The 72,089-nt window shown below is 38.4% G+C and overlaps 1 protein-coding gene across 1 annotated transcript; it reads left to right on the forward strand.

The window, feature by feature from the left end:
- Positions 1 to 25,700: 25,700 nt before the first annotated feature.
- On the forward strand, positions 25,701 to 29,786 carry SLITRK1 (SLIT and NTRK like family member 1). Its single transcript, XM_088457184.1, has one exon. The coding sequence runs from the start codon at positions 26,599 to 26,601 to the stop codon at positions 28,687 to 28,689; it is 2,091 nt and encodes a 696-aa protein (XP_088313310.1). The 5' UTR covers positions 25,701 to 26,598; the 3' UTR covers positions 28,690 to 29,786.
- The last annotated feature ends 42,303 nt before the right edge of the window (positions 29,787 to 72,089 follow it).

A 72,089-nucleotide genomic window follows, 5' to 3' on the forward strand; every position in this document is an offset into this window, starting at 1 on the left:
TGAAAATATAGTATAGTAGAGAAGACATGAAGATGCAATGCCCCTTTGTGATGAGTCCTTTAGTGAATTACATGTTATTTGTAGATGGTATATATTTAGGCCACATGCAATTTTAAGTTGGTAATTTGATGACACCTGTATTTTTTCTACATATTATCTTTAAGATTTTAAATATATTTGGACATAAAAATATATGTAAGTGTGTAAGAGAGATGGGGGGATATGGGTGAGTGTTGTTGCCTGCTGTCATGGAGGTGTAGTCTGGTGGCTTACCTTACACTGTACCCTCACACCTTCTGGTCATTAGGTACCAGACAATCCTGGTATGAAGACAAGTAGAAGGTCTAGGAGGAGGGGAAGGAGGTGATAACTATCCTTCCTCAAGCTGACCGACATGCCCTGCCATATCGAGGACTGCCCCAATGAGAAGAGGAACTCTGGTTTAAGTGAATGACATCACTGGCACTTTTGGCCTCAGGATCCGAGTTTCACCTATGGACCAGGTGCACCAGGTGAAAACTCGCCCTTGCACCAAAGTGCAAGGCCCACTGTATGCCCAGAAGGAAGATAGACAGAAAGGAAGAGACAGACACAGAGGTTCTCACCAGTGGCACTCTTGAAACTTATGAAATTCAACAAATTGCAAAAGTGCTAAATAAATTTACTATGCACAGCACAATAATACAATAGCATAGCAAGGGCAGTTATACCATTCAGAAGCAACTACAGAAATAGATCTGGCCAGTGGATGGAGAAACATGCTAATTAGGTGGGAGACTGACAGACCTCCATGTGGGTAGTAGTGGTTCTAGCTAAGCATGGGGAACTGGGACGCTCCTCCACCGAAGGGATGTAACTGAAGGGTGGGTGTCACACAGCTATGTCACACCACAGATATAGATCCCCACGTACTTCTACTTTTAACTAAGCCTGCTACCCATGCTCACCAGAGGGGTACTATTCATTCCACTAGGCATAATGCCCAAACCAGTCCTTTAGGTTCCCATTTATCTTGGATAAACCTGGGCCTAATGCCTAGGGTGTTACCAGTAGCCATGGCCCTTGTGCCCACCTAATACCCAGGGCCACCTTACAGGGGCTCAGGTCTTGGCCTGCCTACAGTCGGTAAGTGACTTAGACCTAATGCCCAGGTTCACTTTGTCTTTATATGGGCCCAGGTCTCTGGTCCTGCCTACTAAGGGCACAAAAAGAGAAACCAGGGCCTAATGCCCAGAGTCCCTTTAATTAATTGGCTCCGGCCTAGTGCCTGCCTACTGGGGCCTTAAGTGAACTGAGCCTAGTACCCAGCTCACTAGCAACCTAGGGGCCTTATTGTCAATTGGGCCTAGTGTGAACCTCTCTGCCCACAGACCTGAGGCCTGACTGATGGCTATGGGCCAATGTCTGCCTAACAATGTCACAATTAGTGTTCTGGGCCTAGCACCCAGGTCACTCACACCTAACTGGGGACAATACTCAGCTTCATGGCCTAAGATCTCCCACCTGGCAACGTCTAATATAAGACACTGCCGGTGGGCAGAGCTATGATGTGGCAAGCCCTGATTGACTTGCCGCAGCTGATTCCTATTGGCTGCCAGTCCATGAGCTGTGATAGGCTTGCAGGTGGAGCCAAGCTTTCACAAATGCAAGACCAGGGCTGGGAGCCAATAAGTGGTCCCGGTGCCAGACTCTCACGGTGAAACATTCCTAATGCTGGGAAGGACCAGGTGGTCCCAGCACCAGACACCCACCATATCTGCACCTCCAGCGTTGGGATCAGACTCCTGATCCCAGCACCGTACCCCATGCAAGATGCAACACTATTTACATGATCAACTCTATAAATTGAGAGTATTTTAATTGGTATTACTATATACATTGAACATAATGGACATCATTTTATTAGGATTGTTTGTGCTCTGTATCATAACCTTTGTCAGGGAAATTAGAAATACATCTTCAGAGTTTAAATGACCAGAGGCATATTATTAAAAAAACAAAGAGTACATTATATAATTTTGAGAGCAACTGCATTGTCCTGTTGCATTCAAATAGCTCTCTAGCATAAACAATTTAGATTATTTTAAAGTCCCCAAAAATATTTTCTCTATTATGTGAACATACATAGTAAACTGTAAATTATGTTTAAGACAGCATTTGCAATAAATTTGGTGAGGACAAACACATAATGCCTGTGTGCAGGTTTGCAATTACAATCCTTGCTGAATCAGGGATTATTAAAGATCCGTATTGTGGTGGGTATTTTTACTGAAAATATCCTTGCTATGTACAAAGGGGAACTCGCACGGAACTTTCAGGGACAGCATTTGTGGTAACTGCTTTCCCTGTGAGTAATATCCACAACATTCTGTGGAAGTCTTCTCCGAAAGTAGCTGACACTTAACATGCATACAGTGTCAGTATTGGGCACTGGCCGGAGCCTGCTGGAGAGAGATCATAAGATCTCTCTTCTACTTATAAGCCTCTATAGGCTTAAAGCAGTTTATGCCATCTAAAGATGTTGTAACTAGCTTTGATTTTTGGAGTTTGGTACATACAGTATGGATCAGATTGTCGTCCCCATTGATAATAACGGGGACTGTGATCTGCAGCATTAATTAACACTTTGCTTGATATTTCTATGAAACGTCATCTCCAAACCCTAGTACTCCCACCCACTCATAGTTATGGGGTGCTCCATTCTTCCAAAGTTTTATTTGCTAGTAACCTTTTGTCACTGATAGTATAATTCCACTTTGTTGACTGAAAATTTTGATAGAGGTATCTAAAATAATATAGTTTGATGGTAAAAGATCTTTGGGACAAGACTTCTCTACTCCTACACTTGACACATCAACCTTAATATAGAAGGGAAAATTAACATCTGGTTGCAAAGGATAGAAGCTGTAGATGGCAGGTTCAGTTTAGAAGGACATAATGACTTTTAGGAAATACTGTAGAGATCATGAACCTGCTGTCAATCTAAGATAGATCCTGTTGGTGTCAAAGTGCTGGTAAAACCAATCCTTAGTCATTTCAGCCCTAAGTGTGGTGTAATTGCTCTGCATAGGCTTCATAGTGGCAGCAGAATCATCCACCATTAAAAAACAGTGTAATGCTTACTATATCTGCAGGTGACAAGACCTGGTGGTGGTGCTAGCAACATGATAGTGGTGTTGGCACTGGCAGGATTACTGTGGCTGTGCCCAAGGGCTGCAGCACCGGGGAAATAGCCCTGCCAGCCCACCCCTTGAACCTCTGCTGGCTGTGACTATCACGACAGATGATTGCAATGGTGATCCAATGCTGAGTCTTGGATGCAGCATTTGGATTACAGATGTGTGGAGGTGTCTGTTTTCTACAGATGACTCCTTCTGCATTTGCATTTGAGTTGTATGGTATTGCACAGCCACTGCCCTGTGCTTATGTAAGACGGTCCACATCAGAATTAGGCCCAATGTATAATATAGGTAAAATCGAGCATATTTCTTTTATGTTTTAGCTTCTGGGTAGAGAAGATACCACATTCATTGTTTTGTTTCTGCGCTTAACTTCACATGGTACATCAACAATTTGTGAGAGTTTTTTATTTTATCCAGACCAATGGTAACTGCTGGATAATAGTTGCTAAATGCTATGATTCTCTGATGAAGTCACCAAGTCTATTAGTAGGGGTGATTGTGGCATTATAATTTTTTTACATTTTAGAGCATATGCAGCATAATTATCAGTGACAAACGGCTATCCTCTCCAAACCAACAATCACAAAATCTTGCAGCGGTGAACAGACTAAAGGTGATTGTGATGAAAATGTTTCTGGTCAGATATGAATTGATGATATGAGTAATTGGTAAATGATTAGAATGAAACACAGATAGATGACGTTAGTGGAGAAAAATTAGCAGTCATGGTGCACAGTATGCTGATATGTATTCAAACTGACAAACTGATCTGCAATCAATTGATCAAAAACATGAGAAGGCTAATTGTAACTCTTCTGTATCTACACTACAAGTTCAAAATGGGAAAATATTTCACCAAGAAAGTCGTTCATACAACAGAAAAGGAATTGTGTCAGTTTTCATTATATCATTTATGACAATGCTATTACCCAAATCATTACCATATTGTCTCCTAGGGAAAGGACATAACTAATTCCATAAAATCTATTTTGAATAGAATGCTGCAGATGTGTTTTGAAACATAGGATCAAGAGGAATCCAAATCTTCAATTTAGGGACAGGCAATAATACTTTCACCATTATGTTTGTATGTATGCACCACTTTTAATGGACTAATGTATAGTAATCTACTAATAGCCTCTGTGTTAATAATATAGGAGAAGGTGGGTATGGAAATAATCACATGCTAATTAAAAATTTACCTATAAAACAGATTTATTATATTAAACATTCGATTGACCGGTCAAACATGAATGAAGAAACTTTTTCACATAAAGCCGGCTGGAGTTTAGCCTCCCTCTCTCTCCCTTTCCCCAATCAACACACAGGGTAATGTGCAGGTCTCCTGAAGTGGAGACATACTAACAATTGTGGAGTTCCATAAACAGACATACAATTAAACAACTAAGAGTCTATGGAGTGATTTAAGCACCTGGAGTAAACGGGACACTGTTACATTTACTATTGTTTTGGCATAGTTGTGGACATAGCAAATGTCCCTTCCATTTTGGATTTTTTAAGATACTTGAGATCCACCTCCTATAACAACCTGAATAAGCTGATTTTTAGATATTTTTTTTTACAATTGAATATGTAATAACTTTTTATTTGTACTATTTGTTTACAGAAAATGTATGTGAAAAAGTTTTTTGATTCATTTTTGACCGGTCAATCGAATGTTCAAGATAATAAATCTATTTTATAGGTACTTTTTAATTAGCATGTGATTATTTCCACTCCCACCTTCTCCTATATTATTAGTGCAGAGCCTATTAGTAGATTTCTGTGTAACACCTGATTTCAAGGTGGTTATATGTGCAACCACAAGCACATTATTCCGTTGCTGCTCCAATCATAATTTTTTTTAAGCTAATTGCTATTATTATTGATAATTAATGCCAGGCTTGGTACTAATGTATAGTACCTTACATCTTATTCCTCATGAATAATTTTGACAACAATCAAGACTTAAATAATGACAAAGGCAAATGTATTATACAATGTTTCAGAGCTCGATTTTGGTTCTATCCGAAGGATACAACAAACAATCTTAAATAATATCACAATGTGACGGACACCAGTAATCTGCTGCTGACGGGACAGAATGACTTAAATGAGCAATCCCTTTACTACAGCAAGCTATGACTTCCCAGCTATAGAAGACTTAAATGACAATAATAAAAGACACTCCGGGAAATAACAGCATTGCTAACAGATTTAATACTACAATGTTGTATCCATCAATGTAATGGTATATAGTAAAACATTTAAACTAAGGGGCCTACCTGTATTTATTTTATTGTATTTTCAGGATATCCCCCAAATACACTAGTTTTCCAGAGGTATTGCAAATATTAAGCATTCCTGGGATGTAAGAAAAAGAGACCACAGAAGTTATCTCTGATATCTGAAGATTTTCCTCCATTTCAAAGAGCAGAACCAGTGGATTAGCACTGCACTCGGTGGGCATCACTGTATGAATTCCATCTGCTATATCATTGGCATAAAGATGCAGTTGTACTGCGGAAAAGGACGCAGTTGGAGCCACGTTAGTGTGCACCTATGAATCAGGCCCATAGTATATCCAATGTCTGCTGTGGTCTCTTGCACATTCATCCAGGGGATCTTTAGTGTTTGTAGGTAGCTCCTAATTACAGGTGTTTTGGGGGCATATCCTGCTAATATTATTTTTAACTATACCCCTTAAACTGAACTAAGGTCCCATCAATCAATAAAGAAATAAACAAATTCACTATAAATACCTATGAGGTATGTCAGCCAACTGAATACATTACTAATAAGTAAATTGGGAAATGCATCATAACTGTGTACGGGAAGCAATCGGGAAGCCGACTGCTGAAATACCGGCAGCCGGCTTCCCGACTGTCATATCCCGGCAAGGATGAAATGCCGGGCGTCTATATGTAGACGCCCGCATTTCCCCGACGCCGGGAGACCGGCGTCTGACATCAACATCGTAGTGATGCCGGGTGCCGCGAGCGGACAGCCGTGGGGGGGAGGGTTAGGTTTAGGGCTCCCGGGGGGGATGTAGGCACCCCCTGGGAGGGTTAGGGTTAGGCTAGAGGGATGGAGGGTTAGGGATAGGCACCCCCGCGGGAGACTTAGGGTTAGGCACCCCACCCGGGGGACTTAGCTTTAGGCAGCGGGGAAGGGGCTGGTTAGGGTTAGGCACTTAGAGGGGGGATTAGGGTTAGGCACTTGGGGGGGAAGTTAGGGTTAGGCACCCCAAAGGAGGGTTAGGGTTAGGGGGGTTAGGTTAGTACATACTTACCTATCCACGATTGGGATTTCCAGCGCTGTCTGGCTTCCGCTGCTTCTAACTCTGCTCTTGTCAGGCTCCCGCTGACGGGAATCGAACCGCCGGCCATGCGGCCAGCGGTATTTCCTACCCATTCTGTAACAGAATAGGGCCATAAATAGATGGGGTACAACCAGTTCTGCCTCACAGAGTGCAGGAGAAGACCGAGGGATCCAACACCAATAGTCAGAGACAAAGAAAGGTGAAAGGAAATTTGCACAGGAATCTGATGCATGTGGTTGAATGGAATTATGTTATTCATAACATGTTTCTGAACAATACAGACCCCACCCCACAGCACTTGCTTTTAGCTAGGAGGGTGCATGGAATGGCATGCTGGAGCAGGATCACTGCTATAATATTGCTGGAGCATCCTCTAGATGCTCCAGATAAGCCAGCAGGTTTGATCTGGAGAGTCCTCAGCATACTCTAAGTCAGTGCTGCACTTACCGGTTTATTGCTTAGTCAGCATTCATTTAATTTTTTTTAACAAAGTTATTGTAATGGGCTTGGCTTTTTTTAATGAGTATCTCAAAAGAAGACAAGAATACATGTCTGATTACCAGCTTGATAATTATACGGATATTACTTAAGGAACCAATAGATACCTTTGAACAATAATTATTTAAGTGTTTTAATAAATTAGAATAACTATTCAAAGATGAAACCTGAAAGTGATGGGACAACTTCACCTTTCAGAAAAAGGTCACATACCCAAGTCTGAGAATTTTTAAAACATTCAGAATGATGGAAATTTTTTAACAGGTTGGAGTGAAGTTCTGGAAACTTGTTCCAATTTGATTAGGGATATAGAAATAGAGATTAACCTGCAAATGACCAAAATATTTTCTTGTGTACTTTAGCGCAAAATGAGGTCAAATTTGACCCCAGGTTAAAATGAGTGTAATTCTGCATTGAAATGTATGGTGAGGCTGTCTCATACCTACTATATTCGTATAATAATATGCAACATCAGCAATCTAATTAAACAAAATTTAATGAAAATGAAATACAATTCATACATTTTACATGCAATTAAATCACAATTGAATTGTAATAGTTCGTAAGTGAGTGTGGTTTACAATACACTAAATTATATTGTTGCACTCACAACATCGCTTATGAATCTCTATTTTTATATGGTCCTTACAGAAAAAGAAGTCGCATTCCTCACATCTGTCGGAATTTTTTCTGTTGCTCTCCCTCGGGCACAATTTACAAGGTCCTCATTTCACACCTTGTCTAGGTTGAGATACTTTACTGACTTCTTCAACATTGATGCCTGTTTTTATAGCAAGTTGAATACTTCTCTGGACTCTGGTGAATCCTTTCTCTACACGCCGCTGCACCAGAGGACGTATCAATTGAAGTCCCAGTTCAATCAGGAATAATCGTCTTGAGCATGTTTTCTTCTGCTGATAAACTGGATTCTTGACGCAATATGAAATATTAGCATTTATTGCTCCAAAGTCAATGCAATTCATTAAAATCACGAAAAACCATCTTTCACATTTTCTACTTCTTCCTTTAACTCGTTTTAGGTAAAAAATATCAACACTACGCATGGAACTTTGAGATAAACATGTGAAATCAATGATTTGTTAGACACACCACAAGTTTATGTGATGTATGTATCACCACAGACCATTATAATGTGGTGCAGGCTGCAAAAAAAGGGAAGGAGGTAACCCCTCCTTTCACATGCTGTGCTAACTGAAAACCTAGAGAGAGAAATAATGTTTGCACCAATGCAAGTCATGACAAAATGGGGTCAGATTTGACCCAACTACAAAAATTAATTGTTACAATTATTTGGGTTATTAGTTTTTAGATCTAAATTCACAATAGTATTACTAATTGACTAAAAGCAAAATACAAAAAATATCAATGATTATCTATAAATATTAATCAATATGCATATAAAAATCTATGTTTGGGGGTCATTTTTGACCCCATGTTGGGTATCCGTAGATTAAGCAAATTAAAAATTCTAAGCAAAAAAGAGACAAATTATTACTTTAGAACACTGTCATACCAATATCAATCAGTACATAATGGCCAATTATAAAAAAAAAGAATAATCAAAGACCTTTAATTAAATCTAATGTCAGAGGGAGGGCTAGACCCAAAAGAGAGAAGATTGAAAATAGATCACCCTTTTCAAAGACAGGAAATGTCAAACCAGAGTTATTCTCCAAGAGAACCATTAAACCTACAAAACATATATTTTCCTCTAACTAGACTAACTAGATGGTGTTCTCCTAAAAGATAAAAATATATAGATATAGAGAAACCAGAGAAGGACTTAAATTCCATTAAAATAAAATTATAGACATTAAGTAAGCCAATAGATATTTATATCTAGCAAAAACTTAACTGAAGTTATTCTCTAAAGGCCTGAATTTTGCTCCTAGAGCAAAAGAAATTATTTTGAGGTCTTTGAGAACCTTAATAGGTACATTAGAGGTTTATGAAGGAAAATGTTTTTTTTTAAAGAATCAACTCAAAGCTATACATTTGGAAATACAACCTAATTTTTTGAATGAGACTGATGTAATTGGATTATCAGCCTTAGAATATTTACAAAATTAAAACTCTGAGCCAAATGATACAATGACACAAATTTATGGTGTACAAACTCATTAGAATATGATAGATAAAACAAATCTAAGTGTAAACTGTATTTTTCCAGTAGGATCTAAGAGCTCTGACAGTGTACTGAATTTTTTTTATAAATCTAGCCTTATATCAGTTACACAAGTTTTAAGGAATCTAAAAATAAAAACAGGGTAACCTATACAAGAAGGAATCTGTTGCCTTAAAAAAAAATAATAGGAAATAAATATGATGGGGGGGTTATACAAAACACTTTGTTTGATTTTTTGTTTCCTTCACATCCTATCACTCCCATGTTTATGATCACCAAGATCCATAAATGTTTATAACAAACCCTGTGACACCCTATTTTTTCTGGTGTTGGGTTTCTCACCTGTTTTCATTTCTATTATGTTGATTATTATTTACAACCATTGGTGGTTAGGCTGAGATCTCACACTTGAGACACAACACATTTTCTAAGTTTGATTAACGATATAAATTGAGATGAACATTATTATTTTTTTTAAACTTGAGACCTTTATATATGAATATTGATCATAAACAAGACTTAAAAGCTGGAACATTTACTTTATTGGGAGAGTGTGGAATCTCAGAACAAAAAAAAGGTTTATAATGGATTATATATACTTTAATTTAACTTACAATTATTTTATATTTAAAAAGCAATTTTTTTTCCAGATGTTTGCAGATGAGATTTGTGAATATTTTATGGATAATTTTGAAGACCAATATTTATAGAACAGAGACTTTGGGGTGAATCTCATTCTCTATACACACTATATAGATGATTTTTTTTTTTTATTTGGAATGGGGATATTAATTCTATCATTCACTTCACAGAACACTTAAATCACAATGATTCAAGGGCCACATACATTTAATGACAGATTGCCCGATCCTCCAAAAAGATCAGAAATGCCAATATGTTGTTCAGAAATACCGACCATGCACCATTGATGTTCGCCAGTCCATCAGAGGATTGGTGAAATTGTACATGTTAAAAGTAACCAATTTGCATATCACAATAATATTTTGATGTTGAAGTGAGATGCAGTATTCACCTCGCCGCGGGGGATACTTAACACCGCAACAATTCATCATTGCTCCACTGCAGGGACAGCTTCTCAGAAAAGCGATTATTAACACTGCTACATAAGCAGCAGCATTACTTACTTCCCTCCGCAGCCGGCTTCTGCTCATGTGTGACCTGAGGACAGGCATGCACAAATCTGCTGGGGAGGCAGGAGAGGGATCTACTTGGATCCCTCTACACATCCCCAGAACTCCTTCCCATAGGAAGGAGCTGGGCTCTGAGAACAAGTTCCATCTGAAGCGCCATATGAAGATGGCGTTTTTCTCACAGGCAAGCTTAGAAAATTTAACGTTTAAGACCCCTGATGATGAATAATACCATAAATTGCAGAAAATAGCATTTCCGCATGTGTAGCAGGCAATTTAAGTGGTGATGTTGAATAGGCCTCTTAGAGATAAAACTTATCCTGATAATGTTTTAAAGGAAGCTTACATCAAATATCTTATGGAGGGTTCAATTAGGAAGGAAAAAAAAGTTAATTATCTTAAGAACCACATCCCCCAGTTTTTGTGTAAGTGCAGAGCCATAACTGCATATAGAAAACACATTTTTGGAAACTACAGGCTGTTTTAAATTTTGACACAATAAATTTATATTTTGTGATGGTATTACAAGAAAAAAAAAACAATATTGTTCTTTATTACCAATAAGGAATTTAAAATAGACAGTGTTATTAAATGTTCCTCCAATTATGTCATATATGTCCTTAGTTCTGGTTGCAGCTATCAATATACAGGCTGTACAACAAGAATGTTAAAAACAACAAAACAACAAAATCACAGAAGAAATATCTTCATTAATAAGAAAAAAAATTAAACTCTCATAATTATATAGAAAGCCGTGAGGTTGTAGGATTGGAAATTATTAAACCAACACAAAGGGGGAGGGAGTAGAGATAGGAAACTGTGTTTAAGAAAAACCTAATGGTTAAATATGTTGGATACATGGAACCTTAATGAATTCATTGACATAGATTGCGGGTATGAGATCCCGGCAGTCGGCATGCCAGCGGTCAGAATACAGACTGTGGCATCCCGGCAGTCAGAAGCCTGACACCTTGAAGGTAAGTACCATAATCCTCCCCCACAGCCTAACCCTAACCCTCCCCTACTGCAGCCTAACTCTCCCCTCACAGCCTAACCCTAACCCACTACCCTCACAGCCTAACCCTAACCTTCTTCCTAGTGCCTAACCACTAAACCTAACCCCCCCCAACCATCAGTATATCAGTGGTCGGGATTCTGGCACCTGGATTCCAAAGGCTGTCAGGATTTCGGCACCAGTATTCTGAGCACTGGCATCCCGAACGCCAGGATGTTAAATAATCCTGGATTTTTTAAGGTGTATTGTATCTTCTGTTATGATCTTTAATTCAATCCATACTTTTACTAGATATGGTGTATCGATCATATTTGTCTGATTCTTGTTATTCATTTGCCTGGACAGATAGCTTTTTTTATAACTATATGTGTATATGTTTAACAACTGAAGATAAATCATTTTGAGTACTGAATATCATCCTCCATCTCCTTAATGTTGTTTAACATAAAATCTAGCAGTGTCCTGGACAAATATATTTACACTCATACTGATACATTGTAGCTATCATGGCAGATTGCAACTTCTTTTGATACATTGTAGCTCTCATAGATAGACTGTAATTTCTTTAGAAACTCAACACTCAGGTAATCAGAATATGAATTTATTTGAAAGCTAATTTGCACTGTTGCCTTTTTCACCTAGAGGTAACTTTGTATGATGAAATACTGACAAGAAGAGGTATTTCAGCGCTGACTTGCTGCATATAAATCAATATAACATTATCACTATGTGCAGTCAATCCAATCCTGTGTTGTCCTGTGTTCCCGAACAGTTGGATCTAAACTTACATTAAAGTTCTGCCCCGAATGTAAATAAAGGTATCATTTAGGATGTCTCTCTGGTACATTCAATAATCACATATATCGGGACCCCATGGAAAGAGGAATCTTACATTGGAGTACTTTCTCGCATTCACATCACGTTTTCTTTAAACTTCAGATATGCAGACAATATCCTCATAGAAAAAAAAAATATTGACCTGCAGGAACACTCGATATCCAAAAAATGTAAACACCGAAAAAAAGGAGAAAAATTGAACATCTAGCTACGGACTCAGCTTATATCAGTCCTTATGGAGAAGGAAGTACTGTGTACCTGCCGAGGGAAGTATGAAGGCTGGCACCGATCTCCGTGCTGCAGACTGTGGTGTTGGTGTTGGCTGCTTTGCGGGTAAACCTCCTTAGGTCAGTACTCCTCTCCAATCCATCCGGTAGTGTGGCTTCAATGCGTTTCGGAGAATTCTTTTCTCCTTTTTCAAGAATAGCCACACTGTTATCCCTGCCAGGTTTAAATTCACAGGCACCCGGTCACATGGTTTTCTTGTCCAATCACATAATGGTGAACTCGTAAATTGATACACACTAATTTAAAAAGACATGTATCTGTTTTTTATGAAAGTTAAGATATATTTTTTTAATATAGTGTCTTACGTTGATCATTAGAATTATATTGCTACATTTTTCAAAGAGAAGCACAAATTATAGGTCACTTTTACCTTTGTCATACATGATTTCCATTATTTTTTTACTTTGGTGATTTGATTTGCTGCACACTTTTTGTTCACTGCGCAGACGTGCAATCCTATTTCTTCATTCATAAGTGAAAAGATTTGGAAATTTTTTTTTTCCCTTGTAGCCTTCTCCCATATGTACCCAAGAACAGATGAAAATGTAGCTTGATACTGTATTTAAGAGCACATGAAAGAATTAACCAGATTGCTGTCATTCAATGTACTGTACAGTTCTCAGCGAGCCAGCAGCTAAATAAAATACTTGGGACAATAATAATGTCAAGGCCTTTTCTATGTCTATCCAAGACAGCTGCCACCTTAACTGAAACCCAACGCTGAACTTCAGAACTCAAATTATCACCAAATTAGCCAAATCTTTTATATAAGCATATAACAACATCTTGAAATGGAAGAGACAAAAGAAAACAATGTATCCTTACCCAGAAACATATTGAAAGCAATTTAATAATCAAAAGCGATATGTGCACTGTAATAATTACTAAGTCCACATTCTTAATTAAAATTATTTATGGATCACTAACAGTTCATGCAATTCTAATCCACAATTTAATACTCAGACACCTTAAAAATAAGTATTTATTTATTTAATATTATTTGTAGTGTACCTTCATATTATGCAGTATTTTACGAGTGGGCCTGATTCAGAGATACATGTTAATTGCAGCTGCGGCTGTGTCTTTTGTCGCAGTGTGACTGCGTCTTTATGCTAATGGTATTCATACAGAGCTGCCCACTGGCTGCGGCGATAATTTGCCACTGTGCATACTAGCAGGAGTGGGAAGGACTGGGACCCGTTCCACACCTGACGGTGCTAACTCTGGAGAGTGGAAATACCAGGTACACTTTTGGGGAACACTTTGGTGGATTGCCTATACCAACACTGCCGGAGCAGTTTGGACAACACAGAGTTTCTCACCCCCTATACACAGTACCCTCCATTGAATCACCTCTGCAAATAAGTCTCTCCCCGCTGGTCGGGTTGAGCGCATACCTCACAGGTACTAAGGTATCTATTGCCTCCACAATACATGTTCTACAATTTCAGTTACTGTGGGCACTCATCATGTGCCATTTTATATAATTAACCCTACACCAACTAGGGTTTATATTATTGGTGAATATATGTACAATCCAGCGGTGTTTAAAGAACATTTCAAAATTGTTATTCTTGCTCTGAATGTAGTAGTTTATATTGCAACATCTATATTGTTCACAACAAGATTTTGTTATTATTATTATTATTATTATTATTATTATTATTATTATTATTTCATTTTTTTGGTCTATGTCAGGTCACATGTGTGACTGTTTTTTAATGTGTTAATAAATGTTTGAGATTATCATTTATTTTGTGCATTGACTTGAGTATAACTGTTGCCTTCTAATTTTCACGACTGCTTTTATATATCCACTGTGCATATTAAGATGCACCATCAAAAATAGCACCAGCCCTGTAAAGTATTTTTAGATGCAGTCGCTGACCTGAAATGGCACGGCATGCCCACATCTGGCTAGCCTCCCCCATGTTACCTCCCAAGACTGCCCACTGAAATTTCCAGCTCTTGCATCTAAATTTGTTCTGTGGTCCCCGGCAGTAACCATCAGGGCACATGCACAGTGTGACTCAAATGCATGAACAGAGGGATAACATTGGCAGCTTGCATGTAGCATTGACATCATGTGAACATACTGTATGAATTAGGCCCAGTATATTTATACTTATTCACATAAGTCCCAACTTAAATGGTGCTTACAATCTACATTCCTAACACATGTATTAATTTAGTCAGAAGCCAGTTTACCTACCAGTATGTTTTTGAAATGTGGTATGAAAACCAGTAGCACCCAGAAGAAGCCCATGTAAACACAGGGAGAACATATAACCTCAGATATAATAATTGAAGCCATGGGCCCAGCAGTGTGAGGCAAGAATGCTAACCTTTGTGGAAGGGTACATAGGATGCTTGATCCATGCATGGACAGCTTAGCCTTAGGGTCATATTTATTCATCAATGCAAATTTGACATAATAAATCTTATGTAGTTAGTGAAAGTATAGTAAATGCTGAAGATATCTGTGATTTGAAAAAAACTATAGGAAAAGTACTTTATTTTGCCAAAATCATGCAAATGTGGCAGTTTTCGCTGGATTTATGGTTTATCATAGATTATTAAATACGGTAGACTTCTTAGGGGCCTATTCCTGATGTTAATTAACATTCTAACTCACCACGGATTCCAGAGCAATTGATCATTGCTCCGGCACGATGACAGCTGATGTGAAATTCAGCTGTCCTGCGAGCGGCTTCAATGCTCCTTTTCGGAGAAGTAAATCTTTAACTGCTCCTTTCGGAGCAGTGATGGGAGTGCACATGCGCAGCCTACAGGTCATGCATGCGCACAAAAGCCCCAATGTCCGCCGGAAGGAGCCAGACAGGGGTGGAGGGATCTGAAAGGATCCCTCTTTGCGACCCAGGACTCCTTCCCATAGGAAGGAGCGGGTATTGGGAACATTTGTCATCTGAAGATGGCAAATGCTCCCATGCTCAAGCTCCAAAAATATACAATTTTTGGAGCTTTATGAATCCTGTCCCCATGCCAGTGTATGGGGACAGCGGGCCATTCCACCAGAGGAATGTAAGCAGGAGATACCTGTGATATCTTCTGCTTTACCTTCGTGATGAATTGCCCGAATGTTCCTTTTCACCAGCTTTTGTAAAAATTAAGTGCTGATGAATAGGCCCCTTAGTCTTGATTCTGACCATGGGTTTCACTTTGCATTGCAATGATCATTGCTTTTTACTCTTCTCATTGACACTTCAACTATGTATACACCATTTATTTTATTTTTGTAAAATAGTTTTATGAGGTGTGCTAGAAAGACAGGGGGGCTAAAACATAGTGTAATTTTGTAACATAAATTGTACATTATGTAAAGTATTCTGCATACAACAAAAAAGTAAAGATTGAGTTTATCTGACATAAGGGGTAAATGTAAAAGCATGCGAAAAGCAGGCATAAGCGAGTTCAGTGTGAGACTGCCCGATATTCTAAACTAGCAGTCATTTAAAAAGCAAAATCAACCTGGTTTTGACTTTTAAATGACTGCAGCCTTGCAAGGAACTCACCAGATGCCTGCAGTCAACAGGCTATTATATTTACCCTGTGACTTGCAGGAGGTTCGCATTCTTTTTGTCAGATAAGCAAATAGATTCGATATTTTCATTTCCTTCCTACCATTGTAATTTCACTTATATGCTTCGTTTATTTTATGCTTCTGGTGTAAATAAGCATTCTCTTATCAAGTTTAAGTAAATTAAGCTTTTTTTAGACCTTAGCAGTGGAGACTCCAGAAGTGGGGCTGCAGCTCAGTCCAATATTCAAATAGAGGCAGTATCTTTTTGAGTTGGCCGTGATGGTTTATCATTTCTATAGGCTCTATAAAAAAACAAATTATATAATTTATTAACATGTTAGAAAGTACTTTAGTTTTCTTGACTTAAAATAAAATAAATTCAGCAGAAAATTGTTGGAAAGTAACGATTTTTTGAACGATTTAACTATAACAACATCGTTATCGTTAAATCGTTTGTAAAATCATTTATCTTTTTAAGCTGAACGATGAACGATAATCGTTCATGCGCGTTCACGTTTGTAGTTTGTAGTTCATCGTCCATTCTGACTGTCTAACAAACGATTTTCATTCAGAAAATCGTTCATGTTGTGCATAATGAACAATGAACAATTTCCATTCACTGTATGCATGATTAAAAAATCATTCATCGTTCATCGTTTTTGAAAATCGTTCATTATTTTAGTAACCAATGATTTTTAGTGAACGATTTTCGTTCACTTTTTCAAGGGAAAATCTGAACGAAAATCGTTCACTAAGATTGTTGGTTACTAACATCGTTGTGTGTGTATGCACCTTAAGATTGTGGTGCTTATAATAGACATCATTCTAGATTTGTATAATGTTTAGTTTATCTCCTAAGAAAAAATAAGACGTCTGTTCTTATTAATAATAATGTATAAAACATACAGAGAATTAAGATTATTGGCACAAAAAAAAACATGTCAATATAGTTCATGGAACATTTAATGAATTATGAATACAAATAATTTTCCCTTTTATATCTATATAAACATGAATGACTCCACTCGCAGTGATTTAATTACATGCAGTTTCAATAGAGTGTAATTGGTTTATAAAAATATTATTGCAAATATTTGGCAAGTAGTGGTGTTTTTTTATGTCTTACTGACTTGTTGAAAAAATATTTTTGTGTACATCAAATGAGCGATCCTTGTTTAGCAAGTCCACACCTGTGAATTTATGCATATGCCAATATATTACAATAACATTGATTTCTGACACCCACTACGTATTGTATGAATGGGGAGAAACATATAAATGGAAGCAATAAACTACAGACTTTAAAGGCAATTTCTAACCCACATTATTTGTTTACATAATATATTGACAGAGGTTGAGGAGGATTTACTACATGTCCAGCCGCTTGTTGGAACCGATTTCACCTACATGCTCTCCAATCATATTACAGAGGAAACAAAGTTTTTGTGTGTTTTGTTCTTTTGAAGCCTGATACAGCATTATGATTCTATTGACATACTTTTCAATATGCTGATTCTACATAATAAATTTAAAGTGAGTGTAGATCAAAATAGAGCAAACAGGATTGAAAAGTGGAAAAATATTAGTAAAAATACTAAAGGGAGACTTAGAGGAAACCTATCTTTACAGATAATTACATTTGTAAGGACAAGAAGCAGACGGTTTGAGAAGTTCAGAGTTAGAGATGAACAAAACACTTTAGCAAATGTTCAATATCTACAAAATCAATTGTTTTACTTATGATAAAGCAGTCTGATAATAGCAAACTGTTAAGATTTAAAAATAGCCTTATGATATACATCGCATTTATCACATGGGCTCCTATAATATAAACCCTCCTTCTTGTAAATGTTATTGCAATTTCAATCTGCAGTGGTGACAAAGCAGCATTGTGCTATTTCAGCAATTACACAGAATCCCACAGGTATGTATCCACTAAAGAGTAAACTGTGACCAAGGCCAAAGCACAATGGTCATTAAATGTTACAGGGCTACATACCTTACAGATGGCCACAAATGAAGTTCAATGTACTCGTTCATGTTACACAAAACAAGAGCAAACAGTTTGAAGGAGATGCAGTCAGAAAGCCGATGGTCTAAATGCCGACCGCCAGCCTCCTGATTGTCTAATCCCAGCAGGGGTCTAATGACAGGCGTCGAGATCCCTGAGCCTGTCATTTTACCTATGCCGGGAGCCCGGCGCCCAGCGTACCGATCAAAGGTAAGCTGAGCGCCAGGAGCAGTCAGCCGCTTGGGGGGGGAGGGTTAGGTTAGGGGCTCCCGGGGGGCACAGGTTTGGGCTGCGGGGAAATGAGGGCAGCTATAGGCACTTACAGGGGGGCTAGGGTTAGGCACTTGGGGGGGAGGTTAGGGCTTGACATGGGCACCCCTAAGGGAGGGTCAGGGTTAGGGGGTGTAAGGTTAGTAAGTATAAAAAATACTTACCCATCAGGATCTTCACTGCCAGTGTTCCAGCACCAGAATTCGAACCATACCGATCCCGTTTAAAGGTACTCTGGGAACAAGGGACAAAGCATTGTTCCCAGAGTACCTTTAAACGGGATCGGTATGGTTCATACATGATAGTATGAGCTGAGTTTTATAATTCTATGCAGTATATTTTTTAGCAAGTCTAGTTCTTTCATTCATGTTGCATTTATCTTCATCACTGTCACCATCATTAGTATTTTCAATATTACACAGTGATCTTGGAAACCCTGTTTTATGTCAAAAGTACATTTTGAAATCCTACTTGAATGTTCAGTCAGAAGTATATTTAAATTATTTTCTTGTGCAGATCATGGGTATATAGAGCTTATTATTTATTATGTGTTACTGAGCCTTTTAATAGTAGTATAGACAAATAGGGCCAAATGCAATAGGGTGAAAGTTTAGAAAATGTGAGAGTTTAGCAGGTCAATTTGTATTTTCAAAATGGGAAAATATCTGGATGAGAGTTTAAATCGTGACAGTTTTTTAGTCTGAAAAACATGCAAGTTTGCATGTTCTCGGATTCTATTACATTGGCCGAGTTTAAAAAGTGTGAGAGTTTACTGCTAAAATCTCATCCTATTACATTTGACCCATATTTCTCTCATTGCTGACTCATGCATCCATTCTTCAAGTTGGAGACAGCAGCATTTGATTTGACAGAATAGTAGCATTATTTATGAAACTGGCCAATACTGAATGGTCAGGGAGGTTAAAATAATAATAATAATGTCCACATTTTACATTTTTGGGGAAAAGGCAATGATTAAAATGACTAATACAATACGTGTGTGTAAGGTTTGCAAACCAACATGATAAAGAGGTGCGTAAAAATTAGGGGTGTGCACCGGCCACTTTTCGTGTTTTGTGTTTTGGTTTTGGATCTGGATCTTTCTTCGTGTTTTGGATCTGGATTGGTTTTGCCAAAACCACCATTCCGTGTTTGGGTTCTGGGTTTTGTGTTTTGGATCTGTTTTTTTTTTTAAAAAAGCATAAAAACAGCTAAAATCACAGAATTTTTGTGTTTTTCTGCTCCTATGCTATTATTAACCTCAATAACCTTAATTTCCACTCATTTAGAGTCTATTCTGAACACCTCACACCTCACAATAGTGTTTTTATATCCAAAAGGTTGCACCGAGGTAGCTGGATGACTATGCTAAGAGATACGAGTGGGCGGCACAAACACGTGGTCCATCTAGGAGTGACACTGCAGTGGCAGACAGGATGGCAGTTTGAAAAACTAGGCCCCAAACAGTACATAATTCAAAGAAAAAAAAGAGGTGCAAGATGGAATTGTCCTTGGGCCCTCCCACCCACCCTTATGTTGTATAAACAGGACATGCACACTTTAACAAACCAAACATTTCAGCACCAGGGTCTGCCACACAACTGTGGCTGAAATGATTGGTTCGTTTGGGCCCCCACAAAACAAGCTGGCAATTAATCTGTCCCTGCACAAACTGGCTCTACGGAGGCAAGATGTCGTCCTCATCCTCCTCATCCACCGATTCCTCACCCTCTTCAGTGTTGTGTACATCCTCATCCTCACAGAGTATTAATTCGTCCCCACTGGAATCCACAACCAGAGGTCCCTCTGTACGTTCTGGAGGCTGGTCTCCCTGGAAGAGTTGACAATTCATTTTATGAACATCATCTTCTCCACATTTTGTGGAAGCAACCTCCTACACCTTTCGCTGACAAGGTTCCCGGCTGCACTAAACACTCTTTCGGAGTACACACTGGAGGGGGGGCAACTCAGGTAAAATAGAGCCAGTTTGTACAGGGACCTCCAAATTGCTACTTTTTCCTGCCAGTACAGGTACGGACTGTCTGACATGCCTACGTGGATGCTGTCACCGATGTAAGCCTTTAACAGACAGATGCACGCTTGTCACTGCTGCTTTAAGGATGCAGGTGCAGCTACAGCCCACACATTTCACAAAGACAGAAAAAAAAAGAATTTTTTTATTGTTTGAGGAGCGCACTTTGAGGGTTACACCACCCTTTAACAGACAGACGCACGCTTGTCGCTGCTGCTTTAAGGATGCAGGTGCGGCTACAGCTCACACATTTCACAAAGAGAAAAAAAAAGAAGAATTTTTTTATTGTTTGTGGAGCGCACTTTGAGGGTTACACCATCCTTTAACAGACAGATGCACGCTTGTTGCTGCTGCTTTAAGGATGCAGGTGCGGCTACAGCCCACATATTTCACAAAGACAGGAAATAAAAGAAGAATTTTTTATTTTTTGTGGAGTGCGCTTTGGGGGTTACACCACCCTTTAACAGACAGACACACGCTTGTCGCTGCTGCTTTGAGGATGCAGGTGGAATCTAGATGGGATTTGGAACCGGGGACACACTACCTCTATCAATTGTCTAAATCCCACTGCACTAATGGCGGATACCGGACGCACGTCTAACATCAACATAGCAGTCAAGGCCTCAGTTATACGTTTTGCTTCAGGATGACTGCTGTTGTACTTCATCCTCATCGCTAGGGACTGTTGGAGGATCAATTGTTTAGTAAATGTAGTGGTGTTCCTACTTCCTCTCTGGGATGATGAACAACTCCCAGCAGCAGCAACAGCACTAGGAGGAAGTGGTTCTTGATCTTTCCCTATTTTATTTTTATCGGAGAAAGTTTGGTCCTCCATTTATGTTATATTGATATATACGTGCGGCTAAGGCGCACACAAACACAGAAAATATTTTTTTATATTTGCTGGAGAGTAGTGCACTTTGTGGGTTACACCACCCTTTAAGAAATGAGCCAGCCGGCTCTTTACTTATGGGACACAGGCGCACGCTTGGCACTGCTCCTTTGTTGATGCACGTGCAGCCACAGTGCACACAATTCACAAACACAGAAAATATTTTTTTATTTGGTTTGGAGTGTACTTTGGGGGTTACAGCACCCTTTAACGGTCAAGCCAGCCGGCCCTTTACTTATGACACAGGCGCACGCTTGGCACTACTTTGTTGATGCACGTGCGGCTACTGCGCACACAATTCACAAACACAGAAAAAATATATTTTTTTTAGCACTTGGGGGGAGCACCCCTGACGGACAGAGCACCCCCTGGACAACACTACAGCACCCCTTTAGGACTGGGACACTGCACAGGACTTTGGAGTGGACACAGCCCCTATGGACAACTGACTGCACAACACAGTCCAGCCAGCCCCTATGGACTTTGAAGTAGTTGACACAGCCCCTATGGACAACAGCAGCACAGTGCAGCACAGCACAGCACAACACTACTCTGCACTACACTACACTACACAGCCAAGCCAGCCCTAACTCCCACCCTCCCTCTTCACTGTCCACAGCCGAGTGAGAAAATGGCGCCGACGCGGGATGATGACATTTTGCCTCGATTTCAGATCCGAGTCAGGTGGGAAAAGTCGAGCCTGACTCGGATCGGCCTCGGATCGGGGGGGCTCGGGGGGTTTCGGATTTCAGAAATCCGAACCCGCTCACCCCTAGTACAAATGTAAACATTTTGAAAGAGTAATAGGCTGCTGCCACATTAACATCTCTATCATAATCAGAGACATTCACATAAATGAATATACATGACCCTCACCCAAGCATATGCCAAATTTACCCTGCATGAGTAAAATACTTTTCTAGGTAGAAAATACAAAAAATTAGCCAATAGCTTACCATCATTGTTGATGAAAGCAGCAAATCTCAATGAGTCACATTTAGTAAAACAATGCCAGGTATCAAGTTTAAAACTGTAAATGTATTAATAAGAGAAGATGCTTATAAACCTGCTTTAGATTCTGCCTATATATATGACTTACCATTAGAGAAATAATAGGACTTTTCCGGAGAAAATACATTAAATTAAGCAAGAGTCCCACATACATTGTAACATTATGAAGAAATGAACAAAACAAAGTGAAAATGACAATATAGTAGACAAGTGAGAAAATATTAAATGGGAGTTAACTTTAATACTGTTAATATTATGCAAAATGGACATATGGCACACTGGCGGATAATTGCAGTTCAAAGCATTGGTCTAAAGTCATTTTAAAATTTGTATACCACACATTGCCAGGTTATATTATATATTCATAGTACAAACATAACAAAAAGAGATCTGCAGTGTTAGTTTGAAAGCCCATGATGTGGCAGTTGTTAGAGGCAAAGGGCCTGATTCAGAAATGTACGCTAACCCAATGGTTAGTGCACATCTGCAATAATGGGAGGACTGCGCATGTGCAGGAGGTGTACTACACATGTGCAGCCCTCAATCTGTGAGTTTGCTCACAGAGCTTCACAGCTCCAGCCTGATTGACAGGCTGTGGTGTTTAGGAGGCAGAGCTAGGGTGTTTCTAGGCAGCGTTCTTGGAAATGGGAGTATTTTGCCCCCAGTTTTCCAGGAGGGATGAGGCCAGGGTCTGCTTGGGTGCACGCAGACTTCCTGGCCTCGCAAGTTGTCAGGGCTAGGTCAGGTTGCAGTAAGCTTCAGCTACCGCAGCCTGGCCGAAGTGGCAACAATCGTGACCAATGGTCGCAATTGTTCTGATGGTGATCCCACACTATGACCTCGGTCACAGCACTGCAATCACGTAGATGCAGCAAGGAGGTGTCTGACAGTTCCTCCTGCATTTGCATTTCAAAAGGGCGGAATTGCACAGCCGCTTGTGTGCGGGTGTGCAATTCTGTCCATCTCTGAATCAGGCCCAATGTGCGTTGCATACTATCTTTACAAATAAACCAATTTTACTTTAGAAATAGGTTGTACACATTTTATAAAAAAAGTAGATACTTAAACTACAGCAGGTAGCTGGGGCTTACATCTAAAAAAAGGACAATCTGCCTACAGGGCTACAATAATTAAGATCTGGAAGAATGGTCTTTTTTATATCTAGTAGAAATGCTGAACACTTGCTATCCCCTGCCTTAAATTGCTTGTAAAATTATGTTGTTAGTGTGTGTCACACTGTATCGAAACGTGCTGTCTCTACAGCAAAATAGAAGTAAAGAACATCCTTTTCTGAGATAGGAAATACAGTACATATTCTCTTTTCATCCTCAACAATGGTAGACTGTCACTGAACTATTTGGTCTCACCTATACATGAATAAAAATAAGAACTTTAAGTGACATAGTCAAATGCTTTTCTTATGGGAAATAGAGACAATCATTCTACATGTGAGAATACAGACCAATGGAACCTAGACTGGGATTATCTCTACATGACAGATGATTGAAGGAAAAAGCTTGAGCTGTGAGGATTTCATAGAGCTCATCTGCTGTGAAAAAGAACAAGAATAACAGCTATGTCTTTATGGGTGGATGTTTATATTGAAAACTGCAATTAAACCCCTTTCTTTTTTTTCTTGCTATGTAATGTGGTGTTTAACATTGTATTTAAGTCTTGAAAGTTTAATTGGTGGGTATTGTTTTTTTGTATTTAATAAATGTGTGGCTGATCTTAATACTAAAATATAAATGTATAAAATGATGCTTTTCAAAATATGTTGCTGTTTTATGTCACTGCCTTTGAATTATATTGTTTCTTTACTTATGTTGATGCATGTTTCAACCCAGAAATGCTCAACAGCAGTGATGTAAGGTGTATTAAGTTTTATTCTGCTTTTGTCTGTGGCTTTTCCATGAAATTTGATATGTTTTCCAAGATTATGGCTATTGTATGTTTATGCCTATAATTGCAGATATTTTCTGTAGTAATAATATTGCTGTAAGACTACTGCTTATAGTGTTAAAACTTCAGTGCAATTATTATCTTCATGAAATATCTAACTTCCCAAGGACAAGTGCCAGCCAGAGGGTTAATTGGTCAGCAATTTGTAGTGTGAAGATCTTGTGTTTGAATACTGCAAAAGACAATCATACCTTCTGTATACAGAACAAAGGGATTGATTAGTGATTCTGTTGTGGTTATCTCAATTTAGGATGCTGCAGTCATTTATCAAAACTGATGTGAATTTGTAAATAATGGATTTTCAATTCTTATAGCTTGCAATCAAAGCTACCTTTTTATTTATTTATGTAATGACACCTAAGCCAAGCAAGCAATAAAGCTGGACTCTAAAGAACTAGGTGTATGTGAATGGGAGATTTGCAGTGTCTAGTGCTGCTGAGCACTCTGTAAAATCTTAATTAATTTACTTTGATAAGGTCACTTGGTAGGATTGGTAGGATGTCTCATTTGTTTTAACAACTGCAGACTGTGAAAGCCTAAGCTTATTAGTATTCATGAGGGACAGTCAACTGAACATTCCTTATGGTTTAGGCTGACTTTTTTCTATATATAGATGGAAGGACCAGCCTTCTCTCCACCCCCTTCTGTGTCTTTCTCATCCCTGAAGCGTAGTACTGTAGTTAAGCCCCTGGTAATGACTGAAAGTTCCCAAAGGCTTTCCGCATCATCCGTGACAGAGCTTCATCTGAATGCTTTCACACCGGCACTGCTTTCTCACTGTTGTGATTTTAGCTGTCTGAGAGAATGATACACCAAATAAATGTTATTTTTGCTGCACATGCTCTTTTCTCATATTCCTCGTCAGGTTGAGCTCTTGCATAAGCTTTAATATTACGTTTGCTCCAACAGGGTAAATATACTGTGTTTAATTGCACAGTGCATTGAAACAAAAGACAAGAAGCCGAGGAGCAGGATGATCCACTGCAGCCAAACAGGGAGCCTAATGGCACTTCTACATCTAAACAGCTTCCATGAAATATCTACCGCATCAAAAACCACTCCCCCTCACTGCTGAGCCTCCACAGTCTATGACTCATGCTCCAAAGTATAAAACGGAACACATTAATGGCATATGGGAAAGGACATCATATATAACCACGGCATCAATAATAACATTGTATTTGCCATACCCTAACAATTACGAAAAGCAATAATCTGCCCAAATTTCATGAACCTGTCGATTGTTACTTCTAGCATAGCATAGCTATTCAACATGCTTGCATATGTGTACTTCTCACGTTGCCAGAAATGGTGTGTATGTGTATATATATATATATATATATATATATATATATATATATATACACACACATATACACACACACACACATGGTGTATGTGTGTGTGTATTGTTTATGGAAACTCACTGCATTGCATATTTGCATGTTTACACACAGGGACACACACAGAATCACTGTGAACGCGCCTCTGTGTGCGTGTATGTGACATCACATGCAATCCAGAGATTGTCAGTCTCTAAAGTTAGACGGGGGGGAAACAAAAATCCAGCACCCGTTTTAAATAAGCGTGTCAGTGGATCGCCGTCTTTAATACCAACATTTTTAACGCTTGCCCTGTGCGTTGATTGATTTTTTCCAGCATTCCCTCAGCAAATGGATTTTTGCCACTGCAGCTCAGCAGAGGGTGTCAGATCTTTCAGAGTGCACCAGGCTGGAACGAACAGAGAGCCTCTTAGCAACTGACTTGTTCCCTCAGACACACACACAAGCATATACACAGTAGTGGGTACTGTAATCCGGAGACAGGATCCTAAAGAAAGACAGGAAAGGGAAGGGAAAGAAGGATGAAATGGACATCTTAAAAACGCAGCGATTGCGGAAATTTTACAGCGCCATTGGCTCGACGGCGAATGTTTAGGCTGGGGCGTGATTTCAGCACCAGGAAGCTGTGAACAGCACACAGTCGGGATGACAGCCACATACAGGGGAAGGTAACAGCGATCAGCAACCTAAATATTGCTTTCAATAAAGACCAAAGCAAGCAATATAAAGGTAGCGAGGTGCTGTGTCAGGCAAAGCATACACAGCCCGTCTCCCTGTCTGTCTGTAGCATGGCACTGCTGGAGATGTGCACAATGCATACCAGCAGCACGATTTGTAAAACCTGACAAACACTCAGGATCTGATTATTCGGATGTTTACTGCTGCATTCGACTTCCATCCTACGTGACTATAATTTGTGGATGTATTATTGACTGCCGTCTGGGATTATTGCAGTGGAGGAAACAAGGGGAGCGCTGGAAATCTTCAGATCAGGTATTTTATTGCTGCTTTCTTTAGATCATCAGTATCAGATCTCTGTTGGAGATGGATTGTTAACACATTGCGATGAGATCGGGAATGCATTGCTCTGATTAAAAATGCTGCTTTGGATTCTGTTGCTGGAGATATCTCTTTGTTTTGCTGCTGGGAACGTTACGAGAGACGTTTGCAAAGAAAAAATCTGTTCTTGCAACGAGGTAGAGGGGGATCTTCACGTAGACTGCGAGAAAAAGGGATTCTCTAACCTGCAACATTTCTCAGCTCCCACTTCCCAATTCTACCATCTGTTTTTGCATGGGAATTCTTTAACGAGGCTTTTCCCTAATGAGTTTGCTAACTTTTACAATGCAGTCAGTCTACACATGGAGAACAATGGTTTGCATGAGATTGTCCCTGGTGCTTTCCTCGGTTTGCAACTGGTAAAACGACTACACATTAATAACAACAAGATCAAATCGTTTAGAAGACACACATTCCTAGGACTGGATGATCTGGAATATCTCCAGGCTGATTTCAACCTGTTAAGAGACATTGACCCTGGAGCATTTAGGGACCTGAACAAGCTAGAGGTTTTAATTTTAAATGACAACCTCATTAGCACCTTACCCACTAATGTGTTTCAGTATGTGCCGATCACACATCTGGATCTCCGGGGAAACCGAGTTAAGACCTTGCCCTATGAGGGGGTCTTGGAACAGATCCCAGGCATTGCTGAAATCCTTCTGGAGGATAACCCTTGGGACTGCAGTTGCGATCTGTTATCTCTAAAGGAGTGGCTAGAAAATATCCCAAAGAATGCACTGATCGGAAGGGTTATTTGTGAAGCGCCTACTAGGTTGCAAGGCAACGATTTAAATGAGACCACAGAGCAAGAGTTGTGCCCTTTGAAAAACGCAATTGATTCTAGTCTAGCTGCCCCTCCTGCCCAAGATGAAACCTGTGATCCTGGTCCAATCCCAACCCCCTATAAAATCAGTGGCCAAGAGGACTCTGCAACCCAGGGCTCCTCAGTTAGTGGAGGTACAAAGATACCCGGGAACTGGCAAATAAAAACTCGACCCACTGCTGTTGTGTCGGAAATTAATTCTAATTTTAAATCCCCTTATATATTTGTTTGTCCTGCTATCTGCAGTTGCGGTCAGCAAATCATTGGCCCTGGATTAAAAGTAGACTGCAGTAACAAAAATGTCAAGAGTATCTCTGACTTGGAGCCCAAACCACCTAATGTGCAGGAATTATTCCTACGGGAGAACAAGATCAACACTATCCGAAAATCACACTTTCTGGATTATGGAAATTTAACTTTGTTGGATCTGGGAAATAATAATATTGGCATGGTAGAGAATAACACATTCCAGAATTTAACTGATTTAAGATGGTTGTACATGGATAAGAACTGTATAGACACGCTCACTCCGGATAAATTCACTGGTCTGCAAAGCCTGGAGTATCTAAATTTGGAATTTAACTTTATTCAACTAATCCTCCCAAACACATTCAATCCTATGCCTAACCTCAGGATTCTGATCCTCAACAACAACCTTCTAAAATCTCTACCTGTGGATGTGTTTGCTGGTGTCAGCCTTTCCAAATTAAGTCTTCACAATAATTACTTTATGTACCTCCCTGTGGCAGGGGTATTGGATCAGCTCACCTCTATCATACAAATAGATCTTCATGGCAACCAGTGGGACTGCTCCTGTAATAATGTGCCTTTCAAACAATGGGCAGAACGACTTGGCCCCGAGGTAATTGGAAGTGATCTCAAATGTTATTTCCCCGAAGAATTCTGGGGGAAAGACTTCAGATTTCTTTCTAATGACATGATGTGTCCCCTGCTGTATGCAAAAATCTCTCCAACTCTCAATGCTCTTAATAAAAACAGTACTGGCCTGACAGAGACCAATACCCATCCCAATTCCTACCTAGAGACAAGCCGGGTATCTATTTCTGTGCTAGTACCAGGACTCTTGCTGGTGTTTGTCACCTCTGCCTTCACAGTAGTTGGCATGCTCGTATTTATCCTTAGGAACAGGAAAAGATCGAAGAGAAGGGATGCCAACTCATCTGCCTCTGAAATCAATTCCTTGCAGACAGTATGCGATTCTTCTTACTGGCACAATGGCCCTTACAATGCAGATGGCACTCATAGAGTATATGATTGTGGGTCTCATTCAATGTCAGACTAAGATGTGTTAGAATGGGAAGGGGTGAGAAGAGGGGTTGTTAAAGGCAAATAAGCACTGTACCCCCCCAGAGCTATCCCTTATAAAAAACACAAAGGACACAATACATGTTGTGCATTGCTGTAACATTCGCTACAATTGTGCCATTTCCATAAAATAGTATTTGTTTAAAGCTACCTTATTGTGAATAAACACGGACGTCCATGAATTATTAAAGCAATGACATACAGTACCAGTAAGCCAGCTGTGCTACCTGTCGCAGTACTTAAATGTGAATATACACGAGAAGTGGATGGGGTAACCAGCCATAAAATGTCAAAGTATTTATCTAGGGGGGTTTGTGTTCCAGGAAAAACAGAGTCTGAAATAACAGGGGGCTTCTAATCATGCAGCGTCTGCTATCTGCTGTGTTGGTGCAGAAGTGGGAACGTTGCACGAAGGCATGAATGTAATGTAAATAAGTGACTAGTAAAACCAAGTGCTGCATGGCTCGCATGGATACAACGTACCCCGGGGGCGATCAAGTGAACCAGAGATCACGTCTGAGCAACCACTGTCTCTGGCCCCCAAAGTCTCATCTTCTCCAGTCTCTCGATACAGTATCGGTATACTTAAAGTGCCATTGCTCTATCTCTTGTAATGGATCACTCAGTACAGATCATTAAGTTTACTGTGGGAACAAGAAAAAAAATCTATTGTACTGTTTTATTTAATGTGTTTGCATGAATAATTTCATTATTTTATGATTTATTTTTCTTTATTTTATGCAAAATATTCTGTGTTCATTTTAAAACATATCTACATATGCATTTCCATTCTGAATGTATGATGATTATCGGTTATTATTATATTATTATTATTTTTTTTTTATTATGGCTACAGTGTAAACATTCAAAGGCATTCCGATGCAGATGAGCATGACGAATTATTGTTATTCTAATGCTTAGGGTGGGAGGCTAGCTGGAACAATTATACATCTAAACCTAAATATGGAGGTACTCATAAAAAAAAAGAAAATAAATAACATTGAAAACTCAGTAATTATATTGGAAAATTTTATAATGGCATATTTTTCAGTATTAAAGTGAAATGTTTCCAAATGTCGGTTGTCATTGTCAGTTGCTGGAGTGATTTGCACTTAGAGGTTTAATTAATTGACTTCTGGTTGGTAGGTGGCTAAATATGTTGCTCAAAGATGCATGCATTTTTTATGTGCCATCTAATCCTTCAGAAAATTAGAATCGGTTTGGGCAATGCAGATGCTGCATTTGGGAATGTTAGTCTCTGAAATTCATGTAATTGACTCTCGCCATAGAGCGGACTCATTAAGCTGATTCTAGATTTGAATCGTCAGCACTTCAAGCCCAGATGCAGCACAAATGACTGACAGTCTTGTCTGCAGACAATTTAGCATCAGCATCTGTAGGAAACTGTAAAACTAATTAGTGGAAGAAACATCCCATAGGATTTTTTTTTAACATTTGGGCTGACTGTGAATTAATCGTTTTGTTTTTCACCACATTCATTAGCTTTCAGTTACCTATCTATACAATACGTTAATTAGCATTCAGTTATCTATATAGACATTGTGTAGACTAGGAGATACTGCAGCTACACAAATATAACCTGAAAATATACATGTTTTACCAAGAAACGTTTGTGGTCAGCTATGGATATTGGATATTGAAGTATATGCATTTATTTCTAAATTGGGCTTGTTGATTCTTTTGCAATGTTACCATGTACAGTTCAATATGGTATGCAATCTTAATGCATTATGCTTGCAGTGAATTATTAAAAAAAAAAGTAGTACAATGTACACGGTAAGTATTGAGCTTTCCTACAATGGAAACACAGTACATGCAGTGTATTGATCTGTCATAAAAGCAGCATTTGGTTGTATACTGTATATCTGAGGGGTTGATGCTACTATTTGATAAACTGGACAGTTGTAGAAAACATCCACATATAGGTGCTGAAGCTATTGCATTTAGTTTCTTTCCTTTTTATAATATATACTGTATATATATTGCTACATTGAAAATGTGATGCTACAGTACACAAGACAATCATTTTGTAACAGTGGGGTAGAAATGAGGACTATTTTGAGTACCACACAGACTTACCCTGTTAGGTAGAAAGACTTTCCATCTGCTCTGCTCAATTAGTTTTGGCTTATGGGCGTGAGGAATTAAATATGATATTAATTGCAAATCATGACAGGCTTTTCATAATTTGCATAATTAATACCAGTTTTACTTTCTTCCTGTTGTGTAGTTTAGTGTCTCCTTTAGCCAGTACAATGCAATTTATCATTACAAATTAAATTGTGTAAGATATGCACAGCAGTGAGCTCTAGAGATGAAGTGTGCAATGTATGCAGTACAGTAGCTGTGAACTTTCTAAAAATAAAATGTACACCATGTACATTACATTAAGGGTTGGGTATCTCAGGCATCCATAAAGCAGGAACAGAAATAGCATTGGAGAAAAACAATTATATGGCAGACGTTATGATGAAATACATTTACTGCTTATATATTTCAATGCTGACACATTATGACTAATTCACACAACACAAAACAGTGGGGTCACCTAGGACATCTCAAGATTCAGGGCCACGTCCCAGTCTTTGGAAACACATCCATAAAATCAATTTGTATCTAAATTTGTCTGTTGGAGGATATGTCGGATAACATGCTTTAGAAATAATAAAAAGGCAACAACCTATCTTCACTTGAGGGGGACCATCTTCATTAATTTCACCTTTTCCATTTTTATCTTAAACACTGCTCAATTTAGCCTAATTTATGTATTAAATTGCCTGCAATAGTGAGAAAATACTAGGATTATCATTATATTGTGTAATTATTACATGTGAAATAATGAGAGGAATGTCTCACTGGGGTCCTCTTCATCAATAATTGTGATGACTTTGTGCAAATTAAGTTTCAAAGGAGCCCTCTCATTATTGTTTATTTCTCTGTAAAAATGAAGCAAGTAAGCGAGTTGCAGCAACAGATACAATAATACTGGAGCAATTCTATTGTTCCAGTGTGGAGACAACTGTTCTGAAAAGCAAATAATCCTGCAAACCCTTACACTGATGATTATGCTGCTAATTTGTAGTTCCAGAATTTGACACTGCCCGGTCTGACCCTCAGTGTTACTGTGCATGCGTGAGCAGAGTTCATTTATGCACACTGCTGGAGGTAGTGTAGGGCTTGAGGGTGTGGAAGGATTTCAGTGGGTCCATCTACACTACCCAGACATTCTTCTCATAGGAAGGAATGAAGCTCCAGAAACCATTGGTTAAGATGGTGCAGATTCCTGCAGTCAAACTACAAAATCTTTCAATTTTGGGAGTTTGCTGAAGGAAGCTCCCCCATTAGTGATATCTCCTGTTTTACCTTTACAATGAATGGTCCTATTACCTTATTTATTCAAAAGTAGGTGAAACATATTTTCATCAACTTTAAGGAACAATGAAGGGGCACCTAACACACTCACAATTTTCAATCCCAAATTGCTCCTGTGCCATGAAAGCTGTTCCGAAGGCAGCTGTCTTGCAACCCCTAACATTACCACTTTCACTGCTAATGCAGTAGTAATGGTAAAAGTTCACACTGCAGACATCCATCCTTGGGTCACTGCAAGGGCTGGAGGAGTCGGGATGATCCCAATGTATCCCTCTTCACAATCAAGATTATCCTTATAAAGCAGTGGGGCTCAGCGAGCTAACGCCATCTGAAGATGGTATCAGTTCCTGCAGTCATGCTACAAAACATTCAGTTTTCAGAACTTAATGAATAAAATAATTACTATAGTATGCTAGTGTATAGGGATGGTGTACATGCAGAGATATCTGTGATACAGTATCTCCTGCATTACTACTTTGATGACTAGGTCTGTAACTTAAAACATGTGGAAAGTACTGTTTTACAGGCCTGTATAAGTTGATGAATACTGTAAGCATCTTAATGTGTTTTTTTTCAGCTCTGCCAGTTTATTTAAATAATCATGTCATGAAAATGAAGTCTTGTTTTCCACTTCAAATTAGGTGCACTTTTACCCCCAAGCCTAAATTAGCAATCAATTAGTAATGTCCAAAAATTGTTCTAAACTAAATTGAATCATTTTGTGAGAGCTACAAACACATTATTTATATAAACAGTTTTTATACCGTAAAAGAACTGAAATTAAAAGAAGTGCCATTTCCTGTTGCTAGTATTGTTACCGAGTAGTTTTCTTACATTTTTATCATGATAAAGGGTTCTATTCAGCATTGATTTTTTTACATAAAAAATACGGAAACTATGATTTCCGTATTTTTTAGATAGCTCCCCTATTCAGCAATGGGATAATGGAGAAGATAACGCAATTATCTTCTCCACTAATTCCCATCTTGCTGAGTACCGCACTGTAGTGATCAGGCCATTGATCTCTACAGTGCTTTAACACGTATTGCTATTCAGCAAAGCAAAAAGTGCTAAATCACTCGATAAATATTTCCATTATATAACGCAATTTCAGAATGGCATTATATGTAGAAAATACTTAAATTTCCCGAAAACTGCATGGACAGAGGAAAATTATCCCATAAGTCCATGCAGCATCTTTTAAGCCCGCCAAGTCTCCATCCCTGATCCCGAGATCGCTGGCATGTAAGTCACTATAGAGGCTTTTAAACCCCCTGAAATTGTTTAAATGTGTATACAGGCTTTATACTAGCCTGTATACATGTATATTTATGTGCGATTATATTTAACATTTATATATAAATGTTAAATATAAAAGCACATAAATATACATGTATACAGGCTAGTATAAAGCCTATGTACACATGTCAATCAATTTTGGGAGGCTGGAGCTGTACTTACCTCTCCGCGGTCACTGGGAAGCCAGGACGGAGACTGTTCCCGAGTGCATGACTGAGCATGCACAGAGGAACATACAGAAGGGGTTGTTTTCGGAATCCCGAAAAAAAATCCGTTCTGTGACATTGCAGGGACAGCGTGTTACCACAACCACTGTCCTTGCTGAAAATATTGCAGCATAGATTACATATTTTATCGTAATTGATAAAATCTCGATCAGAACTACCATATATTGCGCAGAAGAACATGTGACTTCATTGTCAAATCACATCAATGAAACAGACATTTTCTTCCAAAATCGACAGTTGTTACTGATTTTAAATTGATCAGAACTACCATATGTTGCCCATAAAACTTGTGACTTCATTGTCAAATCATTTAGATGAAACAGACATTTTCATCTAAAATCAAGACAATTGTGACAATTTTGGTAGCTTGTAATTAATGTTAAAAACATATTTATTGGCATTTGTTCTCTAAATAGCTTAGCTACTGTATTAATTTCAATGAATGGACAACTCATTTCATTTCAGTGGACAACTTTTTAAAATGTGATTTCCAGCATAGACAACCTATGGAAAAGAATAAGTCAGTAAAGTGGGTTGGCTCATAGAAATGAATACAGTTCAACAGTATTATTACATTTTATTTTGTCTTTCCTGATGTGGGCTCAAAGCAGCTAGTCTCCAGGTTTCCTCTTCACCACCAGCATATTACAAGTGTGAGAAATTTGTGACTGACTGTTGCCAATGGGGAGTGCAATAGGTTCCCTACAATGCTCATTCAGAGTGTGTGTATATTTTCCTTTCTGTTTTTCACCCTCTAAATTGGTCTATGGTGGATCAAGAATAAAGAAACAAGACCATAATTTTATTTCTGCAGCATTCAAAGAAAAAAGTAGGAATAAAAATATTTTATTTTAAATTTAATAAAGTGCTAAAAAGGGAAGTACAGTATTTTATTCAATTAAAGGTTATTTTTAAATTGTGTATGTGGTCATTGTATTATTTTTTATTATAATCAGTTGTCTTTGAAATCTTGCCATATTTTACTGAGACCACTAGGTTCCAGTCCAGTAGACCCAATCTTGTATATCACCCTGAATCTCATTGCTATTTGTCAGTAAGTCCTTGGTACTTTTCAATGCAGAACTGTGGTCTCTGGAAAGAAAGATAGGACACACTGTTTTCTTTTGTTGCAGTTTCATCTCGGTAGAGGTACCACACAAAGATACTAGTCCTCTGCTGATCAGCCAATTTTTCATGATGAAAAGGGTACTCTTAGCTCATGGGTCTGCTTGTTTTGTCTACCACTGGGTTGTTTGATTATTTGAGAGTGGTATCACTCTGCCTGTTATTTATTTATTTATTTACTAGTGGAGTTTTTTTCTTTTCATTCGTGTCAATTGCTTATTAATTTTATATACACTGCTTGTAAATGCATTGAAATGGGAAGAACTCCTTACATGCATTTAAAATAGTTTTTCTCTCATTTACTTACCATGGTTTTGAGGCAAATCTAATGTCAAATCAATGATTTATTTTTTGTCTAGCAAATCAAACATCAAGATATTAAATTGATAATTTATACTGTAGATCCCAAATGTTTTATAAGTAACACTTCAGAAAATGGTGATTTTGTGATGTCTGTTTTTTATGTATTCACTTACATCTAGGAACTTCTTTGGGACTTCTCTTTAACAGATTCGGCAATATAAATAATGTAAAAAAATAGCAATTTAAATGACTGATCATGAGCATCATTCATATTAATATGTTGAATGTTATTATAAGTGATGAGTATGCAAGATCCTCAATATGATTATTATGAATGACTGAATGCTTTGATGAAATGGTAGAGAGAATAAGTTACAAAGTGGTCTAACATAATAGTAATGTGGAATTTTCTTTAAAAAAAGGATATTGCTTTTGCGTACAAAAAAGTACAAATTCTCTAAAAATTCCAAATAACTTTAGATAGATAGATAGATATATTGATATATTGATTGATGTTCCTTACATCATAAAGGTCTATTCATTATACAGCCCTGATAATTAAGTATCCAACTCTCTGCAAGTTACTGTAGTGGATATTAAAGTACCAGACCAATTCAATAATCCAGTAACTCAATATGCAGCTCCCTGTGATCCCTAGCACTGATGCTTTCACCACTAATTACTTGCTGCGAAAGTTTACTCTGCTGGGTTTGACCCGGCAGTGTTAGTGCACATGTATGGGTTAAGTTCTCGCATGCACACTGCTGGTGGATCTCTCTTCACAACCTGGACCTCATTCACATAGGAAAGATCTGGGCTCTGACTAACTAATGCCATCTGAAGATGGCATTATGTCCCTCAAACAAATTTTGGGATTTTTTTCAAGATGAGGTGACAACATTGGGCCACTAATGATGAATGCCCCGTTATTTAATACATATGGAAACTTCTATTTCCACATATGTAATGTGCCCATTCACCTTGATGAACAGGCCTCTAAATGCTATAATTATCACAAATGTAAAGTTTTCTTTCAGAGGCATGCTTTAGCAAAGGGTGAAAGATGAGTATTTTGCCAAGACAGCACATGGTTACACATCTACAGCTTGATTTAGAGTTAGGGTTTAATTCGGCTAAGGCAAGTGAAAATTTTACTTTGGCAAAACCACGTTAATCTACAGTAATAGCAATTTTAAAATGTACAGATTTATAGTTGAGAGGGCATGCAATTGCTGAAAAAGGCTTGAATAACCTTACACACCAGTAGCTGGCAAGAACAACATCTGCTTACAATGGTGGTCTCACAATAATGAATGGGGTCACACTTTTTTGCTTCCTATGAATCAAAATATAACTGCTGACTGCTGTGATGCTGGGACAAGTCCTCTGAAATTGAGAGCTTTCCAACTAAATTTAAAAGTCATGCTTTAGCTGGATATTCCTCTTAACTTTAAATGAGGCCACCAAGTCCTCAAGTTCAAAGACATAAACAGAATGTTTTTAATATTATCTACTATTGGAACCTACCAGTATTTAATAAAGACCATAAGAGATATAAAAAAGCTGCACTTGATGCTGAGAAACTTGAGTAAGACATTTTGATGCTAAATGTTTAAATGTAATTTTTTTTTTATCTTTGACTTCAGTTTGCCTTGTATAATTATGTAACTGTATATGTCAGGCTACTTAAATAAAATGTCTATCTCCATTTCTCACCCTGTACAGATAGCTAATATTGCTGTTTCCAGGTGAGTACCTTCAGATGTGTTTATATAAAAAGGTAATCATATGAAGGCTAACAATGTGTGGGAATGATGTGTCTATATACTGTAATCAAATAATACACAGGTGTTATTAATGTGTATAAAAAGTCATGAAAATAATTGCCTTATAAAATATGCTTGGTGAAGAATCAATGCAGGTTTACTTTGTTAAATGTATTAATCAAAATATTATGCCAACAATATTGTATGCTATGATGATATCCGAAGCAAAATCTGAGCTTTGGGCCCTATAGCACACAACTAAAGGATTGGAATGAAATTCTGGTAAGGTATGGGGAGTAACTGATGATCAGCAATTTGTTCCTAAATGCCAGAAAACAGATGAAAATGGTTGTTCAGACAAGTTTGTTAAATGTTTGATCTAAACAATTTGTTCAAACAACAGTTTTTGTCCATTTTTCTGCGTTTGGGAGCAAATTGCTGATTGTCATTTGCTTTCATACCTTACCAGATTTTCATTCCAACCAATAAACTAGTTGGATGGTTGGACAGAAAATCTTTACGTGTGTACCCAGCCTTACGGCCATATATATCTGTATGGTGTCCAAATTCTGAAGTGATTAATAATAACCTTCTAATGTTTGTTTGCACACTCCAGAATGATGTGATGCAGAAAGCAGCAATTTTTATGTGAATGCTTGGACATAATGATTAATTTGAGAGGGGGTTTACAGTTTTAAATTAATATAATATATTAGCTTGTACATGCCCTTCTGCATTGTTTACCAAATGTATTGCTTGCTTTATCATTTTGACATTCTTTTGTCCTTTTCAGATGTTTTTATATTGCAAAGGAATAATTGTTTTTCAGTTTCAATGCCCTTTGATACAGCACTGTTCTGATGTTAGATTTAAAAAATCTATAGTAACTAATATATTATGATATTATGTATTAATTTTTTTCTGCCAACATACAATTATCTTTTCCATACTAAGCTGAAATCACTATTTGTAAAGACACTAGTAGTCTCTACAGCACAGGTTCTCAAATTAGATCCTCAGGACCCTAAACAGTTTATGTTTTCCTGATCTCCTCACAGAATTACAAGTAAAATAATTAGCTCAACCTGTGGATCTTTTAAAATGTGTCAGAGAGTAATGACTACACCTGTGCACCTGCTAGGTGAATTGAAAAACATGAACTGTGCGGGGTCCTGAGGACCGAGTCTTAGAACCACTGCTTTAGAGAACATGCAACTAGGTGAACTTTCACTTTCCTGAATTATATATTCAAGATCAAAAGCATGACATTACATTTCCTGCTTCATTAGTATAAAAAAATTAGCTCTAGGTCATGATTTTTATTGGATGCTAAAATCCTCACTTTTCGCTAATAGTTCCTGTCTAATATTTATAGATCCAACATGCAAGAAAGACTAACAACAATTTATTGACACCAAAAACGAAAGATGGTTGCTACAATTTGAAGTAATAATACAATAATAATTCCTTCTGTTCAGCACATCACCATAAGTTTTTATGTCATATATTAGCATTCAGTATAGTTTTTTGCAGGGACCTAATTACCAGAGCTGGAACAGCCCACCATTATGCCCTGTGCCGGCCATGCCCCCTAAACCAGTGATGTCATGATATCACACCGAGGGTGGGGGGCCACAATATCACTTCAGAGATCCTGCAGGTCAAATGCAGGTGCAATGGTGCCACCTCCAGAGTCCTGCACCCTAGCCTACAGCATCCTTTGCACAGCCCTGATAACTACCATAAGTGTAGGAGTAGCAGCTGCTATGTGGCCCAGTCAAAGACTGGGCCACATAGTCAAAGACTTAAACGTACAGTCAGGTGCATAAATATTGGGACATTGACAGAATTTTCATATTTTGGCCTCTATTCACCACCACAATGGCTTTGAAATGAAACAAACAAGATGTGATTTAACTGCAGACTTTCAGATTTAATTTGAGGGTAATTACATCCAAATCAGGTGAACGGTGTAGGAATTACAATGGTTTCTATATGTGCCTCCCACTTTTTAAGGGGCCAAAAGTAATGGGACAAACTAAACAATCCTAAATCTAACTTTCACTTTTTAATACTTTGTTGCAAATCCTTTGCAGACAATTACAGCCTGAAGTCTGGAACGCATAGACATCACCAGACGTTGGGTTTCATCCCTGGTGATGCTCTGCCAGGCCTCTACTGCAAATGTCTTCAGTTCCTGCTTGTTCTTGGGGCATTTTCCCTTCAGTTTTGTCTTCATCAAGTGAAATGTATGCTCAATTGGATTCAGGTCAGGGGATTGACTTGGCCATTGCATAACATTCCACTTTTTAGCCTTAAAAAACTCTTTGGTTGCTTTTGCAGTATGCTTCGGGTCATTGTCCATCTGCACTGTGAAGCGCCATCCAATGAGTTCTGAAGCATTTGACTGAATATGAGCATATAATATTGCCCGAAACACTTCAGAATTCATTCTGCTGCTTTTGTCAGCAGTCACATCATCAATAAATACAAGGGAACCAGTTCCATTGGCAGCCATACATGCCCATGCCATGACACTACCACCACCATGCTTCACTGATGAGGTGGTATGTTTTGGATCATGAGCAGTTATTTTCCTTCTCCATACTCTTCTCTTCCCATCACTCTGGTACAAGTTGATCTTTGTCTCATTTGTCCATAGGATGTTGTTCCAGAACTGTAATGGCTTTTTTAGATGTTGTTTGGCAAACTCTAATCTGGTCTTCCTGTTTTTGAGGCTCACCAATGATTTACATCTTGTGGTGAACCCTCTATATTCACTCTTGTGAAGTCTTCTCTTGATTGTTGACTTTGACACATATACACCTACCTCCTGGAGAGTGTTCTTGATTTGGCCAACTGTTGTGAAGGGGTTTTTCTTCACCAAGGAAATAATTCTTCTGTCATCCACCACAGTTGTTTTCCGTGGTCTTCCGGGTCTTTTGGTGTTGCTGAGCTCTCCGGTGCGTTCTTTCTTTTTAAGAATGTTCCAAACAGTTGATTTGGCCACACCTAATGTTTTTGCTATCTCTCTGATAGGTTTGTTTTGATTTTTCAGCCTAATGATGGATTGCTTCACTGATAGTGACAGCTCTTTGGATCCCATATTGAAAGTCGACAGCAACTGATTCCAAATGCAAATGTCACACCTAGAATCAACTCCAGACCTTTTACCTGCTTAACTGATAATGAAATAACAAGGGAATAGCCCACACCCGTCCATGAAATAGCTTTTGAGTTGATAGTCCCATTACTTTTGGCCCCTTAAAAAGTGGGAGGCACATATAGAAACCGTTGTAATTCCTACACCGTTCACCTGATTTGGATGTAATTACTCTCAAATTAAATCTGAAAGTCTGCAGTTAAAGCACATTTTGTTTGTTTGTTTCATTCCAAAGCCATTGTGGTGGTGAATAGAGGCCAAAATATGAAAATTCTGTCAATGTCCCAATATTTATGCACCTGACTGTATATGTGAGTTTTAGGGCTGCTGAGACTTAGAACAAGCCTGGGTACCATGAAGGTCATGAAAACTGGAGGGAGCATGGCTCTGGCCTCTCATTTTATACATAACTATGGTACAGGAATGATTGTGACATTGTGGGGGCAGCACAACTCTTCTGCACTCCCAGGCCCCTACAGAGACCATGCCTGGGTTTATTTGTACCCCCACCCCCTCTCAGCACCCCTAATGAGTTTAACATCATTGCATTTTACATGGGAGAAATACACTCAGCTCTGGCATTCCAAATTGATCAATTCCAAAAATATGTATGTACAGTATAACATGCACTTCAAACTCTTCAAAAACATGAGTAAGCTGCCAAGCTTGTGAAAAGGTGTATCTGTAAAAGATAAGAAAAAACAAAAAAGTGCCTCTTAGTTCAATTCAATAGTGATAACACCAGTTGTGATAGGATAAAAGGAACTAATTCCAGAAGATGGTTCACTTCACCACTCTTAAGCTGGGCATCCACTATACAATTTTCTGTCAGATATCCGTCCAACTGGCTGGTTGGAATGAAAACCTGGTAATGTATGGTAGCAAATGACAGTCGATCATATGGTTTTATAAACTGAAAAAAAGGACAAATTTTTTTTTCAAATTAGTTAAATTTGTGTGTTTTACCAATTTGTCTGAACAACCATTTTTGGCTATTTTCCAGTGTTTGTGAGCAAATGGATGATTGTCATTTGTTCCCATATATTACCAAGTTTTAATTCCAGCCAGTCAGATTGGACAGACATCTGACAGAAAATTGGACAGTGGATGCCCAGCTTAATTCCATTGATTCATAGTGAATTAGAATAATGTGATTGTAATTTCAGCAAATAATCCCTTCCTGTCTGGTTGGTAAGTGTTCAGTCCACTTAGTAAATCTACTAAGTGTTGGTTTTGTTTTTTTGGGGTGATTTTCCATTGGTTTTGCAATCTGCCCATTTACTAAAGGCAAAACCAATGGTCCACAAACCAAATTACCTTCTTTAGAACACTTTAGAACATCAGGCCAACTATTGATTATTTTACATAGACAAATATACAAACCACAGATTTACTAAGCATTGGTTTGCAAACTGTTAGAACCAAACAAAAACCAATGGCCAACCTACCCAAATAATATACTACAAATGACAGTTGTGTTTGAGTTTCCTTTGTGTTTTGATTTTGCAAAACTTAAAATACAATAATGTTATCTCATATAGGATAGATGCATGATAGATATCTACACCGGCAATTGTTTAAAAATAAAAATAAAATTTAAACATTTGTCAAAATAGGCAATACTCTGCCTGTTGAAATGTATTGTGAAACATTGTACAAAAAATATACAACATTTAATGTATCTTTACAAAAAAATATTGTTTGTCATGTTAACATGTTTTTTACAGAACCAAAAAATAAACAAATAAACAGTTTATTGGTAAGTATGCTGAAATATAAACTTAACGTTAGCAATACATTATAATTTCCTTTTACGACGTGAGGCTGGGGGCTCTCTCTTCCATCCAAACAAATAACAAAATAACATAAAGAAGACAGACAAGAGAAACACAATCAGAAAAATAGAACCTACACTTAAGCTGGTCACACACTAGACCAACTGACATCCAATCATCCAACTAGTTGATTGGTTCGAATGAAAATCTGGTAAGGTATGAAAGCAAATAACATTCAGCAATTTGCTCCCAAATGCCAGAAAATGGACAAAAATTGTTGTTTGAACAAATTGTTTAGATCAAACATTTAACAAACTTGTCTGACAACCATTTTCATCTGTTTTCTGGCATTTAGGAGCAAATTGCTGATCATCAGTTACTCCCATACATTACCAGATTTTCATTCTAACTTATTAACTAGTTGGCTGGTTGGACAGATAATCTTTAGATGTGTGGCCAGCTTAACACTACATTCACCACAAACATACTACAGGCAAACACAAATTAACAAAGACAAGACAAAAAATAAAAATTACACCAGACGAAAAATAAGACAAACTTTAAATGTAGACAATATTACACAGAAAATACCCCAAAAATTCCAACAATCACCTCTTACCTACTACTTCCAACCACTAAACTACACCTTCACATTGTGGCAAAGTTTGTTCTGGTGGGGACGGGTTTAAAGTGGGTTTATGATGTAGAAATTGCATGTGGTATGTTTTACCCTATAGAAAACCACCAGGAAGTGTTGGTCTATTTGTGGTCTATATTTGGTCAGTTTTGTTTCGGTTTTGTTGTCTGTTTTCATTGGAAAAGTCAAAACCGACAACAAAACCGACCAACCTCAAGGTCGGCTTTCAATTGATACTTAACACCGACAGATAGTAAAAACACATTTTTTAGAGACATATATCTATAGCCATCGGTTTCCTTCGGTTTTAATACTAACTGCTTAAAACTACTGCTTAGTAAATTTACTCCCAGTTGTCTGAAATTTCATGTAGAGCATTGTACAGTCTCCATTGCTTTTTGTTCTGGTGCTCAGCTTATTGTGATTTAGGAACCTGCAATTTCAATGTCTCCTGGTACAAGCACCCATCTGACCTGCAATTGGTGTGGAGGCTCAGTAAACGGGGTTAATTGGCCAAATTGGATATACCAAACACTTACAGGTGGCTTCACTAATATTCTGTTCCTAACACTTTAGATCAGTTTGTCAAGTTTTTAAAAATATGTTGAGCTTTTACTGTATAAGCATTTTTATATGCAGTTATGGATTTTAACTTGTTTTCAATGGGTGATGGTATGCTTTTTGTTTAAGTATGGAAGGAAATATATATAGTATGATGCAGAAGAAGAGATGTAGGAGAAGTATAAGATACTGTGGTAATTTTATAAGTTGTATAAGGTGCATTAATAGTGCAATACTGTAATATGATACTTAATTAGCCTGGCTATCCCTGGTCTTATTTTCAGGTTTCTTAAGGTTTCATTTGTTCTTGAGCAAAATACAAGTGTGTTTCTCACTGTTATAATTTACATGCATCATGTTGTGCTTAGATTAATGCAGTTCTGTCTCATCACATACTGTGAAGATTTCACAGCACAGCGCCAAGTATTGCAGTCTGTATTTTAACATACCATTTTTTCAGAATTTATTTTTTTCTGTTTGAGATTATCAATAAACTTCCATCGTGCTCTGTACTGCAATATTATTTATGAGTTTAATAAAAAGAGTAACACAGATGAAGAAGATTTTGTTGCTGAGTGCATAGACTTTTAAACTAATTAATTATTGAAGAAAAAAATGATTTGGCATGACCACGATCAGCAATAAGTGCACTAGATAAAATTATTACTTTAGAATAGACATTGACTAGATGGCAACGCTAGTTCTTCATGAGGGGTAAGGTGTAAGATATTTTCCCTGTAATTTAGGCAAGGTGAGAAGTTTATTACAGAAAATTGTTAAAAATATGACCTTTGTTAATTGACTTGTTAGGGAAACTCGATGAGAGCTAGAGAGGTGAATTAATAAAATGATGGACTTTAAATGTTAATTTCTTTATCAGTTTCAACAGTACAGTGCTCAATGGAGTGTACAAATGTAAAGATTATGTTGCTATATTAGAATAGAAAGGGTATTATTTGAAGTGTATTTTCACATTAAGCACGTGAGGAGGCATATGTTCAAGATCCACTAGAACTGGAAGAAAAATGTAGATGCATACAGTAGCATAATTTGTTGTGCAATCATGTCTATTTGACCACCCACCTCCCTCCTCCCCATTCTGCTTTTTGAAAATGCACCCTACACATGCTTGGCATGATCACTTGTAAGAATGCTGTTACTAATATTACTTTGAGACATTCCTATTATTTAATTATGAGAATACCACTTGTAGGGCCTCATCTTGTCCTTAAATAAGTCTTCAAACTAAGGAGACATCTGGACTGTCTTTATTTTACATGTTACATATGTACATAAAAATGTTCTCATTATACTGATATTTGAGTGGTTGCAAAAGCTTTTATCTTGTATAAAATGCACCTGGTTGGTGCAGAATGAAGTGGTTTAAGAAGGATAGACATGAGATATTTTATTGTCAGCATTCAGCAAGGTATAAATTCCATATCATCTTATGAACTTATCCACATATGTGCCAATAGAAACAAACATCATTGTTCACAAATAAGCTCATGCCTGCTCATCCATACTTCTCTAAGATCCTAGATGAGTGTTATTGTCTTCTAATCCTTAAAATGATTATTAAAACATCACCTTTAAAATGTGTACAGTATGTTATCTCAACGTACACGTGATGCTAGAAATGTTACACAGCCTTCAAACAGTATTGTGTTTTACAATACATACAATAGCAATTATACAGTAGCAATTATACAGTAGTATAATACAATAGCAATTATACAGTAGTTAAACTAGTAAAAATATCCAACACAGTCTCCCCCTCACTACAATCTGTCCTACATCCCTGCCTCCCTTGCAGTGGGACCCGCTGGAGGGGTGGCACACACCCCTGCTCCCACAGTGCGCACATTCAGGAGACAGGCAAAACCTTATGAGATTATTATATAGACTTCAGTTATAGGTGGTGCACTTTAACAGTGTGTCATTTTGAGAATAAATCTTTTTCTGTCTTTTCTTTGTGAGTCTTTTTAAACACGTGACACTGTTTGGGCCTACATGTTAAAGTTTTTTTTAGATTAAATGTTACTAGACCATTGGCCAATGTTCATATTGAATGCAGAAAATAGTAAAAATTATTATTTAAAAAAAATTGTATATATTTCTGGATGCCTACAATGCATTTCTTGCATGAATGGTAAGTGATTTATAAACTCTCTAGTTTTGTAAATAGAGTTTTATTTTGCAAATTTAACGAAAAAAAGAAAACTAAATACTTTAATTTTAACATTACTCATAATATTTTTGAACTGGACAACTAAAGCCTGGCATCCACTATACAATTATCTGTCTGATATCTGTCCAATCTGGCTTGTTGGAATGAAAACCTGGTAATGTATGGGAGCCAATGACAATCGTCCATTTGTTCACTAACACTGGAAATTAGCCAAAAATGGTTTTTCAGACAAATTTGTTAAAACACACAAATTTAAAACCACATGATCGACTGTCATTTTCTCCCATACATTACCAGGTTTTCATTCCAACCACAAAATGAGTAATCACAAAATAACCTTGGCCCCTGATGGGGACCTGTGTTGAATAAACTCAGAAGGTACAGCTGCAAATTTGCAGAATTGGATATTGCCTGTCTCCAATACAAAAAGAGAGCTAAACAGGGGATTACTGCAAAGGCGATTATACCATCATAAAAAACATCAAATTAGTGCAAAATGTATAAGATTTAATGTAATATTAATACATATAAACAAAAACAAAACTAGTTGCTCCCGGGATTAAATAAATAATAAAACACAACAATCAATAATAAAAGCAGTTGTATGAGAGCTTGATAAATGGTAATAGCTAATAGCAAAAAAACTTGTATTGAAACCTCAGTAATGCTGATGGCAAACCTAGATGGTAAATGATAGTCTCAAATAGAAACAAAGTCTCCAGTGTTAATGGTATATGGCTTTATAACCACCTTATAAAGCATCACCTTTACTACTGTTCACTCAGACACCTGCTTCTTGAAAAAGCCGTGTAACACGGGGAAACGTGTGTTGAAGTCACAGGTACCATTTCATTTGGAGCACACATCTACCACTTGTTCCACACCAGAGCACTTTGTTTCACTGGCTTGCCGGAGCAAGCAGATACAGCCAAACAGAGACCCTGCTTGAAGAGGCCCAGCGTGGCCCAGGATTCACTCGGGAGACTGGCGTTCAGCTGACCATGACCATCTGGAGCTGACTTCCAGTACCCTCCACTTACAGCTTGGCAGTTACATTGCATCCTTTAGCCATTGGAACCACCACATTTAAACAGTTAGACTGGAGTCTGTTAAAGAGGACTATACTGGAGTGAGTATTTCTCCTATACATCATTTCATCAATTTTACTCCCAAAAAGGATTACCATCTCAGTGCACTCTATTTAAACAGCTGTGGAACTCATAGTATATCTCTTCTGTTACCATTAACACTGGAGACTTTGTTTCTGTTTGAGACTATCATTTACCATCTAGTTTTGCCATCAGCATTACGGAGGTTTCAATACAAGTTTTTTGCTATTAGCTATTACCATTTATCAAGCTCTCATACAACTGCTTTTATTATTGATTGTTGTGTTTTATTATTTATATACTCCCAGGAGCAGCTAGTTTTGTTTTTGTTTATATGTATTAATATTACTTTAAGTTTTATACATTTTGCACTAATTTGGTGTTTTTTATGATGGTATAAGCACCTTTGCAGTATTCCCCTGTTTAGCTTTCATTCCAATCAGCCAGATTGGACAGATATCTGACAGAAAATTGTATAGTGGATGCTCAGCTTAAGAACTAAGAGCAGTCAAGCAAAACTTGTACAGAATAGGTTATGTTTCATCATAATGTTCCTTTAGACACCATTGTGCTGTTAGCAGAGAGAGGTCAGTGTTGACCTGCTAGCATATTATAGAGGGATTTTTGTTATTCCCATTTGCCTTTATGTTGACAGATGTACAGAGAACATATTACATGTAATGCCTACGGCAAAATGAATCTAAAATGTTTAATGTTTATTTGTTTTATCATTCTAACAATGACTGGCAAATGCAGTTTACAACAAAATACATTTATGTGTAATATCTAGGGCATATGTCACAGGAAAGCCTTCTAATATGTCTTGTAAAGGCATGTCAACTTTCTTCATGTTAAAATCAATTACTATGAAAACAAATGTAATAAGTGGAAATAAGAGAACAGAAATAAATACTGTCTGGCATGACCTCTACACTCCATATGAAGATTTGTAGGGTTACTGCACATCTCTGTATGGAATTAAAATAAGACTACATTACATTTGTTTGTTTTATTTTACTTCTACAATATTCTTGCTTGTATTTCCAATGTTCTATATTTTATATCTTGTTTATATTTTATGGAGGTTTTCAGACAACTTTTGATTGCACCTGTTCTCTTACCAATATTTGATATATAATCAGAAATATTATTTATTTAATTGCTCTGTTCTGAAGCAACATTGAAATCTGAAATGCATTTATCTTTCACCACAATTCTTTAAAACATGTTTGCTTAAAATAAAAAAAAGGTGATTTATGGCTAAAATGTGTAATAGCAACTTTAAAAATAATTGTATATTTATTTGTTTAATCATTTACATCACACAAATCAAACATGTAGTATGTGAGGCAAAACATGAAATGTTAAAAGAAAGGCAAATAAATTCAAATGTATAAATGTGATAGGGTTAAAGCATTTGCTACAGAAGGACAAATCAAATGAATTAATGTATTTTGTTTTGCTCATACAGATAGATTTTTAAGTCCATAAAGATTTGTTGCCTAACTATATAATAAAATCAACTGCTGATAAAAAATAACATAATTCCTTTCGAATGTTATGACAGTTGGTCTGAACTCTGCCCCCTCCACTAGTTTAAGATATGTACAGGAGAGTAAGTGGGCAGTTAAAGAGACAATGAGGGAGTGAAAAGAAGAGATGGGGAGAGATTGTTAGAGTAAGGTAATAGTGGAAAAAGGAGGGGAGAGTTAGGATGAGAAGTAGAGAGATTGTGAGAAAGATATGGAGGTGGAGAAAATAAATGAATAACTAAAAGCCAGATAATGCCAGGCATTACAACTAGTTTATTATTATAAGGGCAGATTTTATGTTTAATAACTTACATTTCACAGCATGTTATAGTTTGTACAGTATTAAACAATATAGTAAATATCAATTTCTATATCAAAACCTCTTTATTTTTATTATATAGAGATTCCCATGTGGGCATTTTACCCCACTTCAAAATGTAAAGATAGAAATTAGGTACTTCTTACCTCTTAACACTGTACCAATATACTGTATATAGTTTATTGTATTGCTGTGGGAAAATTAAAACTTTTCAGTAAAGGTTACAGAGGAGAAATATTAACAGAGAGGCTTTATAAAAATATTTTACTGCCATCATATAGTTCATGGAATTCCATTTTCGATATATTTTGATAGGAATTTATAGATTTTTAATATTGGTAGTTGGCTGTTCTGCACATTTCTTTCCAGAGTTGCACTCTAGTCTTCATTGTTTTGGCTACTGCAGTATCTTGCCTCTAATTTACTAATTCTATGGGCTAAATGTAAAAGGTTGCAATCTTCCGATGATGCAGGGATTTATGCAAGTCTCCCTGTATTTTTAAAGTGACAATCATTTGAAAGGCTAAACCTGCTTGGGTAGACTCGCATAAATCGCAGCAGAATCAGAAGATTGCAACCTATTACATTTTGCCATTTATATTTATTCAGACTGAGCACTTGCTTTGTTGTATTAAAAAAAATAAAAAACAGAATAATCTCATATCAAAAATCTGTTTAAAATTAAATTCCAATCAAAACATAATTTTAAGTCTTATTATCTTCAAACTGGCAATCAGTGTCTGCTCATACCTATATATTTCAATAATATTATTATATTTCAATAATAGAACAAAAATGTGTGGTTTAAAAATTGAATGCAGCCTGTGTTGAAACTTATTTTCACAAGTACATAGGAATAAACAATATGTAGGCACTGTAAAACCTCACTTTTTGGAATTCCTTCTGGTAGTAAAATATTGGGACCTTGGTTAGTCCATATACCCAAAATATTTTGAGCCCTCTGGACTACATTCATCATTACCAGAGGGATTTCCAAGAAGTAAGCTCTCTTGAGCCTAGATCTGAGTTTACTCCTATGATTATGTTTATATTTGCTATCTGGTAGGAGTCTGGACATCCCGCTTGGGATTTCTTATGAGTCCCATGTTGAACTTATATGTTGTAATATATGTTGATAAATAAATGTATTACAGTATTTGTTACTGTATTCTATGCCATGAATGGCATTGTACCGCAAGTATCTAAAAACATTTTAACACTATCCAAACTCAGGGAGGATTTTATGTCTAATAATTTACATTACCAAATAGCCTATATTTAGTTATATATTTGCTAAATTTGATGTACGAGTATTTCCTATGATTTTGTCAGTATTTGGACTCCAAATGTGTCCCTTTTCTAAAAACCTTAATATTTTATCCCATGTGTCATTTCTGATTTTGATATCAAAAGATTTTTGTGTATAAAGAATATCTAACCAGGATATGTTATTTCTTATCAGAATTTATTTGTAATATTTATTGTATCTTCTGTAAGTTCTGATTTGTAGACTAATTTAGCAGCATCCTAAATAATGTAATTTTGTAATGGTTTATCTACTGTTTTCTGTACACTATGTATATGAAGGTTTAGAAACCCTTTCACTTTTTAGAATCCCTTGACATACAGTAGATGGTTTTGGCTAGAAAGTGAATATAGGTAAGATAATAACTAGTGTTCAGTTAAATAAAAGAATGAAGCTGAATATTCCTTTACTATAGTAGCTTATGTAATATTTTAGGCTGGTTCAAATACAGTAATCAGAAAATTATAAATACCATAGCGCTATGATAGGTGTTTTATAATAGGTTTTTCATTAATCATGGCTTACTATTGTACTTATACAGACACATAATTTGAGAAACTCATATTAATCAGAGCTGCATGTACAGATAACGTCCATGTGATTACATCTTTCCTAGGCTATGTGTGCAGCACTTTTAACAAACAGATAAACTCCCACTGCTGTAAACGCAGTATTATCTTTTCTCTAGTCTACACATCCTGGGTGTAAAGGGGAGGTGGGAGGACTAGCAAAGAGCAATCACTCTAATGCCAAAATATCCTTTTTATGACAATGCTCACAATAATTCTTCAAACCTTTCGCTCCTGATATTTTGTAGAGACATTAATACTGTCTTCTATTATAATCTAGGCAACACTATCAATAAAATATACGTGCCAATAGTTTTTATAAAATAATTATACAGTATACTCATTCCTTCTGCCAAGATGGTACTATCTGGCAGAAGGCATACAGCCAGGTTTTTGCCATCTCTGATTCGTTGTAAGTTGTGGTCTGTGGGCCTGATTCAGAGATGAATGCTTACCTGATGGTTAGCGTACATTTCTGATGTTTAGGGGTCTATGCAAATGCAGGACTTGTTCTGCATATGTGCAGAACGGGTCCTGCAATATCTCTCACAGTCCCTCCTTAGCCGCAAAATGATTGACTTGTGGCGTTTGGTGGGAGGAGGGACGTGGCCAGGGTCTGCATTAGTGGATGCAGATTTTCTGGCCTAGCAAGTGACCAGGCACCAGCCAGGCTGAGGTAAGCTTCTGCTTACGCAGCCTGGCCAAAGGAGCAACCATTGGTCATGATGGTTGCAATAGTGATCCGAGGCAGCATCTTTGGACGATGCACTTAGATCAGAAATTCAATGCAGGAGGTGTCTACTTCCTATAGTCACCTCCTACTGCATTTGCATTATGTTGGATGGTACTGCACAGCCACTACTGTGCAGCTGTGCAATACCATCCATCTCTGAATCAGGCCCTGTACTTGTGTTAGGGCCTTCAGGGAAGTTCAGAGGCATCACCAGGTCTTATGACACCCGGCATGCACTCTGGATATGCCCCTCGTGCCAAAGGTGCACTCAGCCATAAAGAGGACATGGTCTCATTAAAGGGGATTTGCCTCACGGGAGATCCTGATAACTTCACTGGGCAGTCTGCACTGCCAGCTCCTCTTTTATGACAGGAGATGGGTGCTGCAGGAGAATGTCACACTACAGCACATGGCTCCTGTTACTGCAGAGAAGCTGGTATTTTGGTCTCACCCCCTCCGAGGGTAACACCCAGGTGCAGCCCACTCCATCTTTGTGATGCCACTGGGGAAGTTCTACTCAGTTTGATATGTTCATAAATTGCTCATATCAAGGGGTTATCCTTGTGTATGCAAACCAAAGTCATGGCTAAAACTGTTTTACTTGTTCTTTGCTTCCAAGATTCTCATTTAGGATTCCTCTGTAAAATATTTGCAGTGCATCTGTAACCATGAACATTTGATATAACAGAAGATCAAATTAATTTAGTGATACCAAAAATAGCCAACAAACTATGATTCTCTGATATTTTGTGTGTTTATGTTGGTTCTCGGTTTAATGTTCTCTACTAGACTGTTCTAGTTTACTAAAATTAAGTGGTCCCTAACATTCAGCTAATCATTTTACTTGTACTGCATTAAAGTTAAGATGAGATCCGCTTGATAACAGTACATACTTTGTCTGCTGTTATGATTACTATTTCTCTATTAAAGGTAAACTAAACTGAAAACATTGATTTTTAGATGTATCCAAAATCCAGTGAACACTGTTTTGTAATTGTAATGCTTTAGTTTTCTGAAATGGAAAATCCACTTTAAGAACACTGTTTCAATTCTCTCCCTGAGCTCAACGGCTTTCCTGCTCTGAGAGCTCCTAATACAAGGCTCTAGTTGTGGAACTAATTATAAATTGTTCTGCATGTCCAAAAAGCAATAATGTTGCAGTGTCTATATTAAAGATTATCTTAACTGAAAATTAGCATACTGTATCCAAAATCCTATAAACAAGGTTTTTAAAATTATAATTACTTCTTCTTTTTTTCTTTTTGGAAAAATTTATATTTTTAGAATTCTAATACAATTTAAAGTATCACATTAGCTGTTTTTATTTTCTTGTTGTTGAAATTACTGAAGTGCAAAGTCTTTTTGGTCTGATAGCTGCACTGGGAAATTCTACTAATTTCATAGGGCCTGAAGAAAAGTTTACTAGCATGACATGTAAAATATGGGATGCAGTCAGGATACAGGCAGGCACTATCCCGCCCGCCGATATCCCGACACTCACATGATGACATTGACTAAAGATAGGCCTCAAAATTACGATGCCTATCATTAGCCCCACTACTAAATCCTGACACCTGGCTTAGGTAAGCCAGGTGTTTTAGCATCTAGCTGCGGGAGGGAGGGTTAGCTTTAGGGACCCTGGTAGGACTTAGCGTTAGGCACCCCCTTGGGAGGGTAAGGGTTAGGGTAGGGAAAGGGTGGGTTAAGGATAGGCACCATTAGGGGGGTTAGGGTTAGGCACCCCCTGGAAGGGTTAGTTTAGGGTGCAGAAAGGGGGGGTTAGATTTAGGCACTAACGGGGGAGTTTAAGGTTAAGCACTAAGGGAGGGTTAGGGTTAGGGCAGGGAGAGGAGAGGGATAGAGTACTTACCTGTTGCAGTCGGTATTTGATCCGGTCTGAAAAAAAATATGGATAGGAACCTGCGCTTCAATATTACGGATGCGGCACTTCAATCCACTAAGGTGGTCACACAACACCTCACAATACAGCGTAAACAAAAATTAGAAAAAAGGCGCAACCTTCTAGAATATAAATATAAATAGTCCCAATAAAGGTCCACAAAATCACTAGGAAAGAAAAAGAAAACGTCCTTCTTCAATTTTCACAGTAGATTAATAACAATCAAATTAGATCCTCGTGGTTGCATGTCAACCACGAGGATCTCATTTGATTGCAATTAATCTACTGTGAAAATTGAAAAAGGACAATATCTTTTATTTTCCTAGTGCTTTTGTGGACCTCTGGTATTTGATCCGGTGGCTAATCAGATTCTGTAAAATACATAACAGGTACAATAGGAAAGAAGAAACCTATTTGCAGCTATGACTAATCTCAGATATACAATACCTCTCATCATTGCTAAAATAGAAGCATGCACATACATTAGGGTGTCCCCAAACAGGATAGGTTACATCACATAAAGTGCAAGCCATAAACCTCTCCAGTGGCACATTTGCACCACCTCAATAGCTTTGTAACAAAACAATGATTTTCTCTCAACTCTGCCGAAACACATTTCCCTCTCTCACCTCTGTAGTAACACATTTCCCTATCTCACCTCTGTAGTAACACATTTCCCTATCTCACTTCTGTAGTAACACATTTCCCTCTCTCACCTCTGTAGTAACAAATTTCCCTATCTCACTTCTGTAGTAACTAATTTCCCTATTTCACTTCTGTAGTAACACATTTCCCTATCTCACTTCTGTAGTAACACATTTCCCTATGTCACTTCTGTAGTAACACATTTCCCTATCTCACCTCTGTAGTAACACATTCCCTCCTCCTCACCTCTGCAGTAACACATTTCTCTATCTCACTTCTGTAGTAACACATTTCTCCATCTCAACTCTGTAGTAACACATTTCCTCCTCCTCACCTTTGTAGTAACACATTTTTCCATCTCACCCCAGTAGTAACACATTTCCTCCTCCTCACCTTTGTAGTAACACATTTCTCCATCTCACCCCAGTAGTAACACATTTCCTCCTCCTCACCTTTGTAGTAACACATTTCTCCATCTCACCTCTGTAGTAACACATTTTTCCATCTCACCTCTGTAGTAACACATTTCCTCCTCCTCACCATAGTAGTAACACATTTCTCCATCTCACCTCTGTAGTAACACATTTTTCATCTCACCTCTGTAGTAACACATTTCCTCCTCCTCACCTTTGTAGTAACACATTTCTCCATCTCACCTCTGTAGTAACTCATTTCCCTTCTCACATCTGTAGTATTGCATTTCACCATCTCCTCTCTGTAATGACACATTTCCACTTTAACCTGTGTAGTAATACATTGCCCCTCTCATCCTTGTAGTAACACATTTCTCCATCTCACCTATATAGTGACACATTTCTCCATCTCACTTCTGTAGTAAAATAATTCACCCTCTCACATCTGTAGTAACACATTTCCTCCCCCTCACCTCTGCAGCAACACATATCTGCATCTCACCTCTATAGCAACACATTTCTCCTCTTACCTCTTTAAGGACATATTTCCTCTCTCACCTCTGTAGTAACACATTTCCCTTCTCACCTCTGTGGTAACACATTTCTCCATCCCACCTCTGTAGTAATACATTTCTTCCCCCTGCTTTCTGTAGCAACACATTTTTCCTTCTCACATATGTAGTGACACATTTTCTCTTTCACCTCTGTAGTAAAACATTTCCCCTATCACCTCTCTAGTAACACAGTTCTCCATTTAACCTCTATAGTAACACATTTACCTTCTCATGTCTGTAGCAACACTTTTCTCTATCTCACCTCTGTAGTCACACATTTCCCTTCTCACCTCTGTAGTAACACATTTCCCTTCTCACCTCTGTAGTAACACATTTCTCAATTCCGGGATGTAGTCAGGAAGCCGATGGTCTGAATGCCAACCACCGGCTTCCCTACTGTCTAATCCTGGCAAGGTACAGTACTAATGACAGGCAGCAAAATCCTGATGCCTGTCATTAGACCTACGCCGGGAGCCCGACTCTCGGCATACCGAATGAAGGTAAGCCGGGCGCCGGGCACAGACAGCCATGGGATAGAGGGTTAGGTTTTAGGGTCCTGGGAGGACTTAGCATAAGGCACCCCCAGGGAGGGTTAGCTTTAGGCTAGGGGAAGGGGGGTTAGGGTTAGGCACCCCCAGGGGGAGGTTAGTGTTAGGCACCCACCATATCAGATGGAGTCACGGTAGAGGTCTCATTAAATGTAGGCCAATCTTTTAGACCCGACCAGATTTGTTGACTCATCTGCATCAACATTGGGTCTCTTTTTGGGAAAGTTTAGTTTTTTTTTGGCAGCCGCACTTGCTGGAAAAATTGGCAGCCGCACTTGCTGGAGTCTCATTAATGGAATTAACTGAATCAAGTTGGCAGTGCCTGAACCCACTTTACAGGTGAATATTTTGAAGGGTTTAAGTACGTTGCACAACACAGAAAGTGTTTTCCACTGAGCTTGAGTAAGGTATATTCTCCCTCCTCTTCCTATGTCATAGTTAGTTGTGTAGCTTTGGGTGGCTTTTTGCTGTTCCTTCATCCACTGAAGCTAGCTGAAATGCTTTCACAATATTGGTGGCATTGTCAGAAATCAAAAATCCCGAGGGGAGTCCGAGCGAGGTAAGCCATTTTGCAATGACTTCCCTGAGTTTTTCTAAGGTTTTCAGTGGTATGTCTCTTAGTGAAACCAGTGATACATAGAGTAACCTGCCTCTGAATGAGCTGCTCTTTCTTAGTTGCTGCTGCTGTTGGTGCCACTGAATGCAATACACCCCCAGTTTGCTGTTACAGTCTTGTAATCTTGCATTTTCCCTGTTCTTCTTGTCCACATATCTGTGCTTAAGTGGACAGTGGGTACAATGTCATTTTGGATGACACTAATTAAGTTCTTTTTAATGTCTGTTTACAGGTTTGGAACTGCTTTTCTAGTGAAGTTGAATCTAGATGGGATTGGGTAGTGGGGACACAGGACCTCAGTTAATTGTCTAAAACCCACAGCATTAATGGTGGATATTGGTTGCACATCTAATACCAGCATAGATTCTATGGCGTCATATATCCGCTGTGCAACTGGGTGACTGCTGTCATACTTGCTCCCCCTTGAAAAGGATTGTTTAAAAATCAATTGCTTTTTAAACTACTACTAGTAGTCTTCCTGGTCCCCTTCTGAGATTAAGACCCACTCCCAGCAGTAGCAGGCATAGCGCTGAAGGAATCTTCTGAGGAATCCTGGATAGGGGGGGCCTTGAGTTAGCCTTATAAAATTGGTTGCAGGACTACTTCTGATCATGATTGAGGAAATTGTTAATGAAGGTGTTGGTGGTGAATATGGCAGATGTTTGGATCTAGCAGAGAGAAGGGAGTTAGCTGACTCTGGATTGCTTGTTATTACTTATTTAGACCAAATATCTGAATTTGGCAAAAACTTTTGATGGATGCGCTACTGATGATGTAACAGGGAGGAGGTTCCTAGATGGTTAAGATCCCCACCTCTACTTACTCTGGCTTTATAAATTTTACAGATGGCTTGACAATTGTCTGGATTTGGGTAGAAATGATTCCACACATAAGAGGTGGATTTTGTTGTATTATGCCCTGGCATGAAAATTGTATTTTCCTTATTATGGCCAACAGCTATTTCCACTGGTACCTAATTTACACAAACTACATCCTCATCAACAACATCCTCATTATCAACACCCTTATCAACATAAGCTATACAAATATCCTCCTCATCCTGGTGCACTACCACACCTGCATCCTTGATTTCTATGTCAGCATGTTCACTTATGCTGCTTATTCCCACATTTGCAGAAGGTACACAAATGGTGGAAATAGGCTTATCTTCGAGTACAATATTTGAAATGTCAGGCTCACACATTGCACCCGCTGACACACTGAGGGATAAATTTACTAAAGTAAAAGTTTTTAGAAGTTAGTTTTAAAAAAGATGTTGCCCATAGCAACCAATCAGATTCTACTTAAAATTTAACTAGCACCTTCTAGAAGATAATAGCTAGAATCTGATTGGTTGCTATGGGCAACATCACTTTTAAAACTCACTTCTAAAAACTCTCACTTTAGTAAATTTACCCCTAAGGGCCATATTCCATTAGCGGTGAAAATGCCCGTTTTTCACTAAAAACAGGGGAAAGAGCAATTGGCGAAAAAAAAACTGGAGATAAGTTTTCTCCATCCCAGAACAGACGAAAAAAAATGCAAAATCCCTATTTTTGGCTAAAAAATGTGGGGATTTCTTTCAGAACCCTTTGGACACTCCCCTAATAATAAATGACCCCCCAAAAAATTCATAAGTTGCGCACTTTGGTGAAAAACAACCTTGCGCAATTTGGGGTAAAAAAATAAATAAACATTGAAAATGATAGGAAGAAAATTTTTTTCCAGTAAATTACTGTTCCAGGTAAATTGGGGGTATGTTAAAATGGGTGCAAGTATATTTTCATGTTGTACAATGCAATTTTAAAACCGTAAAAAACGGCTGCTGCGACCGCGTGCAATGTTTAAAATACTTTACACATCCATATCTTCCCACAAAACATCAGACCCAATTCATTAAAACTGTTTTCACTGGGTTTTTTTTTACCAAAATTTGCGCAGTCATTTTTCACCAAAGTGTGATAATTAAAATGTTGTGGGGGGTCAGTTATCATTAGGGGGGGAGTGTCCAAAGGGTTCTGAAAGAAATCCTCACATTTTTAGCCAAAAATAGGGATTTTGCATTTTTTTTCACCAGGTCTGGGATTGAGAAAACTTATCTCCAGTTTATTTTCACCAATTGCATTTTCGCCTGTTTTTTGACGAAAATATCGCAGTTTTTTGGCAAAAAACTGCCGTTTTTGCCGTTAATTGAATACGGCCCTTAGACTCTCCTCAGGGATTTGGGACATTTCTGAGCACTTAGTTTATTTCTGTGCCTTAATGATTTTAATTTTTCTTAAACATCTACAGGGAGAAGGGTTTACATTATCATAATAGGCAGAACTTCAGTCATAAATAAAGGCCAATTGCCTTGCCACTTTGTGTGGTGAAAGGCATATTACTAATTTTTTGTTTTTCTGAAACTAACTTTCCATTTGATGTTTTTTTCTATACCACTGTAAAAGATTGGTTCTTTGACTTTAGATGCCCTGTCTTAAGCCCTGTATGCTCTTAGGCATAGTATAGTGATGACTGGTGGCACTAGCAGCAGCTCCAGCACTAGTATGTGGTTCCTGCTCTCCTCTCAAGTGATCACTCTCCATATCAACAAACACAAACAAAGTGGGGTACAGCACATACCACAATTTGTACCAAAACATTTTATATTTAACTTTAAGTTTATTTTAAACTTTGTTCACAAATGACACTGCAAAGTCATGTTGCTTATGTGAATGCACTGGAGTAGAACCTACAGCATCACAATACTTGTATGAATATTACACTGCAGTATTACTGGCCGACAACATAACAATACTTTTATGATTAGTATTATTACAATGCGATATTACTGACCGACAGCATCTCAATACTTGTATGAATATTACAATACTGTATTACTGACCAACAGTGTCACAATATTTTTCTAAATATTACAATGCAGTATTACTAACCGACAGCGTCACAATACTTGTATGACTACAATGCAGTATTACTAAGCGACAGCGTCACAATACTTGTATGACTACAATGTGGTATTACTGACCGACAGCGTCCCAATTCTTGTATGACTACAATGCAGTAATACTGATTGACAGCGTCACAATATTTGTAGGAATACAATGCGATATTACTGACCAACAGCATCATAATACTTTTATGAATACAGTGCGGTATTACTGACCGACAGCGTCACAATACTTGTATGTATATTACACTGCAGTATTACTGACTGACAGCATCACAATACTTGTATGTATATTACACTGCAGTATTACTGACTGACAGCATCACAATACTTGTATGAATATTACACTGCGGTATTACTGACTGATAGCATCACAATACTTGTTTGTGTATTGCACGCAGTATTACTGACTGACAGCATCACAATACTTGTATGTGTATTGCACTGCAGTATTACTGACAGACAGCGTCACAATTCTTGTATGAATACTACACTGTGGTATTACTGACCAACAGCATCACTCTTTGATTGGACACTCGGCTCCTGATTGACAGCCCCCCCTGGGCAGAGCACAGTAGAGACCTTTAAATAGCCCCCTGGACAGAGCACAGTGACAGCACACCTCTGTTTTGAAAAACAGCACTGCCAGAGCACAGTGACAGCACAACCCTTGCCTCAGTCCCCTTGTCACACAGCCCCCCTTGGATGGAGCACAGCACAGAACAGCCTGACAGCCTGGGACTCAGCAAGGAAATGGTGCCGATCACCACAGGGAGGGACTTATATATAATCCAAAACCCGCGAGAATCCGACAGCGGGAGGATGATGCTTTGCCTTGTTTTGGTTTCCGTTTTGTCTTATTTTTGGATATTCAAAACCCGAGCCTTACTCAGATCCTGCTCTAATCCCCTATGTTCAGGCAAGTCCTGTTCTCAGAGAACCGGGCCTGCTCATCTCCAGTAGTAAGACAGTTCCCCTCTCACCTCTGTAGCAATACATTTCCCCTATCACCTCTGTAGTAATACATTTCCACCCCCTCACCTCTGTAGTAACACATTTCCTCCTCCTCACCTCTGTAGTAACACACTTCCCATTCTCACCTCTGTAGTAACACATTTCCTCTCTCACATTTGTAGTAACACATTTCTCCATCTTACCTCTGTAGTAATACATTTCCTTCTCCTCACCTCTGTAGTAACACATTTCACCATCACACCTCTGCAGTAACACATTTCCTCCTCACCTCTGTAGTAACACATTTCACCATCACACCTCTGCAGTAACACATTTCCTCTCTTACCTCTGTATTAACACATTTCCCTATCTCACCTCTGTAGTAACACATTCCCTCCTCCTCACCTCTGCAGCAACACATTTCTTCCTCCTCACCTCTGCAGTAACACATTTCACCATAACACCTCTGCAGTAACTAATTTCCTCCTCACCTCTGTAGTAACACATTTCCCTATCTCACATCTGTAGTAACACATTTCTCCCTCTCACCTCTGTAGTAACACATTTCCATATCTCACCTCTGTAGTAACACATTCCCTCCTCCTCACCTCTGCAGTAACACATTTCTTCCTCCTCACCTCTGCAGTAACACATTTCACCATAACACATCTGCAGTAACTAATTTCCTCCTCACCTCTGTAGTAACACATTTCCCTATCTCACATCTGTAGTAACACATTTCTCCCTCTCACCTCTGTAGTAACACATTTCCTCCTCACCTCTGTAGTAACTACTTTCTCCCTCTCACCTCAGTAGTAACACATTTCCCTATCTCATTTCTGTAGTGACACATTTCTCCCTCTCCCCTCTGCAGTAACTAATTTCCTCCTCACCTCTGTAGTAACACATTTCCCTATCTCACATCTGTAGTAACACATTTCTCCCTCTCACCTCTGTAGTAACACATTTCACCATCCCACCTCTGTAGTAACACATTTTCTCCTCCTCACCTCTGTAGTAACTACTTTCTCCCTCTCACCTCAGTAGTAACACATTTCCCTATCTCACCACTGTAGTAACACATTTCTCCCTCTCAAATCTGTAGTAACTAATTTCTCCATCTCACCTCTGTAGTAACACATGTCTCCCTCTAACCTCTGTAGTAACACATTTCTATCACAACATATTGCAAAGTAGACCCTTAGGTGACAACATAGAACTTGATATACCCAGGCTTCTAAAGAGTGCATAAGTGGGCAAGTGGAACTATCATTTTATAGATTATACTTGATAAATGCTAGATACTGATTGGTTGCTACAGGAAAGTTCTCCACTTGTCCAGCTTGATACTTTTCTCCTTCATGTTTTCATTCATTATACCCAAGTGCTGCATTAGTACATAGACAGTAAAAGGGGTATTTACTAAGGTCAAATGACATCGTATGGGGCAAAATTGGCCGTTAAAAGTATATTCGGAACTTACTATAGGCTAAACTCTGCCCAGTTTGCTCCATGTGATGTCTAAATCTCAGCTGAGAACACCAGCAAATAGGATGGTAATGTTTTAAAACACATACACTATCGGTACAACTCGGCAGCACTTTGCCATAAAAAGCAATAGGACCTTGAAATTTACTACAGATTCGTATTGTCATCATGCTCGACAAATAGCGCAAATCAGCAGCAAGAGATGCTAATACGAACCCCAAATAGAAATCTCAAATAGAACACCTTTTTCTATTCGAGTTTCACATCTCAACATGCTTACCCATCACTGACAACTCCATTCTGGCTGACACAGAAGCACGGGCTGGTCAGTGAGATCCGTCTGTGCTTCTGTGTTAAAAAAAGAAAACCTGTGTAAAAATTTAAAACAAATTGGCTGCCACCCCACCAAAAGAACAAACATCACCGGGCTTTGGTGACCCAGTGCTGGTTGTGCTAAATACAGGGGACAAATGATGTATAGATCCCCTGCATTAAGCAAAACCAGCACCAGGCTATACAGAACAGGCCTGGTTGCCAAAAGAAAGGAGACAAATGACACAAGGTTCCCCTGTGTCTAGGAAAACCAGCACTGGACTATGAGCTGGTCCTGGTTCTGGAAATACAGGGTTGAAAAATGCATAGGGTTCCCCTGTAATTTTCATAACCAGCTTTGAATTTTTTTTAGCGGGGGGTTGTAATGCCACAGCCAGGGGAACCCTTCACTGAGTCCCCCAGCCAAAGCAGTACCCCTGACTGCTAGTCAGCCCAGGCTGGGGATCCCTATTGAGCTGGGGACCCCAATAAAGGGCTCTCCCTCTCCAGGGCACCCCAGGCCTATGCTGATAGCCTGGGGATATCCCCAGCACTCTTAGAGCAGTGGTTGCTGGGTTGATTATGTAAAGTGAAATCCTGCCGCTCAGTCATCATTCTGGTATTACCGCCCTTAGAGGAAAATACTAATGACCGTAGGTCCAGGATTTTCAGTTTGTTTTTTGGTCAAGACCCTGGATGCCTAAATGGGCAGAAGAGGACATGATCCATGCATAGGAGGAGGTGAGTATGGATTTTTTTCTGGTACCCTATGGATTCCTACCAGAGATACATAGGTGAGTATGTGAGATAGTGAGTGTGCATGTGTGTGAATGTATGTTTTTTTTAAATTGTACTGTCATGGTGTGTGTGTTCTGTGGTTTTTTAAAATATTTATTTTGCTGTGGAACTACAGGTACCAGCAAGCCCGTAATGCCCCTCATGCTAATACTTGTTGTTCTCAAGTACCAGCACATGGAGGAGGCTTGTTTGGATCTGTTGATTCACAGCAAAAGACAATATTTTTACTACTATAAATTATACCACACCTTACAAAGTCAACTCAGCACCCACCGCTTCAGGGGTGCTGGGGATAGCCCCCGGCTATCAGCCAAGGCTTTGGGGTGCCCTGGAGAGGGGAACTCCTTTAGTGGGGGGTCCCTAGCTCCCCAGTGATCTCTGGCCTGGCCTCACTAGTGGTTAGAGGTAATGCTTTGGCTGGGGGACCCAGTGAAAGGGTTACCCTGGCTGTGGCATTACCCCCCCACTTGAAAAAGTTTGGTACTGGTTCTGGAATTTACAGGGGAACCCTATGCATTTTTTCCCCTGTATTTGCAGAACCAGCACCATCTCAGAGCCCAGTGATGGTTGCTCTAAATACAGGGGACCCCTATATCATTTGTCCCCTGTGTTTTGGCAACCATGGCTGGTACTGAATACCCTTGTGCTGGTTGTGCTTAATACAGGGAACCCCTAGGTCATTTGTCCCCAGTATTTAGCACAACCAGTAATGGGTCTCCAAAGCCTGATGCTGGTTGTTCTTTTTTTTTGGGGGGGGGGCACACTGTTTTCCTATTGTTACACAGGTTTTCATTTTTTTAACACAGAAGCACAGACGGATCTCACTTATGTGTCCATGCTTCTGTGTTTAATTTTTTGCACACACATGCATGTATCATGGATCTCCCTTATCCATGCAGGCATCTGTTCATTCAAGTTAGCCAAAACCGAAGGTTAAATAGAAATTAATAATACGAATGATATCGAATGATTACACCATTGAACAACATGCATCACAGCAACTCTGCAGCTTAGTAAATTCAGTAAACTGTTCGAAAAATGAAATACATGAATACACACGATTTCCTCCAAGATTGATTTTGGATGAAATTGAATAGAAATCATCAGCTTAGTAAATTTACCCCTAGGACAACAAATCAGAGTGTAACTCACTTCCACATTTTTTCACTATAAAATGCTATGTCTCTCTGTAGCTGAGGAGGTGTACCACCACCTGGTACATTGTGTGAGAAATTCAGGACCTGTTCTTTGTCTCCCTCTATATGTACTATTTAATGTGGTCCACAACAACAACAATGCTTATTGCTTACTGTAGACCACATCAAATTTCTAGATCATCCCAAAAGCCAATAACACTATTTGAATGCATGAAATCTCCTCTTTGAACAAGAGATCTCAAGTGTTACTAGGACACCAGGGGACTTGACTAGAAGTGGTTTCAAAATCTCTTATTCATGCTTCATTACAAGAAAATCAAACAATGTGTTTACTGTGCTGTTAGGCTTAGGGTAAATGTCCTGCTTACCTTTTTATTAAAATATATTTTCTAAAAATATCCATGGCCCCAATCTGTTTGCATGTTTTCCATATAGGCTGTTGATTTGCTTTGTATGTTGTATATACCTGTACCTCCTTTGGGTAACTTCTTACTACTTCGATGCTGTATTTTATGTACCTCTGTATGATTTGTTTGGACATTTACACTGAATACATGCACTTAATGTCTTCCTCCTTTTGATATCTTTCTATGCTTCTCAAAGTTGGCTGCACTGCTGTTAATCTGTGTAAGTACCATCTGTCCCTTCCTTGCTACAGTCTGTTTTCTGTAATTTACTTATTTTGTTTTATGCAGTATGCATATACTTATACTTTTAAATGACTCTCCATCACTGATTTTACTGATCTGTCAACCTTATTGTCTTAAAATGTCAAATCTCTTTCTTCCAGCTCATGTGCTAGCTGTTCATATATTTAACATTTGTGATTGGAGAATGTAGAACACATTGTTACACAAGAGCAGGAGCAGTGTAACAAAAATACAAAATGTGCCATTGTTGAAATAGGAATGGTTCAATTTACTGCAAATATAAGCCAGTGCCAAATGATCTTTAATGCTGTCAAGTTTTTTGCCACCATGTATCCCATGCAGTAAGGATTCACCATACACTTTACACAAAACCATACTTGCAATACCATAGCTAATAATGTGGCTTGTTATTGATGTCAGAGATGGGCGCTACTGCGATCACAGATGCAATTTTACCTGGAACGCAGCTGTAATATTATGCTAATGGTTACAAAACTTACCCAAGCATAGGGATGCCCATTGCTGCCTTCTCACCTGCATCCTACTTTGTATACCAGCATAAAAATTGATACCATCAATGCACATCGACCAGCCATGCAGACCTTGCAGCAGGGTAATGTCTAAATACCCTTCATGGATAGCACCCTGACATCATCAGCCAGTGTCCAGCGTCATTCCCTGCCATCCAAGTGGGCATAGAGGGGGAATATAACCATGTGGCGAGCACAGCGAGCGCAGCAAACCCGCGAGGGGACAACAAACTTGTTTAAGTGGGGACAAAGTACTTCTTTAGCTGGCTGTCATGGGCAGGAACTGCACTTCCGCCCTCACTCACGTCACTTCCAGGTCCCTAGCACGAAGGGGAAATACAGCTAACCCTGCAGCAGGTCTGACCTGTCTCAAATGCAGCGGCTCTAATGACACACAGCACACAGCACTCTCATGCAGTGTAGGAGATCACAATGGATAATTTATGCACGCCCATGTAATGGCATTTAAACAGTAAGACACACCTGCATTTTTTCTAACCATCCCTGTTACCTCCCCAAATGGGGACTTCCTGTCACTCGCTTTGGAATTAATCCTCTGTGCCAGTGTAATCACAAAACAATTGCTGCATGTGTACAGTGTGGCTGTCACACATGCTCAGTGACAAACAATCACTCGATTTGAGTAGAAATCGGCATTGCTTGCATCTCTGAATCAGGGCCTTAGTTCAAATAGCTGATAAAGAAATCAAATCCCTATTTAGATTGTATAGTATTGGTTAAGTGTACTGTAGTATACTAGGATATATCATCAAAGCAGTCAGAATTCTGAAAAGTCTAAGGGGCATATTTATCACAATTCACATCTCAGATGCGGACAGGATGTATTGAAATTACCCACATTTGCAATGTGATACTTGAATACATCACAAGGATGTATCAAATATTGCATGCAGGGACAGAGCTTGTGAGAAAGCTCTCTCCCTGCGAATCCTCTCCCCGCACTCCTCAGGGTAATTTTTTCAAAATATCCCCAGAGAGTGTGACTGCGCATGCACTTCCAGCTTAAACTCCCCTTTGACCTCCACTTTGTTTATGAGATCTGGTGAGCTTATGGATGATCCAGTCATCTGATTGCTGGGCTTGGTTCCTGCTTTGAACTGGCCAGCACTTTATAGCAGATCAGATAACCAAGGCACAGCACCGCAATCATATAATCGGGACTGATCAGTGAATGGAGGTGTGTGTTTTTAGGTTTTTTTTTTTACAATTACAGTATTTTTCACTGCGATCAGCCTGTGATCTATTTAGACACACAGGCTGATCATAGAAGCCTACTCCTGGCTCGGCTCTTTCTGTGAGCAGGTAGGGAAGGCTGAACAGAAGTAGGTGAAACAGAGGAAAGCCTGCATAGTGCCAGCTTCAGATAGTGCTATTATTGCAGGGCTCTGTAAAATATTTTTTTACAATTTTATTTTAGTACACTTGAGCAGATCATATTTCCCATTGAAAGCATGAAAAATGTGATTTGCTTAAAAAATATGTAAATTTAAGGGCTTGGAGGCTAATTTTGTAAATTCTCCACCAGTTGCCCTTTCATACAATTATGTGATACTGAAATAATGTGAAAAGAATGTGAAAACACCCGTCTTGCACATTATTTAGTAAAAAAAGATTGATAAATACTGTATGCCCCTGAGTCAACAATGTATCATGTAACACACACTTTAAACCAATAATAAACAAATTATAGAAGAAGCTGTTGGTGTCTATATGATTAGTATGATTATTTAATATACAAGTACAGCAAATGGGCGGCTTACTGTAGCTATCAGAACAATATCACATAAGAACAAGTTGAAATAAAAGTTGCAATTAATGCCTTTTCTCAGTCAATATGTAAATTGGTCAATAACAAATACTTCTAAATAGCAAAGTTAATTCTATTTTTAAAGTAAGCAGATGTTTAGACCGAAATAATCTTACTGAATTTAGGAACAAAGCACATTCACGGACTTTGCACAGTTGATTTCACAGTAAAAAAACTATAACCTCTGACATACCTCCTTGGGCATACCTATAGTGGGTGCAGGGGATGACATTGCTATGGGTCCCAGTGGCTTAGGGATCCTGGACCCAGGACATCAAGTTGTCTACTAAGTTCCCAGAATTGTTTGTTAAGCAATTGTTTGTGTCTCATTGTCCAGTCTGCAAAGGTGGGATCATTAGCACTATATAGCAATCTCTGTTTCTCCCACTCTGTAAAGCTCCATATGATCCATCTCCTGAAGGGCACTGCAATGTTACATAATATGAACTGATGGATAACTATAATGTGAGATATAATGAAATGATGGCACTGGAATATTACACAGTATGAACTGGGGACATTATGGTGTGGCATAGTATGAACTGGGAGATTGTAATGTGAAACAATAAGAACAGGGGGAACTGTAAGGTGGCATAATATGAACTTGGGACACTTTATTGTAGCACAGTATCAACTGTATGAAATCTAGTGTGACATAATATGAACTTGGGTACTACAGTGTGGCATAACATGAACTTGGGACGCTAAAGTTTGGCATAATATGAACTGGGAAAACTACAAAGTGGCAAGCGTGAACTGGCAGCACTACATACCTTGTGGCATATGAACTGAGTGCACTGTGTAGAGAAGTATGAACCAGGGCACATCTATGTATGTATAACATTAACTGGGGCACTACTGTGGTTCAAAAATTAACTAGGGCACTGCTATGGGACTTAAAATGAAGAACCAATGCAGAGGTGTCACTAGAAGCATTTTTACCCCTTCAAAATTTTTCTTGGTGGTCTACAAACTGACGCGCTTCTCAGCCTAAAATGACCAGCCGTTTCCTATGAGGAAACAGACGTCATTTTAGGCTTGGAAATGCATCAGTTTCTTTACCCTCACACGCTGATGTACCCAGGACTATTACATTGCATCGATACTGAGAATTCAGCCAACTCTAATATTATTGTCACACGACGGGATCGCCATTCATTCATCAGGCACATCCTGTGCCACAGTGGTCTGTGTGTTTCCACGCCACATAGCAGTCCTCCACTCCACGTGTGAAGGCACAGATATCATCACATGCCAGACAATAAGGATTTCCTTGCTGGACGATTCCAGAGAGGCCTATCCCAGATCCACGCTGTGCCAGCACCATCACGGTACCATTTAACCATTTAACTGTCTTTGAACGGAGGCTGTGTCAAGTCACAGACTGGTGGATTTTAGATACATATCCCCAGACGTGACTTTTCATACAGACTATTTTCATTATACATTTTAAGCATTGTTCGCAATGAGATAACCACTTGGTTGTTTTCTAAATTGATCTCATTCCTTGTCATCCAAGGATACATCTAATAGAGCATCTTTTTGGTTACTGTGAGACATCGAACACTATATTTTTTTATTCATTAGGACATTGTTAATTATTTTTTCCTGTGGCCACAGTGCTTCTTTTTATATATTGATTTAATATTTTCTAGATATTCCTGTCTTGTATATTTAGTGATACCTACAATTTGTTATATTTGCATTTACTTTATTATATTTATGTTTATATTTTGTATAAGGTATTAAATACATTACTAGTGGTTTTTAACACGCCCAGTTATTTTGTACTTTGTGCATGGGAGCTTACTGCAGACAAGGATAGTGCAGATTGAGAACCTTCTCATGAGAAATAACAGTCCAGGGGAATAGGGGTACAACTAGAAGTTGAACTGAAAAGTTATGAAGAGAGAATGTGAGTTGAGAGTATTAGGAGGGCTTTAATGAGCAGTAAACAGTCTGATAGGGTGGGATAGAGAATTCTAGATTAGGGGTTTAGCACAGGTAGATCTTGGATGTGGTAGTGTGAGAAGGTAATTAGCACAGAGACAAGGCAGCTTTGTAGGTAGAGTTTCAATAGAAGCAGATAAGGAATGATTAGAAGTTTAGAGAGCCCATCATGAGAGGGCAGTGTCATCTTGTCCTATAGAGTGGAATGTTTGCAGAAGGTGAGGGTGTACAAGTTTAAGATATGAATCTGCATATGGACATGGGCTATGCATAATTTGTTGCACATGCATAAAACAGATATGTGTATTTTTCACTAAACAGACAGAAAAAGGTCTAAATCTGATTCAGTCCCAATGTGTTTTGTCTCTTATAGACCTGCTTTATAGTTTTTTTTTATCCTCCTCTAATTGGGTCTGTATATATTCCATATAGATCTGTTTAAGCACGATAAACCTTTTAACAGTTACAGAGCCATGTGACTATGGTGTATGTTTTTGTATTACAATCCCCTTCCCAGCTTATTATTCTATTCAGATGTAAAAAGAAAAAGAAAAAGTCTGAGCATCAATTTGGAGTGATATTCACATTTGTTTATGTGACAGTAAAGAGGGCAGTTTCCAGTCTAGTTATCAAATATGATTTTCCTTTTTTAAAACATTATTATATTATTATATTTTGTTTTATTGTTTAATTTGTCTTTGTACTGTAAATTCCATATTGAGGGGATTGATGGTGCCTCCTGCATACTTTTATATAAAGATTGTCTAATACTATTATTAGCAGGAAAGATTTCAGTTGGACTACACTATCACTGGCCTCTCTGAATTACTGAAGACATCTTTGGTTATGTCTTTATGAATTCATTTTATTACATAGTAATGACCATCATTAAATACCGAAGTAGTTATTGCTTTCACATTCTTTGCTGATTTTGAATGTAAAGTGATGATGATTGACTAAAGAGGAACCAAATTGAATGCCTCTGGAACCTTCATTGGCAGCCTATGTACAATAATTGTATACAGGCATACACAGTGGTCATTACCTGACAAATAGAGATTTATTCAAAAGTCTAGGCACACATGAGGGGAAATGTATCAAGCCTTAGAAAGAGACAAAGTGGAGTAGTTGCCCATAACAACCAATCAACTTCTAACTTTCATTTCTCAAATGTTGCTAGATAAATGACAGAAGCTGATTCGTTTCCTTGGTCAGCTTCTTCACTTTACCTCCAAGACTTGAATATATCTTCCCCGGTGTGTTTCACAAAGTGAAAAGAAGTAACCATGACCTTTACAGGATACATAGATATTTCTTCACATTTTAATGCACAATTAATTTTTTTTGGCCAAAAAATCTTTTCTGTTGGCTATTAATTATATTTAGAGGTCTTAAGATTCAAATAATGTGTGAGCCTTAAAGTGTCCCAGAAGAAGTTGAATAGAGTGCTCATCCAACCTGTTAGGGTGAAGTGCCTACTGAAACAAACCAAGAAGTAGACCGAAAACTAAACAAATAAAGATAACTGAAGATCTAAAGTCTTCCAACTTGTAATTGCCACTACTAGAAATGTTAATATGAAATAGAAATGTAAGCTAATATGACATCTTGTAAGTTGATAATATATCCAGACATGAACCCACATATCACTACAAAGAACCCTTGGAAAGTTTTTACTGAAACCAAAGTATAGGCCCACATGTTACAATACAGTGTTGTTTGCTAAAAATTGATCTGTATGGAACAGTTGTTAGAAAAATAGCTTCATATGACTTCATCACAAAAGCCACCCTTTGAATTATGCATAACAATAAATACATCAAGAACAGATGTTTTGGAATAATGTGTTATGAACGGTTGAAAAAAATATGTTACTTTTTGGACACATCCACAAAGATACATTTAGACAAGAGAACAATTAACATTTGAAGAAAACAACATCTTGCAAACCATTAGCATTGGAGATGATCTATTATGCTTTAGGGTTGTGTAACAAAATGTTGCACTGGAAATACTGCCCAGGTGAAAATAAAATGAAGTATGAATCAACCTCGCAGCTAATGTCACAGTCAGTGAAGAAGTTAAACCTGCAAAGTGGTTGGATTTCTCAGCAAAGCAATGATCCATATCTTGTCTTAGAGTCTTACAGCAACAAATTGTAAGGCTGTGGTATTGTCTTCACACTGCCCAGGTCTTAATTAGATTGAATGCATATGTACTGTATGAATAAGCCCTAAGAACATTTTTGAACTAGAAGAATTCTGTAAGCAGTAGAGGGAACATTTTTCAAGGCAAGAATGGAAAGAGTGTGATAATCTTTTGAATCACACACAAATTGGGTTAAATTGTGTGCCAGATCTGTAGATGGTTTCTATAACACAGATTGTTGAAAGACACTCTAGTGACTTACTCAGGGTTTACTGGTTATTGTGGAAGGATACTGTAGGCAGATATAAACTATTAGTACTTACACAGTGAGAAGGCTGAATAAGTCAATTGATTTGACCTTTTGTGGTTAACAAATATGAGTCACTGCTTGGCTGCTGAGAGCAGCAGAAAGAACAGTGGTGGAGACTGATTATTGCTGCACAGAGGCCCTCATTCAGACCCACTCGCGAGCAGCTGTCCACTCGCAAGTGGGTCGATGGTCCATACTGCGCATGTGCACGATGGAGGGAGCTCCGTCATGCGCATGCGTGAGACGCGACGAGCGAAGGACTTTCCTTCACTCGGAGTGTCTCATCAAAGGGGGCGTGCTGTCGATGTTGACTGACAGCATGCCCCCTTTGGTGGGCGTGCCGGGGGTGTGCCTGCCAGACAGAGGCATTCCCAAGGGAACGCCTACCGTCTGAAGCGGGCCCCACTGACATCACTAGTGATGTCAGTGGGAGTGATTTTGGCTCTGATAGAGCCAAAATCACTCCTGGCCTTGCGGTTGAAAAACTCAACCGCAGGCTTTTGCTCGCAGTTTCGATGGTCGCGATGGTCAAGACCATCGCGACCATCATCCTGCACGCTCGTATATGCTGTGGCTGGTGACCCACAGCTATACGAGCGTCCAAGAGGACGCTCCATATTAATGGAGGTGGGCCCTGATTCAGAGCGAGCGCTCTGGTCAGAGCGTCCGGCTCTGAATCAGGGCCAGAGAGAAGTAACTTTGTAACAGAAGAAATAGTTACAATGTGTAATTGCATGACATTTTAATACTAATATAGGGGCCTATCCATTAGCAGACTTTCTGCACGATGCGACCAAAACCAGGAGGTTTTGATCGGAACGTGCAGAAAGTCTGCTAGTGGATAGCCGGCAAGGACCAGCAATGCACGTGCACGCTGGGTCCTTGCTGACCCCGACTATCTCTCCAACATGCCGGTCAACCTGACTACAGTCATCAGGTTTGGCATGTTAGGAGATAGGAAGCCGGACGTGCAGCAGTGAATGTATTTCAGTGCCGCTCAGCACCCGGCGACTCTGAACGCTAGACATTCAGACCTTCAAGTCTATAAATGTATAGGCCCCTTAACCAGGAGGATTACGAATTTATAAGAGCCACTAGCAGATGGAAATGCATTTTCAAGTATAGAGGGTTTGGAGAGATAACCACCAATAAATTGAGGTGGATAATTGACCTAGATAATAATACACCATTTTACCAAAAGCTGCATTCTAGCTCAAGGCCCACACTCTAAGGACTGGGGTAAATACCCTTTATTTGAGGTGTCCATTTTTTAACTGACAATATAAACTACATACATGTTACAGTACATATGACTTCACATTCTGTTTTTTATAATTCACTTTTAATTAATGTAATAAAGGAGGTACTGATTATTTGAGTGCCCCACGTTAGAATACTACCCCCTTTTTTCTTCACCATAGCAACCAATCAGATTCTACTTAATATTTATCTAGAACCTTCTAGAATATAATAGCTATAATCTGATTAGTTGCTAAGGGCAACATATTCACTTCTAAAAGCTCACATTTTAGTAAATATACCCCTTAGCTGGCTATAAGAATTATTTGGAAGTTGTGATTTCTGCCAAAAGAGATTTTACAAAGCAGTGACTGACAGTTGC

This window comes from Taudactylus pleione, unplaced genomic scaffold, assembly GCF_031769625.1.
Source record: "Taudactylus pleione unplaced genomic scaffold, aTauple2 ptg000041l, whole genome shotgun sequence".
Classification (NCBI taxonomy): Eukaryota; Metazoa; Chordata; class Amphibia; order Anura; family Myobatrachidae; genus Taudactylus; species Taudactylus pleione.

Coding starts and splice junctions, on each gene's coding strand:
- SLITRK1 (XM_088457184.1), top strand. CDS start 26,599: ATGCTGCTTTGGATTCTGTTGCTGGAGATATCTCTTTGTTTTGCTGCT.